General features: G+C 50.6%; 1 protein-coding gene across 2 annotated transcripts; it reads left to right on the top strand.

The window, feature by feature from the left end:
- Nucleotides 1–886: 886 nt before the first annotated feature.
- dbnlb (drebrin-like b) lies at nt 887–51,502 on the top strand. Of its 2 annotated transcripts, XM_085970880.1 has the most exons (15): nt 888–1,101; nt 21,482–21,537; nt 23,409–23,521; nt 24,135–24,209; nt 24,855–25,001; nt 25,703–25,780; nt 26,521–26,672; nt 32,704–32,758; nt 34,437–34,511; nt 36,717–36,828; nt 39,201–39,293; nt 40,548–40,619; nt 41,610–41,740; nt 45,548–45,653; nt 49,421–51,502. In XM_085970880.1, exons 1-15 carry the CDS (start codon nt 1,019–1,021, stop codon nt 49,561–49,563), a joined length of 1,491 nt encoding a protein of 496 aa, XP_085827006.1. In that variant the 5' UTR covers nt 888–1,018; the 3' UTR covers nt 49,564–51,502. The 2 variants fall into 2 exon arrangements, with proteins under 2 accessions (XP_085827007.1, XP_085827006.1); XM_085970881.1 differs by lacking the exon at nt 39,201–39,293 and having other exon boundaries at nt 887–1,101.
- Nucleotides 51,503–61,336: the final 9,834 nt, after the last annotated feature.

Below are 61,336 nucleotides of genomic sequence, written 5' to 3'. Positions count from 1 at the left end.
GAGAGGGGGGCAGTGGGCTGGGTGGGCGGAGGGGGAGAGGGGTGGGCTGGGGAGGGGGAGAGGGGGGGCAGTGGGCTGCATGGGGGGAGGGTTGGGCAGTGGGTTGTCAGTGGGCTGGGTGGGTTGTCAGTGGGGAGAGGGCTAGGTGGGGGAGAGGGGGGTCAGTGGGCTGGGTGGGTTGTCAGTGGGCTGGGTGGGTTGTCAGTGGGGAGAGGGCAGTGGGTTGTCGGTGGGGGAGGGTTGGGCAGTGGGCTGGGTGGGTTGTCAGTGGGGAGAGGGCAGTGGGTTGTCGGTGGGGGGAGGGTTGGGCAGTGGGCTGGGTGGGTTGTCAGTGGGGAGAGGGCAGTGGGTTGTCGGTGGGGGGAGGGTTGGGCAGTGGGCTGGGTGGGTTGTCGGTGGGGAGAGGGCTGGGTAGGAGGAGAGGGGGTCAGTGGGCTGGGTGGGGGAGGGGGGGTCAGTGGGGGGGAGAGGGGGGTTGGTGGGCTGGGTGGGGGGAGGGTTGGGCAGTGGGTTGTCAGTGGGCTGGGTGGGTTGTCGGTGGGGAGAGGGCTGGGTCGGCTGTCGGTGGGGAGAGGGCTGGGTGGGCTGTCGGTGGGGAGAGGGCTGGGTGGGCATAGTGGTGAGCACTGTTGCCTCACAGCGCCAGGGACCCGGGTTCAAATCTGGCCTCGGGCGACTGTCTGTGTGGAGTTTGCACATTCTCCCTGTATCTGCGTGGGTTTCCTCCGGGTGCTCCGGTTTCCTCCCACAGTCCAAAGATGTGCAGGTTAGGTTGATTTGGCTATGATAAATTGACCCTTAGTGTTAGGGGATTAAATACATGGGGTTACAGGGATAGGGTGGGATATGTGTCGGTGCAGGCTCGATGGGCCGAAATGGCCTCTATCTGCACTGTGGATTCTGTGATTGTGAGCTGCTCTGTGGCTGCTCTCTTCACTGGGGGAGCTGCGAGAGCGCATGCGCGGGCGGGCCGGAAAGGCCGGTGGGGCTGCGCGTGCGCAGTGACGGGCGGCAGGCGATGGCGGTGAACCTGAGTCGGAACGGGCCCGCGCTGCAGGCCGCCTACCGGGAGGTGGTGAGCGACAAGATCGCCACTGACTGGTGAGCACCAGGCCGGGTGGGGAGGCCTCGAGTGAGGCGAGGCTGTTTCCGGGCATTTGGGGTCCGTAACCCAGGGTTACCCTTGGGTTGGGGTGGGGTTAACCCTGGGTTACGGAGTTTGGGGGGTCTGTAACCCGGGGTTATTTGCGGTTTGGGGGCTTTGTAACTCTGGGGGTTTTGGGGGAGGGATGGGGGGGAGATTCTGTAACCCTGGGGTTTTGTGGGGGGGGGTGCTCTGTAACCCTGGGGGTTTTGGGGGAGGGATGGGGGGGAGATTCTGTAACCCTGGGGTTTTGTGGGGGGGGGTGCTCTGTAACCCTGGGGGTTTTGGGGGAGGGATGGGGGGAGATTCTGTAACCCTGGGGTTTTGTGGGGGGGGGGGTGCTCTGTAACCCTGGGGTTTTGTGGGGGGGTGTTCTGTAACCTTGGGGTGGGGGGGGCTCTGTAACCCTGGGGTTTTGTGAGGGGGGGGGTGCTCTGTAACCCTGGGGTTTTGGTGGGGGGGCTCTGTAACCTTGGGGGGTGGGGGGCTCTGTAACCCTGGGGTTTTGGTGGGGGGGGGCTCTGTAACCTTGGGGGGTGGGGGGCTCTGTAACCCTGGGGTTTTGGTGGGGGGGCTCTGTAACCTTGGGGGGTGGGGGGGCTCTGTAACCCTTGGGTTTTGTGGGGGGGGGTGCTCTGTAACCCTGGGGTTTTGGGGAGTGGGGGGCTCTGTAACCCTTGGGTTTTGCGGGGTGTGGGGTTTTGTGCGGGGGGGTGCTCTGTAACCCTGGGGGTTTTGGGGGTGGGGGGATATTCTGTAACCCTGGGGTTTTGTGGGGGGGGGGTGCTCTGTAACCCTGGGGTTTTGGGGAGTGGGGGGCTCTGTAACCCGTGGGGTTTTGTGCGGGGGGGTGCTCTGTAACCCTGGGGTTTTGGGGGGGATGGCTCTGTAACCCTGGGTTTCCTGGGGTTTGGGGGGGAGCGGTGGGTACGTAACCCAGGCGCCCAGTGATTCAGAGCTATGTGGGAGAATGGGACTGTGGGAACCTGGGGGATGGCCTGCAATCCTGGGGTATGGGTTCTCGGGGACTGATGTAAAACGGGTTCAGATCCAGTCTTGGTGTAAATTCCCAGGTGATTTCGTGACACTGTCCTGCCCTTTGGGTCCTTTAAAGCTTTTATTGTTCAGCCGTGGGGTAAGGGTCCAGAGGAGGAGTCGGGGCTGGGTAGTCGCACAGATTGTTCTCATAAACCGTGCTGAGGACTGAGTGGTGCCCTGGTGTTGGCGCAGTGCTGGGCGCTGCGTCCTCTGTATTATGTTTCAGGTTTCTCACTAGCCAGCAAGAACTTTGTGTGTCATTCTCAGACCAACTGAGAATGGGAAAGCTGTGCACGTGGGAGTTCTTGGATATCCACAGCATTGCAGAGTCTTGGCATGCTGCACTGTGATCTGAATAATTCATCCATCTTTCGGCATGTTGTCATTTTCTTTCTGTCCTCCCCCCAGCACCTCATCCCCCAGCTCTCTGTCGACAGCCAGAGGGTTGGCAGTGATCTGTTCCCAGGTTTCTGTTTCTTGAAGTGGCTGTGAAAAGCAATGTTGCAGAGCGAGAGATGTAATGCTTGGGATATTGTGGCCTCTGCTTGCAATCTCCCATCATTCTTCAATCTGGATTATATCATGCCTCTTCCAAACCTGACTGGCATTTCATAGAATAATACAGCACAGAAGGCGGCCATTCGGCCCATCGTGCCTGTGCTGGGATAGAACCACTGGCAAAAATGGCAACTTTAGGAAAAATTTATTTCAGAGCAGGAGAGATATGTTGGTTTTGCTAACTGGTTATCAGCGGCAACTAATTCTGTACCACGTGTTGGTTTGCATTCAAGTGGAGATCAGGTGTATTCCATTCAAGGCTGCACCACACCTGACCTCCATCATGACTCCTGCAGCTAACCTTTAAACTCCATTGTAAAGGATTGAGAAGTCTAGGAGATGGGCTCGGCTCACTTGAAGGACACAAAAAAGGTCGAAAAGAATAAGAAAGAAAGAAATTGCATTTCTATAGCGCCTTTCACAACATCAGGACAGCCAATCAAGTACTTTGAAGTATAGTCACTAGAGAAATGCGGCAGCCAATTTGCACACAGCAAGGTACCACAAACAATGACAGTGCAGCGCTCCCTCAGTACTGCCCCTCCGACAGTGCGGCGCTCCCTCAGTGCTGCCCCTCCGACAGTGCGGCGCTCCCTCAGTGCTGCCCCTCCGACAGTGCGGCGCTCCCTCAGTGCTGCCCCTCCGACAGTGCGGCGCTCCCTCAGTGCTGCCCCTCCGACAGTGCGGCGCTCCCTCAGTGCTGCCCCTCCGACAGTGCGGCGCTCCCTCAGTGCTGCCCCTCCGACAGTGCGGCGCTCCCTCAGTGCTGCCCCTCCGACAGTGCGGCGCTCCCTCAGTGCTGCCCCTCCGACAGTGCGGCGCTCCCTCAGTGCTGCCCCTCCGACAGTGCGGCGCTCCCTCAGTGCTGCCCCTCCGACAGTGCGGCGCTCCCTCAGTGCTGCCCCTCCGACAGTGCGGCGCTCCCTCAGTGCTGCCCCTCCGACAGTGCGGCGCTCCCTCAGTGCTGCCCCTCCGACAGTGCGGCGCTCCCTCAGTGCTGCCCCTCCGACAGTGCGGCGCTCCCTCAGTGCTGCCCCTCCGACAGTGCGGCGCTCCCTCAGTGCTGCCCCTCCGACAGTGCGGCGCTCCCTCAGTGCTGCCCCTCCGACAGTGCGGCGCTCCCTCAGTGCTGCCCCTCCGACAGTGCGGCGCTCCCTCAGTGCTGCCCCTCCGACAGTGCGGCGCTCCCTCAGTGCTGCCCCTCCGACAGTGCGGCGCTCCCTCAGTGCTGCCCCTCCGACAGTGCGGCGCTCCCTCAGTGCTGCCCCTCCGACAGTGCGGCGCTCCCTCAGTGCTGCCCCTCCGACAGTGCGGCGCTCCCTCAGTGCTGCCCCTCCGACAGTGCGGCGCTCCCTCAGTGCTGCCCCTCCGACAGTGCGGCGCTCCCTCAGTGCTGCCCCTCCGACAGTGCGGCGCTCCCTCAGTGCTGCCCCTCCGACAGTGCGGCGCTCCCTCAGTGCTGCCCCTCCGACAGTGCGGCGCTCCCTCAGTGCTGCCCCTCCGACAGTGCGGCGCTCCCTCAGTGCTGCCCCTCCGACAGTGCGGCGCTCCCTCAGTGCTGCCCCTCCGACAGTGCGGCGCTCCCTCAGTGCTGCCCCTCCGACAGTGCGGCGCTCCCTCAGTGCTGCCCCTCCGACAGTGCGGCGCTCCCTCAGTGCTGCCCCTCCGACAGTGCGGCGCTCCCTCAGTGCTGCCCCTCCGACAGTGCGGCGCTCCCTCAGTGCTGCCCCTCCGACAGTGCGGCGCTCCCTCAGTGCTGCCCCTCCGACAGTGCGGCGCTCCCTCAGTGCTGCCCCTCCGACAGTGCGGCGCTCCCTCAGTGCTGCCCCTCCGACAGTGCGGCGCTCCCTCAGTGCTGCCCCTCCGACAGTGCGGCGCTCCTCAGTGCTGCCCCTCCGACAGTGCGGCGCTCCCTCAGTGCTGCCCTCCGACAGTGCGGCGCTCCCTCAGTGCTGCCCCTCCGACAGTGCGGCGCTCCCTCAGTGCTGCCCCTCCGACAGTGCGGCGCTCCCTCAGTGCTGCCCCTCCGACAGTGCGGCGCTCCCTCAGTGCTGCCCCTCCGACAGTGCGGCGCTCCCTCAGTGCTGCCCCTCCGACAGTGCGGCGCTCCCTCAGTGCTGCCCCTCCGACAGTGCGGCGCTCCCTCAGTGCTGCCCCTCCGACAGTGCGGCGCTCCCTCAGTGCTGCCCCTCCGACAGTGCGGCGCTCCCTCAGTGCTGCCCCTCCGACAGTGCGGCGCTCCCTCAGTGCTGCCCCTCCGACAGTGCGGCGCTCCCTCAGTGCTGCCCCTCCGACAGTGCGGCGCTCCCTCAGTGCTGCCCCTCCGACAGTGCGGCGCTCCCTCAGTGCTGCCCCTCCGACAGTGCGGCGCTCCCTCAGTGCTGCCCCTCCGACAGTGCGGCGCTCCCTCAGTGCTGCCCCTCCGACAGTGCGGCGCTCCCTCAGTGCTGCCCCTCCGACAGTGCGGCGCTCCCTCAGTGCTGCCCCTCCGACAGTGCGGCGCTCCCTCAGTGCTGCCCCTCCGACAGTGCGGCGCTCCCTCAGTGCTGCCCCTCCGACAGTGCGGCGCTCCCTCAGTGCTGCCCCTCCGACAGTGCGGCGCTCCCTCAGTGCTGCCCCTCCGACAGTGCGGCGCTCCCTCAGTGCTGCCCCTCCGACAGTGCGGCGCTCCCTCAGTGCTGCCCCTCCGACAGTGCGGCGCTCCCTCAGTGCTGCCCCTCCGACAGTGCGGCGCTCCCTCAGTGCTGCCCCTCCGACAGTGCGGCCCCTCCGACAGTGCGGCGCTCCCTCAGTGCGGCCCCTCCGACAGTGCGGCGCTCCCTCAGTGCTGCCCCTCCGACAGTGCGGCGCTCCCTCAGTGCTGCCCCTCCGACAGTGCGGCCCCTCCGACAGTGCGGCGCTCCCTCAGTGCGGCCCCTCCGACAGTGCGGCGCTCCCTCAGTGCTGCCCCTCCGACAGTGCGGCCCCTCCGACAGTGCGGCGCTCCCTCAGTGCGGCCCCTCCGACAGTGCGGCGCTCCCTCAGTGCTGCCCCTCCGACAGTGCGGCCCCTCCGACAGTGCGGCGCTCCCTCAGTGCGGCCCCTCCGACAGTGCGGCGCTCCCTCAGTGCTGCCCCTCCGACAGTGCGGCGCTCCCTCAGTGCTGCCCCTCCGACAGTGCGGCCCCTCCGACAGTGCGGCGCTCCCTCAGTGCGGCCCCTCCGACAGTGCGGCGCTCCCTCAGTGCGGCCCCTCCGACAGTGCGGCGCTCCCTCAGTGCTGCCCCTCCGACAGTGCGGCCCCTCCGACAGTGCGGCGCTCCCTCAGTGCGGCCCCTCCGACAGTGCGGCGCTCCCTCAGTGCGGCCCCTCCGACAGTGCGGCGCTCCCTCAGTGCTGCCCCTCCGACAGTGCGGCCCCTCCGACAGTGCGGCGCTCCCTCAGTGCGGCCCCTCCGACAGTGCGGCGCTCCCTCAGTGCTGCCCCTCCGACAGTGCGGCCCCTCCGACAGTGCGGCGCTCCCTCAGTGCTGCCCCTCCGACAGTGCGGCGCTCCCTCAGTGCTGCCCCTCCGACAGTGCGGCGCTCCCTCAGTGCTGCCCCTCCGACAGTGCGGCGCTCCCTCAGTGCTGCCCCTCCGACAGTGCGGCGCTCCCTCAGTGCTGCCCCTCCGACAGTGCGGCGCTCCCTCAGTGCTGCCCCTCCGACAGTGCGGCGCTCCCTCAGTGCTGCCCCTCCGACAGTGCGGCGCTCCCTCAGTGCTGCCCCTCCGACAGTGCGGCGCTCCCTCAGTGCTGCCCCTCCGACAGTGCGGCGCTCCCTCAGTGCTGCCCCTCCGACAGTGCGGCGCTCCCTCAGTGCTGCCCCTCCGACAGTGCGGCGCTCCCTCAGTGCTGCCCCTCCGACAGTGCGGCGCTCCCTTAGTACTGCACTGGGATTGTCAGCCTGGATTATGTGCTCAAGTCTCTGGAGTGGGGATTGAACTCGCGGCCTCTTGACTCGGAAGGCGAGAGTGCTGCCCACTGAGCCACAGCCAACACCCAGTTGGTTAGGTGATGGGTTTGAACAGATTGTAGGAGGAATGGGAGACTAAAGGAGGTGAGATGCTTTGCATTTTGAGATGCTGAGAGAGAATGAGTTTGCAGTAGGAGACCGTGCAATGGATCAAAACAGCGAGGGAGGATAAAGCGTGTGTATGGATCAGGTGTTTGCGGTTCAGGAAGAGTGAGCTGCGTTGTAGCGATTGTGGAATATATAATTGATGTGCATCTGGAAGTTGTGGATGATCGCCATTTATTGCAGTTTTAGCAAGTGCTTTGTGAAATAAGGAACATATCAGCTGGTCTAGAAATGGGAAGGACAGTAAATCAGGAACCAGGGCAGTAATTGCACAATAGAGCAGATCAGACTGAGCTGGCTTTATTCTGGTGTTTGCTGTTGACACTCCACCTAGACTGTAATATTAGGGATTTTAGTTTTAATCCTGCTACATTTTCTTAAACTGAAATCAAGGGCAGGCAGTTAAACTTCCCTTCCCTTTTCTATAACTCCGTCCATGACCTTGCCTCACCCTATCTCTGCAAAAACCTCCTCGACCTCCATCTCTTGAGCCAAGCGTGACCTCACAACTCCGAAACACACTTCCTGGATTGGCGTTCACTCCAACACCTGTCAATAAGGTGTCTGGGGACTTTTTTTGTAATTAAGAATGTTCTACAAATTCAAGTTTTATTTGATGTTTAACATTTTAAAATTGCATAGAATTTGCAGCACAGAAGTAGGCCTAACAGGTCCATGCCGGTGTTTCTGCTCCACACAAGCCTCCTCCCACCCTACTTCATCTCACCCCTCATGTATTTATCTAGCTCCTTAAATGTATCTATGCTATTAACCTCAACCACTCCCTGTGGTAGCGAGTTCCACATTCTCACCACTCTTTGGGTAAAGAAGTTTCTCCTGAATTACCTATTGGATTTATTAGTCACTATCTTATATTTCTGGCCTCCCCCACAAGTGGAAACATCTCTGTCTACCTTATCAAACCCTTTCATAATTTTAAAGATTCTTTATCCGGTCACCCCTCAGCCTTCTCTTCTAGAGAAAAGAGCCTTGGGTTTTTGTACAGTTTTATAAATGAGCACTTTCAGCAAACTTGGGCCTGTTGCTTCATGCATTATATAAAAGCGAAACCTGTCCAAATTTTAAAGGTAAACTTGTGAAAGAATGTGGAAATATTTCTTTAGCGCTTAACAACACTTGCACAATAAAGATGCAGAGAGGAAACGTGCAGGCCAGTAAAACTTCACAAACGTGATCTGTTCATTTGACGGTTAACCTCAGTTCACAGCGTCCCGCGACTACTTGGACCCCAGCAATGTCTGTGCAAGTCTTGAGCAGGCGAATCGATCATCAACCCCTCTCCCAGCCTGGAGTGGCTCCATTGGAGATGCACAGTATTCCCAACACAGCAAATCCTGTCTCCGACCTCTCCTGGCCCCGTATTGTTGACACAGTTGCGGACTTTGTCCATATGCACATTGCTAGAGCCCAGCCTGCTCGAGTGAAGTTACTGCATTGTTGATATACAACTGGCACAAGGAAATGGGGTCCTCGAAAGAGAGAGAGAGAGAACGTTCATTCAGCGCCTTTCACATCCTCAGGATGTCCCAAAGTGCTTCATAGCCCATGAATTATGAGCACAGCAAGGTCCCACGAACTTGCAATAAGATAAATGACTGGTTAATCCATTATTTCTTTGGTAATGTTGGTTGAGCCAGAACAACCGGAGAACTCCTCTGCTCTTCGAATAGTGTCGTGGGATCTTTCACAGGATCTGAGCTCAAACGGTACCTCTGAAAGACTGCACCCGCTCAGTGCGGGGCGCTCCCTCAGTACTACACTCCCTCAGTACTACACTGGAGTGCCAGCCTGTTACGGGGACTTGAACCCACAACCTTCTGACTCGGAGGTGAGAGTGCTACTGAGCCAAGCTGACACTGTGAAGGAAGTAGTACAAGAGGAGAGTTTCCTGTTAAATGATTTTCAGATGGTGCAGGCCACATTTATATTCTGTGGTTAAACCATCAATGGATTTGTTGCCAAGTGCAGAGCTTATAATTCGAGTCTGCTTCCTACCAGAACAACTCAATTGATGGTAGTGATGGGGAGAGCTGGACCGTTGGAATGGTCTGGGAGCTGGACTGTTGGAATGGTCTGGGAGCTGGACCGTTGGAATGGTCTGGGAGATGGACCGTTGGAATGGTCTGGGAGATGGACCGTTGGAATGGTCTGGGAGCTGGACTGTTGGAATGGTCTGGGAGCTGGACCGTTGGAATGGTCTGGGAGATGGACTGTTGGAATGGTCTGGGAGATGGACCGTTGGAATGGTCTGGGAGATGGACCGTTGGAATGGTCTGGGAGATGGACCGTTGGAATGGTCTGGGAGATGGACCGTTGGAATGGTCTGGGAGATGGACCGTTGGAATGGTCTGGGAGATGGACCGTTGGAATGGTCTGGGAGATGGACCGTTGGAATGGTCTGGGAGATGGACCGTTGGAATGGTCTGGGAGATGGACCGTTGGAATGGTCTGGGAGATGGACCGTTGGAATGGTCTGGGAGATGGACCGTTGGAATGGTCTGGGAGATGGACCGTTGGAATGGTCTGGGAGATGGACCGTTGGAATGGTCTGGGAGATGGACCGTTGGAATGGTCTGGGAGCTGGACCGTTGGAATGGTCTGGGAGATGGACCGTTGGAATGGTCTGGGAGATGGACCGTTGGAATGGTCTGGGAGATGGACCGTTGGAATGGTCTGGGAGATGGACCGTTGGAATGGTCTGGGAGATGGACCGTTGGAATGGTCCACTGGGCATCCCAGGCCAGCTTTTACCTTTTTTATTCGTTTACGGGATGTGGGCGTCGCTGGCAAGGCCAGCATTTCTTTCCCATCCCTAGTTACTCTTGACAAGGTGGTGGTGAGCTGCCGCCTTGAACCGCTGCAGTCCATGTGGTGAAGGTACTCCCACAATGTTGTTAGGGAGGGAGTTCCAGGATTTTGACCCAGCGACGATGAAGGAACGGCGATATATTTCTAAGTCAGGATGGTGTGTGGACTTGGAGGTGGTGGTGTTCCCATGCGCCTGCTGCTCTTGTCCGTCTAGGTGGAAGAGGTCGCGGGTTTGGGAGGTGCTGCTGAAGAAGCCTTGGCGAGTTGCTGCAGTGCATCTTGTAGATGGTACACACTGCAGCCACGGTGCGCCGGTGGTGGAGGGAGTGACTGTTTAAGGTGGTGGATGGGGTGCCAATCAAGCGGGCTGCTTTGTCCTGTATGGTGTCGAGCTTCTTGAGTGTTGTTGGAGCTGCACTCATCCAGGCAAGTGGAGAGTATTCCATCACACTCCTTACTTGTGCCTTGTAGATGGTGGAAAGGCTTTGGGGAGTCAGGAGGTGAGACACTCGCCGCAGAATACCCAGCCTCTGACCTGCTCTTGTTGCCACAGTGTTTATGTGGCTGGTCCAGTTAAGTTTCTGGTCAATGGTGACCCCCGGGATGTTGATGCTGGCGGATTCGGCGATGGTAATGCCGTTGAATGTCAAGGGGAGGTGGTTAGACTCTCGCTTGTTGGAGATAGTCATTGCCTGGCGCTTCTCAGCCCAAGCCTGAACGTTGTCCAGGTCTTGTTACATGCGGGCATGGACTGCTTCATTATCTGAGGAGTTGTGAATGGCGCTGAACACTGTGCAGTCATCAGCGAACATCCCCATTTCTGATCTTATGTTGCTTCTGAGATTTAAACCAAAGAGTGGGGCTCCACCATGCAGATACCCGAGCCTCTTTTCTCACTCTGGATAATCCTCTCCATGTTTCCTGAACATATTCCAGAGTTCCATGCCTTGTGAGAGCTGCATTCATGGGGCACCCTTGCAAAGGCATTCAGCTTTGCTTCTCAAAGTTAGTCATCACAAATAAATGTTCCGTCTCCCTGTTTACACGGTTTCCTTTTCACTCTTCCTTCATTTCCTCTGCTGCTTGGTTTCCACAGTTTAACGCACGATCTATCTTTCTGGGCTCCCTATTTCTCACGCTCTGTTCAAACAATGCCAGAAAGCGTTCTTCCCACTGTTCGTTTTGTCCGTTTAGAACCTGTGACATTGGCAGTTTGAATAAAATCCCCAAACTGGCCTCTGCATAATCTCGCCCTCTGTCTCTCTGTCTCTCCCTCTCTCTGTCTCTCCCTCTCAATTCAATTCAATTCAATTCAAATGCTTTATTGGCATGAAAGTTTACAGAGAACCATATTGCCAAAGCTTACATTGCAAAAAGGTACAGTTTTCTAACATTCTGTAGGTGTCAATCGATTTGACATTTGTTGGGTACATACAATATTACTTTTAAACAATATTAATTTTAAACAGTCTTTGTACTTCATTTGGTACGTTCAATATTAATTTTAAACAGTCTTAATTTTAAACAGTCCTCAGGTTGTGACATGTTGTTACATATTTGGCCCCAAGGTATGGTCTGTCTCCTTCTCCTAAGACTAATCTCAGTTTTGACAGATCATCCAATTCCTTGAAATCTGGGGTTGTTTGGCTTAGCTTGTTGAATAATATGTTTCTTGATGTGTTGAATTTTTCGCATTTTAGGAGGAAATGCATTTCTGTTTCAACCTCGCCAGCCAGACATTGATCGCATATTCTATTCTCTCTAGGCTGCCAGGATTTCTTGTATCTGCCTTTTTCAATTTCCAGTTGGTGGTCGCTTAGTCTGTACCTGGTGAGGGTCTGTCTCTGTTTTGTGTCTCTGATGGTCGTGAGGTAGTCTGCCAGTTTATATTCTCTTTTTAGGGCCCGGTAACATTCTAATCTGCTTTGGCTTTCGGTTATTTTGTTCCAATGTTCCAGGTAGGTTTCTTTGCATTTTTTAATGATTTGGTTCACTCGGATTGGTGTTTGGACGGCTGTGTTGGTCTGGGGCTGGTCAGGGTCCGGCTGAGTACTTAGTTTCAGTAGCAGCTGACTCAGGGGACTCTTTTCTGGGTTTAGCTCTTGGGTCTGAAAGGCTTTGAAATGAAGGGTGTCTGGGGAGCTAGATTTGAGGTGATTTAGGAAGTTTAGTGCTCGTTTTTGGATGTTTATTATCAGTGGGTATCTGCCTAGTTCGGCTCTGCATGCATTTGTTGGCGTTTTTCTTTGGGTGCGAAGGATGCTTCGGCAGAATTCTGCATGTAGGGCTTCTATTGTGTGTTTTTCCCATTTAGTGTAGCTTTGGTGATTTAGCGGGCCCCATACTTCACTACCGTACAGTGCAATGGGCAGGATTATGCTGTCAAATATTTTGAGCCAGATTTTGATTGGGATTTGGATGTTGTAGAATTTTCTTTTTATTGCATATAGGGCTCTTCGGGCTTTTTCTTTTAGTGCATTCACTGCTATGCTGAAGCTCCCTGATGCTGTAATAGTTAGACCAAGGTAGGTGTAGCTCATAGTGTGTCCTATAGTGGTATCACTGAGGGTAAACTGGTATTTGTTTTCCTGACATCTGGGCCTTTTTTGAAAAATCATGATGTTGGTTTTCTTTAGATTTACTGTTAGAGCCCAATTTTGGCAGTATTTGTCGAGTAGGTCTAGTTGTTGCTGTAATCCCTGTTCTGTGGGAGACAGCAGAACCAGGTCGTCCGCATAGAACAGGGATTTCACTTCTCCATCCAGGAGACGGAGACCTGGTGACTCGCTTTGCTCCAGCATGTCTGCTAATTCATTTATGTATATGTTGAACAGGGTCGGGCTCAAATTGCAGCCCTGCCGGACGCCTCTTCCCTGGGTGAAGAAATCGGTGCGTTTGTCTCCAATTTTGACCCCGCATTTGTTTTTCAGATACATTGATTTAATAAGGTCATAGACTTTGCCCCCTATTCCACACTGAAGAAGTTTATAATAGAGCCCTTCGTGCCATATCGAGTCAAAGGCTTTCTTGAAGTCGATGAAACAGGCGAATATTTTCCCATTTTTTGTTTGGTGTATATGTTTTCCAATGAGGGTGTGAAGGGTATAGATATGGTCGGCTGTGCGGTGTTTTGGAAGAAAGCCTATGGTTTTTTCTGAGGATATTATGTTTGTTAAGAAAATCAAGTTATCTACTATTTAGAATACTGCAGAATAACTTCCCTAAACAACTGTTGACACAGATGCCGCGGTAGTTATTTGGGTCTGATTTGTTTCCACTTTTATATATGGGGGAGATTAGTCCTTGGCACCAGATATCGGGAAAACAGCCTGAGCGTAATATGATGTTGAATAGTTTGAGTATCGCACCCTGCATCTCCATATTGCTGAACTTGAGCATTTCATTTTTGATGTTGTCTGGGCCACAGGCTTTCTTTAGGTGGAGAGATTTTGTTTTTGTGGCCAGTTCTTTCCATGTGATTGGGGAGTCTAGAGGGTTTTGGTTGTCTTTAATTGTTGCTTCTAATGTGTGGAGTTTTTCTGTGACCTGATGTTGACTTGGGTTTGTTTCGTTTATTGGGATGTCTTTGTAGAGGTTTTCAAAATGTGTTCTCCAGATGTCTCCATCTTGGATTGGTAATGCTTGCAATTGTGCTGTACTCAGGTTATTCCACATTTCCCAGAATTGTTTTGGATTGGTGGAGTTTTCAATTTCTTCGAGTATTTTGTGGGTATAGTTTTGTGTTTTGTTCCTAATGGTGTGTTTATATCTTTTGAGGGTTTCATTGTATCTAGTACGTAGGTCCGGATTGTTTGGTTGGTGATGCTTTTGGTTTGATATTTTTCTCAGGTCTTTTCTGGCATTTTTGCATTCGTGGTCAAACCATTTCTTATTTTTATTTTGTCTTTTGTGACGCTTCCTCTTCTGTTTCACAAGGTCGGCTTTTACAGCTGCCTCATGGAAGATCATATTTATATCCTCTATGGCCATGTTTACACCATCTCTGGTGATCTCGTATGGGTTTTCTTTAAATTTTGATATTTTACTTGAGATCAGGTGACTTTCGTGCTGTGGGAGACAGCAGAACCAGGTCGTCCGCATAGAACAGGGACCTCACTTCCCCATCCAGGAGACAGAGACCCGGTGACTCGCTTTGCTCCAGCATGTCTGCTAACTCATTTATGTATATGTTGAACAGGGTCGGACTCAAATTGCAACCCTGCCGGACGCCTCTTCTCTGGGTGAAGAAACCGGTGCGTTTGTCTCCAATTTTGACACCGCATTTATTTTTCAGATACATCGATTTAATAAGGTCATAGACTTTGCCCCCTATTCCACACTGAAGAAGTTTGTAATAGAGCCCTTCGTGCCAAATAGAGTCAAAAGCTTTCTTGAAGTCAATGAAACAAGCGAATATTTTCCCATTTTTTGTTTGGTGTATATGTTTTTCAATGAGAGTGTGAAGGATATAGATATGGTCAGTGGTGCGGTGTTTTGGAAGAAAGCCTATTTGATTTTTTCTAAGGATATTATGTTTATTAAGAAAATCCAGTAATCTGCTATTTAGAATACTACAGAATAACTTCCCTAGACAGCTGTTGACACAGATGCCACGGTAGTTATTTGGGTCTGATTTGTTTCCACTTTTATATATGGGAGAGATGAGTCCTTGGCACCAGATATCTGGAAAACAGCCTGAACGTAATATGATGTTGAATAACTTGAGTACAGCACCCTGCACCTCCATAGTGCTGAACTTGAGCATTTCATTTTTGATGTTGTCTGGACCACAGGCTTTCTTTAGGTGGAGAGATTTTGTTTTTGTGGCCAGTTCTTTCCAAGTGATTGGGGAGTCCAGAGGGTTTTGGTTGTCTTTAATTGTTGCTTCTAATGTGTGGAGTTTTTCTGTGACATGATGTTGACTTGAGTTTGATTCGTTTACTGGGATGTCTTTGTAGAGGTTTTCAAAATGTGTTCTCCAGATGTCACCATCTTGGATTGGTAATGCTTGTAATTGAGTTGTACTCAGGTTATTCCACATATCCCAGAATTGATTTTGATTAATGGAGTTTTCAATTTCTTCAAGTCTTTTGTGGGTATAGTTTTGTGTTTTGTTCCTAATGGTGTGTTTATATCTTTTGAGGGTCTCATTGTATCTAGTACGCAGGTCTGGGTTGTTTGGTTGGCGATGCTTTTGGTTTGATATTTTTCTCAGGTCTTTTCTGGCATTTTTGCATTCGCGATCAAACCATTTCTCATTTTTTTGTCTTTTGTAACGTTTCCTCTTCTGTTTCACAAGGTCGGCTTTTACAGCTGCCTCATGGAAGATCCTATTTATATCGTCTATGGCCATGTTTACACCATCTCTGGTGATCTCATATAGATTTTCTTTAAATTTTGATATTTTACTTGTGAGATCAGGTGAATTTAGTGCTGTGATGAATTTATCTCCACTGTCTGGGGCCCATCTGTATGTCTGGTTTAGTTTATGGAGCTTACTGGGTTCCTTTTTTGTGTCTGTAGTTTGGGCAGAAAGTTTAAGGTACACATTTATTTGGTTATGGTCTGAGAGGGGCGATTGCTGCCTGACAGTGAATGCGTTGATATCGCAGGGGTCCATGTCAGTGATTGTATTATCCGCCACACTAGACCCAAGAGTTGAGGAATAGGTGAGTCTCCCTAAGGAGTCCCCTCTGAACCTACCGTTAACTATGTACAGGCCTAAGGCTCGGCAGAGTTGCACTACCTCCCTACCGCGCTCTCGCGCTCTCTCTAGCGTTCTGTCTCGCATTCGCCACTTGTCAAATCACTAGGGAGCACGCTGTTTGTTGCCCTTCACTTGACATTCCCACTGCCAAAAACAAGTTGAACGACTGGTTCTGTCTGTTCTACATAGAGCAGCTCTTCAGCCCATTGTGTTGCAAGGCAGCACCATCTCCGAGCTTGACTCCTGTGGTTTGTAACCCTGTCTCCTCCCCACCCCCCCCAGCCATCTTGCTACTTTGCAGCACGTTATTGGATATGTGCGATCCTGTGTTTAATTCCTCAATATTTTTCTCCATTTGTCCCAATTCCTACGAAATCACTGAGCGTTGGTTGATGCAGCCTCCATGCTGACTACTAAACATGCCCAGCCAGTGGCTTGGGCTGTCTGGTCAGCTCTGCTCACCTCAGGAAGGATATATTGGCCTTGGAGGCGGTGCAGCGCAGATTCACCAGAATGATACCGGGGCTAAAAGTTAATGAGGACAGGCTGCATAAACGTGGCTTGTATTCCCTTGAGTTTCGAAGGTTGAAGGATAAATTGCATTTCTGTAGCGCCTTTCTCAATCTCCGTACATCCCAAAGTGTTTTACAGCCAATGAAGTACTTTTTGAAATGTAGTCACTTGTAATGCAGGAAACATGGCAGCCTTTGTGCGCACAGCAAGATCCCACAAGCAGTAATGCGATGACCAGATATTCTGTGTTTTTTAGTGATACTGGTCTAATTGATATCTTTAAAATGATAAAGGAACTGATAGGGTAGAGAGAGAAACTATTTCCTCTGGTGGGGGGAGTCCAGAACAAGGGGGTTCTGCAAATTAAAGCCAGGCCGTTCAGGAGTGAAATCAGGAAACACTTTTTCCACACACGGTAGTGGAAATCTGGAAAACTCTTCCCTAAAAGGCTATGTATTCCAGGATAATTGAAATTTTCAAGACTGAGATTGATAGATTTTTGCTGGCTAGGGGTGTTAAGGGATATGGAGAACAGGTGGGTAAATGGGGTAGGGATGTGGATCAGCCATGATCTAATTAAGTGGTGGAGCAGGCGGAAAGGGCTGAATGGCCTCCTCCTGTTCCTGTGTAACAGGCTCGAGGGGCTGAATGGCCTCCTCCTGTTCCTGTGTAACAGGCTCGAGGGGCTGAATGGCCTCCTCCTGTTCCTGTGTAACAGGCTCGAGGGGCTGAATGGTCTCCTACTGTTCCTGTGTAACAGGCTCGAGGGGCTGAATGGGCCTCCTCCTGTTCCTGTGTAACAGGCTCGAGGGGCTGAATGGCCTCTTCCTGTTCCTGTGTAACAGGCTCGAGGGGCTGAATGGTCTCCTCCTGTTCCTGTGTAACAGGCTCGAGGGGCTGAATGGCCTCTTCCTGTTCCTGTGTAACAGGCTCGAGGGGCTGAATGGCCTCCTCCTGTTCCTGTGTAACAGGCTCGAGGGGCTGAATGGTCTCCTCCTGTTCCTGTGTAACAGTCTCGAGGGGCTGAATGGCCTGCTCCTGTTCCTATGTGCCATCCTCCACAGGCCTGTTGCAATCTGCCAGGTGGCTCAGCTCTGAAGTGTCGCTGTGCGTGCTTGTTTGTGACACCGCAGACACAACCAGTCCCATGCATGACCCCAGGCCAGTTTTCACTTGTCCCGGTCTGGTATTGTTTTAGTGCAGTGACTGGAGGTGGTCACGTGGGCTCTTGCTCACCGTCTAATTAAATACTTCATTTGCCCGATAGGCTCCTGACCCTGCTCCCACTTGATACTGTAATTAAACGGCAATTCCTCGGTGTACAGTGTCTAATTAGTTTGCTGGTTGGCAAATAAAGGCATCTTTGTGGGGCTGGTCACTTCAAAGACTTGAAGCTTAAAGAATGAACTTGTATTTATACGCCCACCGGACGTCCCAAAGCGCTTTACAACCAATGAAGTGCTTTCGAAGCGTGCCGCTGCGCGTACTGTAAATCACCCAGCCTGGCCTCCAACTGCATTCTGAATTTCTCACGTCTTTGACCTACCTCAGTGAGGGAAGTTTGCAGTCTGACCTGAAGCTAGAAGCACCAGGCAATCTGGAAGCTTCTCTAATTAACCTATCATTAACCTCAGTACTTATTTACACCACAGCAAGTGCGTGAGTAATGGCCTTAAAGGGACAGGCCACGTTAACAGCGAAACATCACAACCATACACCAGAACGCAGACACCCTGTGAGTCACACCATGGAAAATCAGTTAGTATATGACTAGCATTACATGGTATAAACCTCTTCTCCTGCAAGATAATGAATCCTCTGACTCTTCTCTCTAGAAAAGAAAAGGCTGCTGGGTGATCTAATAGTCTTTAAAATTATGAAGGGGTTTGAAAGGGTAGATGTGGAGAAGGTGTTTCCACTTGTGGGGGAAGACCAGAACTAGGGTCATCAATATAAGATCGTCACTAATCAATCCAACAGGGAATTCAGGAGAAACTCCTTTACCCAGAGAGTGGTGAGAATGTGGAACTCGCTCCCACAGGGAGTGGTTGAGGCGAATAGTGTAGATGCATTTAAGGGGAAGCTGGATAAACACAGGAGGGAGAAAGGAATAGAAGAATATGTTGATCAAAAACTCCCATTCCTACTGGGGGAGGAGAGAAGCTGTGTAACACTGGTGGCACACTATGTTACAGCTTGCCATGAACAGAGGGACAACCAGTAAACTAAGACAAGAGTATATATAAACAAGGCGAAAATATATTTATAAACTCAGGGATATACCTGTTTATACACTGTATGAATGGAACCGCGTTTATGTGTTCAACCATAAATGTATTTTGATGCTTTGGCAACATAAGATGTACCTTATCATGCCAATAAAGCGATTTGTATTGTATTGTATTGATAGGGTGCGATGAAGAGAGGTGCCCCCTCTCCAGACAGGGAGCATGTGCTGAAGCCGTGTCTTTGACGATGAAGAGTTGAAGTTGGGTGGTGTCTCCTCGAGCAGCGAGTGTGGAAGCTGTCGAGTCTCTGAGTAGCGATGAAGCAACTGGCAGATTAAGAGGGAATGCCGAGGCTCTGACATCTAGCTGAGGACTGTAGGCCGATTCCCTGTGCAGAGGACTGGAGGCCGATTCCCTGTGCAGAGGACTGGAGGCCGATTCCCTGTGCAGAGGACTGGAGGCCGATTCCCTGCGCAGAGGACTGGAGGCCGATTCCCTGCGCAGAGGACTGGAGGCCGATTCCCTGTGCAGAGGACTGGAGGCCGATTCCCTGTGCAGAGGACTGTAGGCCGATTCCCTGTGCAGAGGACTGGAGGCCGATTCCCTGTGCAGAGGACTGGAGGCCGATTCCCTGTGCAGAGGACTGGAGGCCGATTCCCTGTGCAGAGGACTGGAGGCCGATTCCCTGTGCAGAGGACTGTAGGCCGATTCCCTGTGCAGAGGACTGTAGGCCGATTCCCTGTGCAGAGGACTGGAGGCCGATTCCCTGTGCAGAGGACTGTAGGCCGATTCCCTGTGCAGAGGACTGGAGGCCGATTCCCTGTGCAGAGGACTGGAGGCCGATTCCCTGTGCAGAGGAATGTAGGCCGATTCCCTGTGCAGAGGACTGGAGGCCGATTCCCTGTGCAGAGGACTGGAGGCCGATTCCCTGCGCAGAGGACTGGAGGCCGATTCCCTGCGCAGAGGACTGGAGGCCGATTCCCTGCGCAGAGGACTGGAGGCCGATTCCCTGCGCAGAGGACTGGAGGCCGATTCCCTGCGCAGAGGACTGGAGGCCGATTCCCTGCGCAGAGGACTGGAGGCCGATTCCCTGCGCAGAGGACTGGAGGCCGATTCCCTGCGCAGAGGACTGGAGGCCGATTCCCTGTGCAGAGGACTGGAGGCCGATTCCCTGTGCAGAGGACTGGAGGCCGATTCCCTGAGCAGAGGACTGGAGGCCGATTCCCTGCGCAGAGGACTGTAGGCCGATTCCCTGTGCAGAGGACTGGCTCGATGGACTGTGGATCACTCCCAGTATCTTTTCTAATTCCTAGTCTTGGCTTTTGCAATTTGTGGGGGTTTGCTTTACTTCACCACTTGTATTGAAAGAAGCTGACATGATTGTTACACTCGCGGACTCGCTCGATCGCGGACTCACATGCACACACACAATAAATAGATACATATAAACACTGCATTTCATGTGGGAAGTGTAGCTCACTTGCTCTGTGAGCAGGGGTGCTGACTCAGGCTAGCACAGTTTGTGGCGATAGGATGTAGGACACAGCAGATGATCTTGCTACGTGCCAGCAACTGAATGTATACAGGAAACCAGTGGAACAAAGGCCGAGCAGTCTGGTGGAGGAAGCCAAGACCTTATCTGGCCCTGTAACTGCAGATTGGATGTAGGTGTGTATTTGCATTGTTCGAGTGCAGAACAGCAGCAGGCCTGCGAGCTGATGGATGGGCAGCAGTTTGACACCCAGCACTCAGTTGCAATGACAGATCTTGGAATTTTCAGTCTCCCCTCAGTACAGTTGTAGATTCTGCCCTTCCTCTCACGCAGGGAGTTGATACCGAGCCAGAGGAAACATAGAAACATAGAAGGTAGGAGCAGGAGTAGGCCATTCGGCCCCTCGAGCCTGCTCCGCCATTTAATGAGATCATGGCTGATCATCCAAATTCAGTACCCTGTCCCTGCCTTCTCCCCATATCCCTTGATCCCTTTAGCCTTAAGAAATATATCTAACTCCTTCTTGAATATATTTAATGAATTGGCCTCTACTGCCTTCTGTGGTAGAGAATTCCACAGGTTCACCACTCTCTGGGTGAAGAAATTCCTCCTCATCTCTGTCCTAAATGGCTTACCCCTTATCCTTAGACTGTGACCCCTGGTTCTGGACTTCCCGGCCATCGGGAACATCCTTCCTGCATCTAGTCCTGTTAGAATTTTATAAGTTTCAATGAGATCCCCTCTCATTCTTCTAAACTCCAGCGAGTATAAGCCCAATCGACCCAATCTCTCCTCATACGTCATTCCTGCCATCCCAGGTATCAGTCTGGTGAATCTTCGCTGCGCTCCCTCCATGGCAAGAACATCCTTCCTCAGATAAGGCGACCAAAACTGCACACAATACTCAAGATGTGGTCTCACCAAGGCCCTGTACAGCTGCAGCAAGACATCCTTGTTCCTGTACTCAAACCCCCTCGCTACGAAGGAATAACTAATCAATCCATTAATGAACCCCTCTAACTCAATCGTAATGCTCTGATTCAGTCTAATGTGTAACCCTCCCCGTCACAGGTGGATACTCACAAGCTGTTGACCAGGTGTCAGTCATGGCTCAGTGGGCAGTGCTCTCGCTTCTAAGTCAGAGGTTGTGGGTTCAAGTCCCACTCCAGAGACTTGAGCACAAAATCCAGGCTGACACTCCCAGTGCAGTACTAAAGGAGCGCTGTACTTTCGGAGGGTGCCGTCTTTCGGATGAGATGTTAAACCCTCACAGGTGGACGTAAAAGATCCCACAGCTACTATTTCGAAGAAGAGCAGGGGAGTTCTCCCTGGTGTTCTGGCCAATATTTATCCCTCAACCAACATTACTAAAACAGATGATTTAGTCATTATCACATTGCTGTTTGTGGGATCTTTTTGTGCGCAAATTGGCCACCACGTTTCCTACATTACAACAGTGACTGCACTTCAAAAATACAAACAGCTTACTCTTCACAAATGACCCAGCTAGAGCCGACCTGTGCTGTGAAGCACTTTGGGATGTCATGAGGTTGTGAAAGGTGCTCTCGAAACTCGAGTCTTTCTTTCTTTAAAACTGGCTCCAAGATCTGATTAAAGTTTGGTTAGGCATTGTGTGAATCTCTCCCAGCTAGTGAAGACCGGAAGGGAGCTTTCTGCTGCAATTGTGGCATTGTTTGATTTGACTTCCATTACCTGTGTGAATGCCTCTATCTAACCTGGCTGCCATCCTACGACTGCACGGTCCAAACAGTGACTGGAGTTGGTGCCTCTTCTCTCTCCATATTGTTGCCTGTTGCGAGCGGTGCACTTTGTACAGTGCCCAGAGGAAGTCTAACCATCTTGTCTTCTGTTACAGGGCACTTTTTACGTACGAGGGGAACAGCAATGACCTGCGGGTGGCTGGTACAGGAGGTGAGGGTCACTCCATCTCGCTGGCACTCTAACTTCAACATGACATTTCATCAGTAATAAGTGATTCCGACTGCATTGACCTGATGCGAGTTTAATTGAGTTCCTGTGGATTTGTTGATATGTTGAGATGAATTGATCTGCCTAGTGGGCATTGATTGTGGTGAATTGGCCGCAAAGGGGCAGCAACTGTCCCTCACTTTGCTAGGCTAACTGAGTTTTGTCCCTTATTAAAGCCCTTGTGGTGCAAATTGTACCTGGGGGCCGAGGGGAAATGAATTTGGGTCCTAGGTTTGGCCAGTGTTGTGCGCTAACTTTCTAGTGACAGCAACCCCCCCCCCCCCCCCCCCCCCCGGAGTCTTGCTCGGGGGCTGTTGATGCCACGTGGGTCTGCGCCTGCGCCACATGTTCAACTCCTGATTTGCCCTTTGAGCAGCTCCCCATGGATCCACACTCTCCGCAGCTGTCTATACCACTGGTTCACGGATGCTCCAAGCTGACTCCACGCTGTCTACTTCATCCCACCCCAGAACCTTGGACTCTCTCGTAACATCTCCTCCCCGTCATCTGTTTATGACCAGGATATGTCTCTCCTAATCGTTAGAATGTCTGTGGAACCTCTGTGTCCATTCGGATTCACATTTTGGCTGCCGCTCTGGACCCGAGTCCATTACTTCTATCTCCCCTTCCTTTTTTCCTCGGCCCCATCTCTCCTGTCTCTTCCTTTTCCTGTCGCCCAGTCATGCCACCTTTCATTTCTCCCCTCTTGGGTATTTTTCCTTTTGTTTCCTTTTCAAATGTTTATCCAATTCCCTTAGAAAGTTACTATTGAATCTGCTTCCACCATCTTTTCAGGCAGCACGTTCCAGATCTTCATAATTCTCCTCATCTCCCTTCTGGTTGGTTTGCCAATTACCTTAAATCTGCGTCCTCTGGTTACCGAGCCTCCTGCCAGTTTCTCCCGATCAAAACCCCATCATAATTTTGAACCCCTCGATTAAATCCCCATACTGGGTTGTTCCCCCATTTTGGCCCCACCTTCACTGCCTCAAGTCCAAGGGCACAGACTTGTGTGTATCTGGCGCACAACTGGTTTAGCCAAGTGCCATCAGACCTCACTTTCCTCTGCCCAAACTGCCCACCGTCCCTTTATACCCTTCTCCCTGCCGCCTCCACGCTCACCAACAACATGCTTGGAACTCATGGACTTCTTCCATTGAGATAATCTGTTCAGCTTCCTCTGCTGCTTCCCCCTCCTTCCCGTTGCCCACCAAGCCAAACCTCCCTCCTGTCCTAGCCCTCCGTGCACATCTTTCTCTAGTCTCTCTCCCATCGCGCTCATCTTGCCCATGAGACCTCCCTCCTGTTCCCTTGACCCCATTCCCATTAAGCTGTGGAATACCCACCTTTGTTTCCTAGCTCCCACGCCAGCTGACATTGTAACTGTTTCCTTCTCCAGTACCATCCCCTCATTTTCAAAACTGCCATCATCCTTCTCCTCAAAAACCCACCCTTGACCCGTGTCCTTGCAAACTACTGCCCCATCTCCAACCTCCCTTTCCGGCCCAAGACTTGGAATGTGTTGTCGTCTCCTAAATCAGTGGCCGTCTTTCCCGCAGCACACTCTGTTTCAACCTCTCCAATTGGGCTTCTGCCCCTGCCACAGCACTGAACCGGCCCTAAACAAAGTCACAGATGACATCCTCTGACTGACCATGGTGCACTATCCGTCCTGACCTGTCATTTAAAGGTCAGCCACAATAAATCAAAGTGCAGAGGTACTCCATTGTAAGAACAGGACTGTGTAAGATCATGGCTGTTGCTGCTTCGACTGCTGGCTTTATCCTGATGCCCTGCTCTGTTGCCCTTTTCAGATGGGGGCCTTGAGGAGTTGGTGGAAGAACTAAACAGTGGGAAGGTGATGTACGCCTTTTGCCGAGTGAAAGACCCCAATTCAGGATTGTCCAAGTGTGTCTTGATTAACTGGGTAAGTGAGTTACTGTTCATTTACAATTGACTGGACTGGATCTACATGTCATTGAAATGTTGGTGCTTTTTCCGACCCTCATCTCCTGAAGGTACTGACTCGACTGGTCAGTGCCCTGTGAAACCTTGCCAAGACACCGTCTTTCATTGTGAGGTCAGACAGCGAGCACTGCTGGCAGTTTTATCTTGGGAGGCATGCTGGCCAAGCCCAATCCTGGCCTTGCACGGTGTCACCGCAGCTTTTCCTCCCTCCCTCACCTTCCTCTGCTCAAGGACCTGAGACCAATTGTGACAACCCGACTGGTGTACAGCTGAGAAGAGGACATCTTTCTTGCTTCTAACTTGCGTTTAATCTGTTTGTTTCTCCCCTGGCATTTGAACATTTCACCATAGTGGATTTGCAAGGATCAATTTTAATTCCCATCATAATCTTGTAGGTCTCCTAGTTTCCACAGAAACCGTACTCCTTAAAATCGTGTTTGCTCAGTGTATGAGGAGCAGATTAGACTGGGTTATAGAAAGCTGTATTTGTTTCATATATGGAGACATGAGTCAGACTGTACGCATGCTTATCACAGTCACGTAACCCTATTTACCTCACCCTTTCTCTTCAGACTGGTGAAGGAGTGAAGGATGCCAGGAAAGGGCTGTGTGCTAATCATGTCAGCACCATAGCCAACTTTTTAAAGGTAAGCTACGTTCAGTTTTTCTGTTACCCTGCCAAGTATGCCAGTGCCTAGTGTTTAAATGTCGTCTCTACTATTCGCTTCGCTCGTCTCCCATCTGCTGCTCAACCATGCCTTTGTTACCTCTAGACTTGACTATTCCAGTGCTCTCCTGGCCGGCCTTCCATCTTCCACGCTCCGTAATCTTGAGCCTATCCCGTTCACCCATCACCCCTGTGCTCGCTGACTTACATTGGCTCCTGGACTGGCAACACCTCCATTCTAAAATTCTCATCCTTGTGTTCAAATCCCTCCATGGCCTCACCCCCCTCCTTATCTCTGTAATCTCCTCCAGCCCCACAACCCTCCCAGATCTCTGCGCTCCTCCAATTCTGACCTCTTGGGCATCCCCGATTTTAATCGCTCCACCATTGGTGGCCGTGCCTTCAGCTGCCTGGGCCCCGAGCTCTGGAACTCTCTCCCTAAACCTCTCCGCCTCTCCTCCTTTAAGACACTTCTTAAAACCGACCTCTCTAACCCCTAATATCTCCTTGTGTGGTTTGGTGTCACGTTTTGTCCGATTGTGCTCCTGTGAAGCTTCTTGGGATGTTTTACTTTGTTAAAGGTGCTATATAAATGCAAGTTGCTGTTGACTGTCCTTCTCTCCAGGGGGCCCACGTCACCATTAACGCCCGTGCCGATGAGGACGTCGAACCCGAGGTGATCATTGAGAAAGTGGCCAAGGCCTCGGGCGCCAACTACAGCTTCCACAAGGAGAGCTCCCGCTTCCAGGACACGGGCCCACAGGGACCTGTGGTGAGTCCAAATCCATACTGTGGAAGGGGTGTGCAGAAGTCTTCCAGGTGATGGTCGGAGGTATTTAGGGACTAGTTGTCAGCGTAGTGATGGGAGGGGGGAGGAGGAGAGAGATTGGTAGCACGACAGATTTTCAGTATCCTTGTGTGGTTTGATGAAGTGCTGAACAGAGACCAGGCAGCCCTGTCCCATCCCACAGAAGGAGATGAGCCAGTCGGCAGGTGGTGTCTTGCCCCATCCTCGTGGCTGTTGAGTGACGTACAGTGCGAGTGTGCCTTAGAAAGGCACTCGTGCTCAGCTCATGTCTTCAGACAAAGTTTAGTGCGGTGGACAATCTTCCTACTGTGGAGAGTGCGGAGTGTTTGGCCCCTGCTGACAAGTGCCGATTGCCCTCCAGCACCTTGCCCACACACGGCTGTTCATCGAGTGGGAGCCTCGACATTGCGTGTCAGTAGTGACCACAGGGCACCACCACAACTGGTGCACTCCTAGCAGGGGGTCAGTGCATAATAGGGTGGGAACCCGGGCTGACTTTACCCCTCCCTCACCCAGGGCTGGTGAGACACATTGTACCACCCGGCCATCAATCCTCTGAGATCAGTGCAGGCTGGGATCAGACCTGGTGGTCAGTGTAGATCAGCGACTCCGTGTCACAGTAGAGTCCCGCCGGTAGTTAATTATCTTCCGTTCTCTTCTCTTAGGGCTCAGTTTATAAGAAGACCAATGCAATGTCGGAAATCCGAAGTGTTAACAAAGAGAGCTTCTGGGCACAGACCGAGGTAAGGCTCTGCACGGGAAAGGGTTAATAGAACAAGAACTAAATTGGCCATGTGACTCGCGGTCCCCAATCTCAGCTCGTGTCGGTGGTCCAGCTGGCCGACTGACTAATAATCCTGAGATTGTGAGTTCAATCTGGAAATAAAAAGCCGGTCTCAGTAAAAGTGACCATGAAGCTGTTGGATTGCCGTAAAAACCCAACTGGTTCACTGATGTCCTTTAGGGAAGGAAATCTGCCGTCCCTACCCGGTCTGGGCCTACATGTGACTCCAGTCCCACACCAACGTGGTTGGCTCTGTTGTCTGCTGAAGTGGCCTAGCAATTCACTCAGTATAAACCCACTAGTGGTTCAAAAATGCCCACCACCACCTTCTCAGGACAACGAGGGATGGGCAACAAATGCCGGCCTTGCCAGCGACACCCACATCCCGAGAATGAGTTAAAAAGAAACCAAGCGTTGTTGCTGACGCTGTTTAAGACAGCAGCGTGGAGCAGTCCGCACGCTCTGCCCGGGGGCGGCGGCCCGCGCGCTCTGCCCGGGGGCGGCCTGTACGTCCTGCCCAGGCGTTGCCCCTTGGAACATTGTGCCCACAGTCTGTGACTGGGCTTCCTGATGATACATCGGGCACCGCAGCGCTGAAGCCGCAGGTGTATCGATCGCGATTGCTATTCGCTTCGGATTTACCCTGTCGGTATCATAGCAACCGAATCCCAAAATAACCGCAAACCCCTTTCCCACCAGAAAGACGAAGAGAAGCGAAGGGAAGAAGATAAAAAGAGGAGGGTGCTGGAACAAGAGGGCTTGGAGCAGGAGAGGAAGGACAGGGAGCGGCAGGAGTCGGAGCACAGGGAGCAACAGTTCAAGGAGAAGTCCAATCAGATCGACCAACAGATGTGAGTCTCTCCATCTTGTCACCTTTTCTGTGGGTGAAGCCAGTTTGAGCAGGCTGGGTCAGGGCGACATGACCGGTATTGTGATGGGGAATGAACCATAATAAATCGAATTTACAGCACAGAAACAGGCCATTCGGCCCCACTGGTCCATGCCGCTGTTAATGCTCCACACGAGCCTCCTCCCACCCCTGCTCATCTCACCTCATCAACATATCTAGAACTTGGCGTCTTAGTCTCAGGATAAGGGGTCGGCCATTTAGGACCGATGAGAAGAAATTTCTACCCCAGAGGGCTGTGGATGCTCAGTCAATGAGCATATTCAGTGCTGAGAGCGATAGAGTTTTGGCATCATGGGGAATATGGGGATCGGGCAGGAAAGTGGAGTTGAGGTGGAAGATCAGCCATGATCTTATTGAATGGCAGAGCAGGCTCGAGGGGCCGCATAGCCGACCCCTGCTCCTGTTTCTTATGTTCTTATCCTTCTATTCCTTTCTCCCTCGTGTTTATCCAGCTTCCCCTTAAATGCATCTCTGCTCTTCGCCTCAACCACTCCCTGTGGGAGCGAGTTCCATATTCTTACCACTCTCTGGGTAAAGAAGTTTCTCCTGAATTCCCTATTGGATTTATTAGCAACTATCTTATATTTATGGTCCTAAGTTTTGGACTCCCCCCACCCCCACTATTAAATCCGTGTGTTAATGGAGACACGGAATGCAGGAGTTGGTTTAACAAGTCTTTACTGAATGGAGACAATCTGGAAACTGAAACTACAGAAGCCTGCCAGGGCCTTTTATACAGGGATGGTCACTGCCGGTACTGCAGTCTGAGACCAGTTATTCCCTTAAAGGGACATACACAATTCCTCCCCTTTTAGATAAACAGTACATAACATTCATTTAACAACTAAATAATAACTAATTACAATTACGGTTGCTAGATACATTAGTTGAAGTTAAGCAATTATAAGTTCAGTCTTTGAGGAGGCTTCCTGATTCTGTCTGGATAACGCCTCTTTGGGATATCAGGTTCTTCTGGCAAGGTTGAGTCGGGATCAATGTTGTTGTTTGGTTCGTCTGCTTCCAATATCACCGATTCTGCGGTAGATGCAATTGGTACTTCGGTTTCATCGCCAGGTGTATCAGATCGTGGTGTGGAGTTGAGGTTTTCCAGTGACTCTAGAATCTGGTCAGCATGGCGTCTTACAATGCTTTCTCCAACGTCCACGGTATACATTAGAGGTCCTTGCCGTGTACAGATCGTTCCTGGCTGCCATTTCTCTGTGCGGTAGTCCCCGGCCAAAACTGGTTGACCTATCTTAAAACTCCTGGTCGGCCTTTCATTCACATTCTGAAACTCCCTGTTCGCCACATCTCTTCTGACGTTTGGCTTAACCAAATCCAAGCGGCATCGTAGTCTTCGATTGAAGAACATCATGGCTGGAGTTTGGTTGGTAACCGCATGTGTCGCATTCCGGTAGGCAAACAAGAAGTTATCCACCTTGTGTTGTAGGGGTATATCTTCATTACACATTGCCTTGATAGCCTTCTTGAATGTTTGAACAAACCTCTCGGCCAATCCATTAGTGGCTGGATGATATGGGGCGGATGTGTAATGCTTAACACCATTGTTCTTTAAGAACCCCCGGAACTCTTCAGACACAAACTGTGGTCCATTGTCAGAGCAAATCTGTTCAGGCAACCCATTCCTGGCGAATATGCTTCGTAAGACTGTGATAGTTTTTTCTGTAGTGGTTGAGGACATTTTTATTACCTCTGGCCACTTTGAATGTGCATCCACCGCAATTAAAAACATCGAGTCTATAAAGGAACCAGCAAAATCAATGTGCACCCTTTGCCATGGAGATGAGGGCCACTCCCATGGATGTAGAGGGGCTTGTGGTGGGGCGTTTTGGACCTTCTGGCATCCTGTACAGCTCTTGGTCATCTCTTCGATTTCTCTATCGATTCCCGGCCACCACACAAACGCTCTGGCTAAGTTCTTCATTTTTACCCCTCCCAGATGACCCTCATGAAGCTCATTGAGCACTCTATCCTTCAATTTGGGTGGAATTACTACTCTGGATCCACACATCAAGGTTCCTCTGCACACTGACAGCTGTTCTCTTCTCTGCGAGAATGCTGGCAGCAGTGGTTCGCCATGTGCTGGCCATCCCTTCACCGTTAAATCATAGACCCAGGAGAGTGTCGGGTCATTTCGTGTTTCCTTTTCTATGTTTGCATTCGTCACAGGGAGACATTCGACAATAGTCGAGTGGAATAACTCCACTGGATCCACTGCCAGTTCTTCTTCCACCGTCGGCAACGGTAGGCGCGACAATCCATCAGCATTCCCATGCTGTTTAGTTCCTTTGTACTCGGTCATATTGGTGTGCCCCGAGGAAAAGGGACCACCTCTGTAGCCGTTGTGCCGTCATTATCGGTACGCCCTTCTGAGGGTTGAAAATGGAGACGAGAGGTTGATGATCAGTTAGTAGAGTAAATTTCTGACCGTGCAGGTAGTGATTGAACTTCTTCACCCCCCACACCAGGCTGAGGGCCTCTCTGTCAATCTGGGCGTAGTTACGCTCGGCTGAAGTTAACGAGCGTGACGCAAAAGCTATCGGCCTCTCAGAACCATCAAGGAATTTATGTGACAGAACCGCCCCAATGCCGTAGGGAGACGCATCACATGCCAGTCTCATCGGTAGTGATGGGTTGTAGTGAGCCAATACTTCTCTTGAAGTGATTAGGTCCTTACTCTTCTGAAAGGCCCGCTTACATTCATTGCTCCATTTCCATGCTACTCCCGTTCGTAGTAGGGCGTTCAGTGGATGCAGAATTGTGGACAAATTCAGCAAAAACTTATGGTAGTAATTCACCAATCCGAGGAATGACCTCAGTTGTGACACATTTTCAGGCGCTGGAGCCTTAACTACCGCTTCAATTTTGTCGGGACTTATGCAACCCCTCTTCATCAATCACGTGGCCACAATACGATATCTGTTTCTTAAAAAACTCGCACTTGGGGCGATTGGCTCGTAGCCCATGTTCACGTAGTCTAGTGAGCACCTGCTCTAGGTTGGCAAGGTGTTCACTGTCATCTTCACCTGTCACTAGGATGTCGTCCAAGTAACACTGAGTCCTCGGAATCCCTTGCAGGACTTGTTCCATCGCTCTTTGCCATATCGCCGGAGCTGATGCTACTCCGAATATCAGTCGATTATACTGGTAAAGACCTTTGTGAGTGTTTATCGTGAGATACTTCCTAGAGGATTCTTCAACCTCCATCTGCAAATATGCTTGCGCTAGGTCAATTTTTGTAAAACACTTCCCTCCGGATAGTGAGGCGAAGATATCTTCTATCCTTGGAAGAGGATATTGTACTGTGTGAAGGACTGGGTTCACTGTCACCTTGAAGTCCCCACAGATGCGAACCTTCCTTGGCTCCTCAGACTTATTGTTTAACGTTTTCTTCATGACAGGAATGATGGGTGTCGCCCACTCGCTCCAGTCTACCTTAGATAACACGCCTGCATTCTCCAGCTCTGCCTCGACGGCTGGGCGAATTGCATATGGTACCGGTCTTGCTTTGAAAAACTTGGGAATTGCATTCTCCTCTATTTTTATCGAGGTGGTTACGCCTTTAAGCGTGCCCAGTTCTTGTTGAAATACCTCTTTGGCGTCAGCTAAGATTGTTGACAATCATCCAGGAGTGACGTTGTCATCCTTTTTACCAGCCACCGTCAGTGCCTGAATGGAGTGCCAGTCTAAACTTATCTTTCTGATCCATTCACGTCCCAATAACGGTGGTCCACCATCTTGCAGAATGTAGAGATACAATTTCCGTATTTTCTTGCCGTTGTATTCGACAGGCACCCTTATTTTTCCTCTGGGGTATACTTTTTGCCCCGTATACGTCCTCAAGACAATGGATGTCTCTCTCAAGGGTATGTGTGAGAATAGCTGCTCGTAGTCTCGTCGATTCATGACGGTTAGAGCTGATCCTGTATCCAGTTCCATTTTGACTTGAGACCCTGCTATCGTGAGGGTGACCCAAATGGTTCGGTGATCCTCTTTTGCGATTACGTTGTGAAGTTTGAGACAGCTTAGTCTCTTGTTCCCGGATTCACTATCGCTCATCTGGTCTTCGGAACTACTGTCCGTCATCTTTTGTACTTTCCTGTACGGTTCCTTAGTAGCCTTTTTATTGTCGTTGGTCGTCTTCTCAGACCTGCAAACTCGTGCAATGTGTCCCATCTTTCCGCATTGCCTGCATATTTTGTCCTTGGACCAGCAGTCCTTCTGGTCATGGTTTGTTCTGCCGCAGCGATAACATTTTGCAAATCCCCGTGTCATTTCGTGGGTGCCGTATTCCTGTGGCTTTTGTTGTATTTCTGCAGCTCCCCTTGCTGCTGCTTCGTACGATACTGCCACGCTGAAAGCCTTATCTAGCGTCAGCTCTTTCTCTGAGAGTAACCTCTTCTGGGTTCCTTCACTCAGGAGTCCACAGACAAATTTGTCCCGTAAGGTATCTGCCAGTCCTGCTCCGAACTGGCAGTGCTTTGATAGCTTGCGTAGTTCCGTAAGGTAATCAGCATTGCTCTCATTTTTATGCTGATTTCTCCTGTGGAATTTAAATCTTTCTGCTATCAGCAGCGGTGTAGGATTTAGGTGTTCCTGTAGGATAGCAACAATTTCGTTAAAACTCTTCAACTTCGGTTTGGCTGGAGTAATCAGGTCCCGCAATAGGCCGTACGTTCTTGCGCCCATTAAATTTAGCAATACCGATGCCTTTTTCCCCTCGGCTATTTCGTTTGCCTCGCAATATACCTCGACTCTTTCCACATACGTGGTCCAGTCTTCTATTGCATTATTAAAGGCAGTGATATCGCCAGTCTTTGGCATCTTGAAAATCTAAGATGGCGCCTCCCGCGCTTTTCCTTCGTCCCCGATGGATCAAAATGGCGCCTCCCGCGCTTTTCCTTCTTCCCCGCCGAGTTAAGATGGCGCCTCCCGCCGCTGCCGCTGCTGTCAACGCCGCTCTCCGCAGTATTTTTATTTTTAACCGTTCCCGTCGTGGAGCGGACCCTCTGGGACACTTCCCTCCCTCTTCTTGGGTCCGAACGCTGCCCGGCTGCGAAGCACCGGCCGCGCCCTGTGTGCTCCACCCTCTCTTTGCTTCCCGACTCGCTGCCCGGCCCCGTTGCAGAGCCACCTGATCGAGCTCTAGCCCGCTGCAGCCCAGGAAGGATCAGTGCACTACCTGCCACCAGCCCGATTAGCTGGGAAACCACAGACTGGGGAACCAAGCCTGGCTCTTGACAGTCTCCCCTGCAAGTTTTCAATCTGATGATTTGGAGGGCGGTTGCCCGCGGTCGACACCTGTTTCTCGAGTTTCTTTGGATTTTTTTTTTTTCTTTTCTGGCTTCGACCTTCAATAACATCGTCTGGGGTGCTGCCGAGTTGCAGGTAAGTTCGTTGCTTTCTCGTCGCCAGTATTAAATCCGTGTGTTAATGGAGACACGGAATGCAGGAGTTGGTTTAACAAGTCTTTACTGAATGGAGACAATCTGGAAACTGAAACTACAGAAGCCTGCCAGGGCCTTTTATACAGGGATGGTCACTGCCGGTACTGCAGTCTGAGACCAGTTATTCCCTTAAAGGGACATACACAACACATGGAAACTTTTTCTCTGCCTCTGCCCTATCGAACCCCTTCATAATCTGGATCATTCAAAACAGCTGCCGTTCACCAGGCCCTGTGTGACGCAGCACCATTTCAGGCGTAATGCAGCATTTGCCAAAGGTTGGCATTAAAATGCCTGACCCAGGAGTGGCAACCCATTCACACTTTCCTCTTTGATGAGGTAACAGTACCTTGAGCGCGTTTAATGTGGTTTACTTGTAATTGGATCCTTTGGTAAAGGAGCAGTGTCGCTCCCAGTGAGTGTCTGAATCATCGGCCTGCTCATTAAACTCTCTCACCCGCTTCTCATCCTGGAATTCACTCGATGTTTTTCCTGCTGTTGCAGGCAGTTCCAGAAGAGACAAGACTCCCAGAGCAGAGAGCAGGAGAAGCAGCGCTGGGTGAGTGCGACCATTTGGCAACGAGCAACTGCAGCTCCGCTGTGTAAACCCTGAGAGTCTATCTGAGGGCAGTGGGCACCCACCATCTGATTGACTGAAGGGTTTGAGGTGACACCCTGTTGGAGATGTGCGGTTCTCAGTGTTTATAACATGCTGCTGGGGAAAGAAACACTTCCCAGTTTTTGCATCAAGGCTTTTGGCATCAAACACTCCCAGGGCAGGTACAGCACGGGTTAGATACAGAGTAAAGCTCCCTCTACACTGTCCCATCAAACACTCCCAGGGCAGGTACAGCACAGGTTAGATACAGAGTAAAGCTCCCTCTACACTGTCCCATCAAACACTCCCAGGGCAGGTACAGCACAGGTTAGATACAGAGTAAAGCTCCCTCTACACTGTCCCATCAGACACTCCCAGGGCAGGTACAGCACGGGTTAGATACAGAGTAAAGCTCCCTCTACACTGTCCCATCAAACACTCCCAGGGCAGGTACAGCACGGGTTAGATACAGAGTAAAGCTCCCTCTACCCTGTCCCATCAAACACTCCCAGGGCAGGTACAGCACGGGTTAGATACAGAGTAAAGCTCCCTCTACACTGTCCCATCAAACACTCCCAGGGCAGGTACAGCACGGGTTAGATACAGAGTAAAGCTCCCTCTACACTGTCCCATCAAACACTCCCAGGGCAGGTACAGCACAGGTTAGATACAGAGTAAAGCTCCCTCTACACTGTCCCATCAAACACTCCCAGGGCAGGTACAGCACGGGTTAGATACAGAGTAAAGCTCCCTCTACACTGTCCCATCAAACACTCCCAGGGCAGGTACAGCACGGGTTAGATACAGAGTAAAGCTCCCTCTACACTGTCCCATCAAACACTCCCAGGGCAGGTACAGCACGGGTTAGATACAGAGTAAAGCTCCCTCTACACTGTCCCATCAAACACTCCCAGGGCAGGTACAGCACGGGTTAGATACAGAGTAAAGCTCCCTCTACACTGTCCCATCAAACACTCCCAGGGCAGGTACAGCACGGGTTAGATACAGAGTAAAGCTCCCTCTACACTGTCCCATCAAACACCCCCAGGGCTTGGGTGGAGTTTGTTAGACGCAGTGTTTGTTGGGTTGGCTCAAGATTGTAGTTTCAAGCATCACGCCAGGACTTGAGCCCATAATCTAAACTGACACTCCAGTTCACTGAGGGAGTGCTACAGTGTCGGAGATGCCTGCTTTTGGATCAGATATTACTCCAGTATGGATTAAAAAAGGATGGGAATGCTATACCTTGTAGAGTGGCTGTAGTGTTGGTGATTGGTCTGTATTAACTACCTGACCCAGAATGCGACACAGTTAACGTGGACTGATTCTGGGAAATCACGCAGTGGAGCCATATTGTGCTCCCTGCCCGTCTCTGGTTCCTAGGCCTCGGCTCTCCTCTGCCTTCTGCCCAAGGTCCTCGCTGACTGGCACTGGAGCAAAGCGGCGGGAAATACGATGACTGTTCTGTACCAACTCTCCAATCCTTGTTCACATTGCAGCTTGTAACTCAGTCCACCGTTCTCCGGTGAGGTTCCTCCCCCTGCGTTTCCAGACGTTGTGCGAGGGTAATTTCGGCTGCTACGCGGTAAGTCTCTCCATCGCTGTGTCGCGTCTAATGCCATTTTATTTTTTTTTGCAGAAAGAGCAGGAGCAGGAATACCAGGCAGCGATGTGCAAGGGCTTCAAGAGAAGTCAGTCCATTGAGAAGGCCACGGTACGCAGACCTACTGTTTCCTCCACTGTCCTGTTCCCGCATGATCTGTGCAATGATATGGTTGTGCTGCTGTTCTCGTGTGAAAGAGGGCCTTGGACCGCTTAACAAGAAGCGGAGCTTGGCACCAAGGAGGAATCGGGAAGGAGAGCTCCAAGGCTGATGGAGGGAGTCCAGAACAAGCGGGCATTACCTTAAAATTAGAGTTAGGTTGTTCAGGGGTGATGTCAGGAAGCACTTCTTCACACAAAGTGTCGAGGAAATCTGGAACTCCCCCGCCGGCCCCCCCCCCCCCACCCCCCAAAAAAAAAAGCTGTTTAGGCTGGGAGTCAATTGAAAATTTCCAAACTGAGATTGATAGAGTTTTGTCAGATAAGGGTATTGCAGCCAGTGAAGTATTTTGAAGTGTAGTCACTGTTGTAATGTAGGAAAAGCAGCATGCAATTTGCGCACAGCAAGCTCCCACAAACAGCAATGAGACAAATGGCTACTTAATCTGTTGATAGTATTGGTCAAGGTATAAATATTGGCCATGACCGCATCCTGGGATCTTTACACCCACCTGAGAGGGCAGACAGGGCCTCGGTTTAACGTCTTATCCAAATGACGGAACCTCCGACAGTGCAGTGCTCCCTCAGTACTGCCCCTCCAACAGTGCAGCGCTCCCTCAGTACTGTCCCTCCGACAGTGCAGCGCTCTCTCAGTACTGCCCCTCCGACAGTGCAGCGCTCCCTCAGTACTGTCCCTCCGACAGTGCGGCGCTCCCTCAGTACTGCCCCTCCGACAGTGCAGCGCTCCCTCAGTACTGCCCCTCCGACAGTGCAGCGCTCTCTCAGTACTGTTCCTCCGACAGTACAATGCTCCCTCAGTACTGCCCCTCTGACAGGGCAGCGCTCCCTCAGTGCTGACCCTCCGACAGTGCAGCGCTCCCTCAGTACTGACTCTGATAGTGCAGCGCTCCCTCAGTACTGACCCCCCGACAGTGCAGCGCTCCCTCAGTACTGACCCCCCGACAGTGCAGCGCTCCCTCAGTACTGACCCCCCCGACAGTGCAGCGCTCCCTCAGTACTGACCCTCCGACAGTGCAGCGCTCCCTCAGTACTGCCCCTCCGACAGTGCAGCGCTCCCTCAGTACTGTTCCTCCAACAGTGCAGCGCTCTCTCAGTACTGCCCCTCCAACAGTGCAACGCTCCCTCAGTACTGTTCCTCCGACAGTGCGGTGCTCCCTCAGTACTGTTCCTCCAACAGTGCAACGCTTTCTCAGTACTGTACCTCCGACAGTGCAGCGCTCTCTCGGTACTGTTCCTCTGACAGTACAGTGCTCCCTCAGCACTGTTCCTCCGACAGTGCAGCGCTCCCTCAGTACTGCCCCTCTGACAGTGCAGTGCTCCCTCAGTACTGCCCCTCTGATAGTGCAGCACTCCCTAAGTACTGACCCCCCGACAGTGCAGCGCTCCTTCAGTACTGACCCTCCGACAGTGCGGCGCTCCCTCAGCACTGCCCCTCCGACAGTGCGGCGCTCCCTCAGCACTGCCCCTCCGACAGTGCGGCGCTCCCTCAGTACTGTTCCTCGCAACAGTGCAACGCTTTCTCAGTACTGTTCCTCCGACAGTGCAGCGCTCTCTCGGTACTGTTCCTCTGACAGTACAGTGCTCCCTCAGCACTGTTCCTCCGACAGTGCAGCGCTCCCTCAGTACTGCCCCTCTGACAGTGCAGCGCTCCCTCAGTACTGCCCCTCTGATAGTGCAGCGCTCCCTCAGTACTGACCCCCCGACAGAACAATGCTCCCTCAGTACTGCCCCTCTGACAGGGCAGCGCTCCCTCAGTACTGCCCCTCTGATAGTGCAGCACTCCCTCAGTACTGACCCCCCGACAGAACAATGCTCCCTCAGTACTGCACTAGAAGTGTCAGCCTAGATTATGTGCTCAAGTCTTTGGAGCGGGACCTTCTGACTCAGGCGAGAGTGCGACCCACTGAGCCACAACTGACACACACAAGGTTGGCAGCAGCCTACAGCAGGTTGGTTACAACTGATGCTTTAGAGAAAATAGATTAAGTATCAGTTTTTTTTTGTAGTGAGGGATATGTGGCAAAATACAGGGGTTTAAGCTGGGCTGTACCTGCTGCTCTGGATGGTACCGGGACAGAGCTGCCCATCAATACCCGAGACACTCAGCTTCCACCATTTGCTGCTCATCTCTTTGCAGGAGGCAGCGTCCATAATTTCCCAGAGATCGGTGAATCCCAAGGAGCTGTTCAAGGAGCGGGAGCGCAGCATGCCGGGAGACCCGTCCTCGTTCGGTGCCAGCACGCAGCCAGGTAACGGAGAAGGGCTGTTTTCCTCCTCCTCCTATCTCTTCCCTCGGCCAGGATTCTCCCCAGCGCTCTTCACTCACACACGGCAGCTTCTCGAAGCCAAACCTGGGCCCTGTACCAGCCCGGGCGTGCAGTGAGCGGGTTCCGTGTGCCTCGGGGCTGATGGTCTCACCGTTTACCGCCGGGCTACACCGGATCTACCGAATGTGTGCGCAGCGCACTCCTGGTCTCTCTGATGGCCAGAAAGACACCATGCTGACTTGCCACACAATCCTGGCTGAACCAGGGATATTTATGATGAGAAAGAAACATACACACAGGATTGACCCAGTTGCACTTTTACAACAGTTCAGCAGCTTTTGTCACCATATTTCCTAGTCACAAATTGCTGGACCATAACCTCTACACTCCTTAACATACTTCATTAAAATCAAAAGCTTCTGGACTTTCTCTGAAGCTCTGTTATTTTGATCTTAGAAAATATCTTAGAGTTTTGAAATTATTTCGAACAATTTAGGTTTGTTAGAATACCGGTGTCGGGAGTACACTGCTGGTGTACCTGAAAATTGGTAGCATGGGGCCCAGGCATGGTGGAAGCCTGTCGTACCGCAGTAGGAACTAAAGGAATGGCCACTGCTTGTTGTATTTATATCCACACCAGACACCTCCGGCCAAGAGACTGTTCCTTCTGAGGCTAATTCCTTCGCAGAATCCCCGGGACCTTTCCCAACAGACAGGTCTTCAGTATTAATGACTCTTATCGTTATTTGAGTTGGGAGTCTACAGGCAGCAGTGAGGTAAGACCCTCCTCCCATCATGGCGGGAAGCCCTGGCCTCCTACGTTTATCACACCAGCTCGGGAGAAGTTTACACCCAGTAAATTTACCTTCAATCTGTGTCCTCTGGTTACTGACCTTCCTGCCAGTGGAAGCAGTTTCTCCCTATTTACTCTATCTAAAACCCTCATTTTTAAACTCCTCCATTAACTCTCCTATTTTGTAAGGTGCTCCCAGCCATCTTGTACACAGGCCGAGAAACTTGCTCTCGGTGAAAAATCCACCTGATTAAAATATTGTGACAAATGAGGGTTTTGAGATGTTTGATGCCAGAGCTGTCTTGTAGCGCAGGGCACTGAGGTGGCACGTTTTGCACCGACCCATGAATATGACACGTTGGGCTTTCAGGACATGGACTGTGAGTAACAGCTCACGGCAGGTACACCATTTTATTGCCCCCCTCCCCTCCCCCGCAGCACATAACTACAGAATCTCGCTAGTACGGGCTGCTTTGTAAAAGAATCAAGGTATTCAATCGGAAGACTGCGTGGTGGTGGTTTCACCATGAGCTGTAGATCCCAGGCAGGACATGGTTGCAGCTTGGCATCTTTCTGCTTCTCTTTGAAGACTGGTTGCAGATTTATGTTCACGTACCTCATTCTCCCTCCCCCCCGCCAACTCATGTTCGTGTTATCGACGCAATCTTTCCTCGCTTGTCCTCTGCGCCTGCTCTCTCCTGGCTCGCTGCGCTGTATCACTTTACATTTTGCTTTGGATACGTGCTTGCGTGGGGAAAGGCAGGGTTCAAATTGCAGCCAACACTTTGAGGCAGTGCACTGCAGATCCAGGGTGCTGCTCCCAGGCACCGGCTGTGTGAGGGCCAAGGGCAGCAGGTGCATGGCAACACCTTCACCTCCAAGCTCCCATCCAAGTCACATGCCATTCCGAGTTGGACATATGTTGACCGTTCCTTCATCAGCGCTGGTTCAAATCCTGGAATGCCCTCCCTAATAGCACTGTGGGAGTACCTTCACCACATGGACCGCAGCGGTTCAAGAAGCTGTCCCACCACCAATGTTCCCTCTTTTATTCATGCGCGTTCCCTTTAAGTGTCTGCGCAGCCCATTCAGTGGTGGTTCCTTCCATTTAAAAGCCGGTGATCAGCCTGCGCGGGACCTCCAGGCCACTATGCAGCTTAGCGGGAACATTGCCCACCACCACCTTCTCAAAGGGCAACTAGGGATGGGCAATAAATGTCGGCCTTGCCAGCAATCCCCATATCCTGAGAATATATTTTTTAAATAATAAATTCAATTCTGACACGTCTCCGTGACATACAATTGCCATTCCAATAGTCTGTCTAAGTTTTCAATATTGAAGGCAGTCCTTGAAAATGCATTTTCTACGCTAATGAAAAATGAGAGGGAAATTAATGAAGCAGCTTATTACATTATTCGTGGTGCTAGCCCCAAGTGTGCAGAACAGCCTGGCTTTGAATCTGTTGCTGTGTTGCCTTGTACAGTTGTCCGTGTTCCGATGACAGTGCTGCTTACCGTCTGTTGTGTTCCCGCTTGCGTTTAAACTGCTTTTTTCTGCCAGGCAAGCTCAGGAGTCCCTTCCTGCAGTCCCGGAGCAGCCAGCCAGAGCCCCCTCCCTCACCAATCCGCACATCAGCCCAGCCAGCACCCCAAGGTTGGCACTTGCTCGTTTAGATTTTGAGCGCGGGACGGTGCGGCCAGCTCGCGATCACAGGAGGGGCTGACTGACAAACAATCAGCGTGCAGCGTGTCGTATTCAATTCTTAAACCCGCTCTCTCCAAGCTGCACCTGTCACTCTGCAACTGCAGATTGAACCGCCAATGGTACTCAGCTGCATCCCTGCGAATCGAATATCTTTATTGTGCAATCCTGGTCCTCATTGGAGCTCAGAGTGGTGTCCGTCAGCCCCTCGTGCTGGATCATGTGAACTGGACCCCTCGCTGTAAGTCGAGTTCATTCTCTTCAGGGTACACAGAATTTACAGCACAGAAATTCAGGCCCCACTGCTCCATGCCGGTGTTTCTGCTCCACATGAGCTTCATCTCACCCCATCACCATATCCTTCTATTCCTTTCTCCCTCCTGTGTTTATCCAGCTTCCCCTTAAATCCATCTATACTATTCGCCTCAACCACTCCCTGTGGTAGCGAGTTCCACATTCTCACCACTCTCTGGGTAAAGAAGTTTCTCCTGAATTGCTTATTGGAATAATTAGTGACTATCTTCTATTTATGGCCCCTAGTTTTACACTTCCCCACAAGTGGAAACATCTGCTCTGCATCTACTCTTCTCAAACCCTTTCATAATCTTCAAGACCTCTATCAGGTCACCCCTCAGTCTTCTTTCTAGAGAAAAGAGCCCCAGCCTATTCATATCTTTCTTGATAGTTGTAACCTCTGTTTGTTCTGGTATCATTCTTGTAAATCTTTTTCGCACCTTCTCCTTTACATCCGTTTTATCATATGTTGACCAGAACTGTGCAGTGCTCAGAGTGCGTTCTAACAAAGGTTCGATACAAGTTTAACATAACTTCTTGTTCTCATGAGTGAACTTAACACGTCTGTCGGACCTCCGTCCTGCACTTGGACAATGTCTTAATAAACACAAGCGATGGTTTGAATTGCATATCATAAAGGTAGTCTTGAAAATGAAGTCCCCCTGAGAATGACCGGATTTACAGCGTTTGGTCTGTGCAGAAGCTTGTTGCTGTGTTCGGAGAGTTTTAATTACCAGAGATGTTTGTTTTTCGTACCCCACCCCCACCCCTGTAACCTTGTTTCTTTTCCCGGTTAATAAATCTCAGATTTCTAATCTTGGCATGTTGTATTTGATCAGCATGCTGTTTAGAAGGTTTTAGTGCTTCATGTTTTGTTGAAGAACTCAAATTTTCACGTGCGATCCTCACCAGAGACCCCGCAGAATGTTCCAGAAAGAGTGGAAGCCCAGCCCAAGGCGGAGGAGCTGCAGACTGAGTGGAACGGTACGTCGGTCGGTGGTTCTGAGCTGGTTCTGTGCTTGCGTGCGTATATTTGTATTGCTGGTGGGGGGGGGGGGGGTTTACTCGAGCGAGGGGGTCTCCGCTCAAGCTGATTGTATGGGAAGCGCCTTCAGTGAGAGAGTGCTGCACTGTCAGAGGTGCCGTCTTTCGGATGAGATGTTAAACCGAGGCCCCGTCTGTTTGTTCCTGTGAAGCACCTTGGGACGTCTTGCCACATTAAAGACGCTATTTAAATGCAAGTTGTTGTACCGCAGGTCCCACTTTAACAACTCAAGTGATGGATTTATTTTCTGATGTGAGGGGACCCAGTGCAAGTACTGCCATCCGCTGGCCGCTTGCTGTGGGGGGAATGAGGAGCGTCTGCACGAGGCCCCCCCCCCCCCCCCCCCCCCCCAATGACCCCCACAGTTGGAGCGCAGTGCGGCTCGACTATGCTGTTTTAACGTTTCCTGCGATCACACTTCTCGGTTGCTGTGGTGGAATAAAGTCCAGTGCATCTGCGTGGCGAGTGTAGAGAGTGGAACGGAATTTGATTTTGCATTCAGCGGTGGTGGAAACTTTGGAGTGCGTGGGTGTTGGAAATATCGGCGTCTGTTGAAGCAGTGCCTCAGCAGCATGCTGATTGAAGTAGTCTGATCTCCCTGGATTGCACTGCTCCAGAGTGGCTCCCCGTTCCTCCAGCACTAGCCGCGTGATACGGTTTGGTTCTTACCCTGAAATCCCTGCAGCGTGAACGGCCCTGAGTGTCAGACAGGCGGTGAAAATTGGGAAAGGGTGGGACAGGGTGGATGAGAGTAGGCTGTTTCCGGTGCTTGAAGGGTCTGTGTGTGTTTAGGGCTGATACCCTGGGGATGGGGCGGGAGAGCGGGCGAGTGTGCAATGCTTCAGCGTTTTACTGGATGTCTCCGTCTCTAACGGCCGTTAGTTTTGTTTATTTTTTCTTTGCGTTTGTGTCCTGGAAACGACCCACAGATGAGAAGGCTGAGGGTAAAGAAGGTTACAGCTGGCAGTTCCACCATTCCGAAACATTAGAGCAAGAGGATATCTACCAGAATCCCGAGGAACCTGTGGAAGAGCACCACAGCCCCGAGCCTGTTACTGCAGTAAGTACTTTCAGCTCGAGGATTCTAAAGCTGTTCGCCGCCCCTCTTCTCCCCCCCACCCCCCCCCCCCCTTGCCTGTCCTCTCCCCCTCTCCCCGGGTCTCCCCTTCACCTGCCTCTCCTCTTCACCCTCCCCCTGCATCTCCCCTTCACTCTGCGCCCCTCCGCTCCCCCCCTCTGCCTCTTCCCACCCCCCTCCCACCACTACCTCCTCTCCCCCTCTGCCTCACCCCTCCGCCCTCACCCTCCCCCGCCTGAATTTTAATCCCCCAGGGCTGAGCCCCACACAATTTAATGGAGCCTGGAGCCCGTTTCCAAGTCCCCCCTCCCTACCCTAACAGCTGCCAAGTACGGACATTATACTGATGCGTGGTACCAGCCAGGACTGGGACCCTCCACAGATTTCTCTGCAATTATGTGAATGCCAGGCAGCTGTCAAACAATCTGACTGTACTGAAGTGTGTCCCAAGGCCATGTTATAAACAGCTCATATTAATTATCTCATAACTGTAGAATGTGCCTGTGGACTGCGACTGGTCAGGCTGAACAAGGTAGAACAGTGGCAGTTAGGCTGAGGTGTTCCCATGCACTGGGCTGGTTTTGTTGGAACAGATTAAGGGGTGATTTGATAGAGGTGTTTAAAATTATGAAGGGACGGGACAGACTAATTAGAGGCATGTAACAAGGGTACGACAGTAATCATGGGTGACATTAATCTACATATAGACTGGCCAAACCAAATTAGCAATAATACTGTGGAGGATGAATTCCTAGAGTGTGTATGAGATGAATTTTTAAACCAGTACGTTGAGGAGCCAACCAGAGAACAGGCTATCCTAGATTGGGTATTGTGCAATGAGAAGGGGTTAATTAATAATCTTGTTGTGCGGGGTCCTTTAGGGAAGAGTGACCATAACATGATCGAATTCTTCATTAAGATGGAAAGTGAAGAAGTCCAATCCGAAACTAGAGTCCTAAATCTAAACAAAGGAAACTACGAAGGTATGAGGAGTGAGTTGGCTATGATTGATTGGGGAGCTTCATTAAAAGATATGACGGTGGATAGGCAATGGCTAACATTTAAGGAACGAATGCATGAATTGCAACAGTTATACATTCCTTTCTGGCACAAAAACACACAAGGAAAAGTGGCCCAACCATGGCTAGCAAAAGAAATTAAGGATAGTATTAGATCCAAAGAGGAGTCATATAAAGTTGCCAGAAAAAGTAGCAAACCTGAGGATTGGGAGCAGTTTAGAATTCAGCAAAAAAGGACCAAGAGATTGATTAAGAGGGGAAAAATAAAGTATGAGTAAACTTGCAAGGAACATAAAAGCGGACTAAAAGCTTCTACAAGTATGTAAAAAGAAAAAGATTAGTGAAGACAAATGTAGGTCCCTTACAGCCAGAATGGGGAACAAGGAAATGGCCGAGCAATTAAACAAATACTTTGGTTCTGTCTTCACGGAAGAGGACACAAATAGCTTCCCAGAAATGCTAGGGAACCAAGGGTCTAGTGAGAAGGAGGAATTAAAGGAAATTAGTATTAGTAAAAAGTAGTGCTGGAGAAATTAATGGGATTGAAAGCTGATAAATCCCCAGGGCCTGATAATCTGCATCCCAGAGTACTAAAAGAGGTAGCCATGGAAATAGTGGATGCATTGGTTGTCATCTTCTATAGATTATGGAACAGTTCCTGGAGATTGGAGGGTGGCAAATGTAACCCCACCATTTAAAAAAGGAGGGAGAGAGAAAACAGGGAGCTACAGCTAGTAGGGAAAATGCTAGAGTCTATTATGAAGGATGTGATAACAGGACACTTAGAAAATATCAACGGGATTAGACAAAGTCAACATGGATTTATGAAAGGGAAATCGTGTTTGACAAACTTCTTGGAGTTTTTTGAGGATGTAACTGGTAGAATAGATAAGGGAGGACCAGTGGATGTAGTGTATTTGGATTTTCAGAAGGCCTTTGATAAAATCCCACAAGAGGTTAGTGTGCAAAATTAAAGCACATGGGATTGGGGGTAATATACTGGCATGGATTGAAAATTGGTTAACAGACAGGAAACAGAGAGTAAGAATAAATGGGTCTTTTTCGGGGTGGCAGGCGGTGACTAGTGGGGTACCGCAGGGATCAGTGCTTGGGCCCCAGCTATTCACAATATATATCAATGATTTGGATGAGGGAACCAAATGTAATATTTCCAAGCTTGCTGATGACACAAAACTAGGTGGGATTGTGAGTCATGAGGAGGATGCAAAGAGGCTTCAAGGCGATTTAGACAAGTTGAGTAAGTGGGCAAATACATGGCAGATGCAGTATAACGTGGATAAATGTGAAGTTATCCACTTCGGTAGGAAAAACAGAAAGGCAGAGTATTATTTAAATGGTGATAGATTGGGAAATGTTGATGTACAGAGGGACCTGGGTGTCCTTGTACACCAGTCACTGAAAGCAAACATGCAGGTGCAGCAAGTAGTTAGGAAGGCAAATGGTATGATGGCCTTCATTGCAAGAGGATTTGAGTACAGGAGCAAGGATGTCTTACTACAGTTGTACAGGGCCTTGGGGAGACCACACGTGGAGTACTGTGGTCCAGACTCAACTTGTCTAAATCACCTTGAAGCCTCTTTGCATCCTCCTCACAACTCACAATCCCACCTAGTTTTGTGTCGTCAGCAAGCTTGGAAATACTACATTTGGTTCCCTCATCCAAATCATTGATATATATTGTGAATAGCTGGGGCCCAAGCACTGATCACTGCGGTACTCCACTAGTCACCGTACTGTGGTCCAGACTGATTCCTGGGATGGCTGGACTGTCGTATGAGGAGAGAGTGGGTCGACTAGGCCTGTATTCACTAGAGTTTAGAAGAATGAGAGGGGATCTCATTGAAACGTACAATATTCTGACAGGGTTAGACAGACTGGATGCAGGGAGGATGTTTCCCCTGGCTGGGGGGTCTAGAATGAGGGGTCACAGTCTCAGGATACTGGGTAGGACATTTAGGACTGAGATGAGGAGAAATTTCTTCACTCAGAGGGTGGTGAACCTGTGGAATTCTCTACCACAGAAGGCTGTGGAGGCCAAGTCACTGAATATATTTAAGAAGGAGATAGATAGATTTCTAGACACAAAAGGCATCAAGGGGTATGGGGAGAGAGCGGGAATATGGTATTGAGATAGAGGATCAGCCATGATCATATTGAATGGCGGAGCAGGCTCGAAGGGCTGACTCCTGCTCCTATTTTTCTATGAGGCAGTGTGTGTGGGAGGGGGTGTCTGTGTGTGTGTGACTTTGATCAGGAGGACATCTCTGCTTAGGCCTCAGCTGGAGTATTGTGTCCAGTTCTGGGCACCGCACTTTAGGAAGGATGTGAAGGCAGAGAGGGTGCGGAGGAGATTGACTAGAATGGTCCCAGGGATTAAAGACTTCAGTTATGTGGAGAAGCTGGGGTTGTTCTCCATAAAGCGGAGAAGGTTAAAGGGAGATTAATAGATGTTCAAAATTACAAAGGGTTTTGATAGAGTAGACAGGGAGAAACTGTTTCCAGTGACAGGAGGGTCGGTAACCAGAGGACACAGATTGAAGATAATCGGCAAAAGAACCAGAGGGGAGATGCGAATGTTGTGATCTGGAACGCGCTGCCTGAAAGGGCAGTGGAAGCAGATTCAATAGTAACTTTCAAAAGGGAATTGGATAAATACTTGCAAAGGAACAATTTTCATTCAGTATTTCTAGATAGTGTTCATTTTTCAGTCCCCCTCGCTCTCACTCTCTCTCTCTCTCTCTCTGTCCAGGACTCTGGTGGTCAGGCTGCTGCTGAAGATCCTACTGTGCACCAACATGTGGCGGAGGCTCAGTGCCAGGGACTGTGTGCCCGCGCATTGTATGACTACCAGGCCGGTAGGTACATTTCCCAACATCCCACAAACAGGAAGATTTGGTTCATCGACTCTGGATCGAAATAATCACATTAACCTTTTGGTCCCTGTTTATTTGTTGAACGTAAGCCTGATGGAATCATCTAATTTTAAATTCCTCAAAGCGTTTAGGAGGAGCCTGGATCCCGTTGTGCCCATTTTACGGGGGATCAAATGAGGACCAGTTTCGGGAACCAACGTCTTCCGCCCCAAGAATGCCTGAAAGACATCCGAGCCCGATATTGGGGCAGGTGTCTGGGGCGGCCGTCTGGGGCGGCCGTCTGGGGCAGGTGTCTGGGGCGGCCGTCTGGGGCGGGTGTCTGGGGCGGCCGTCTGGGGCAGGTGTCTGGGGCGGCTGCCTAGAGCAGCCGTTGGGCCCCTAACGCCTGTTTCAGGACCCCGTGGGGAAATTGGTGTCGGGCCTACTCCGTCCGGTCAGGCCGCCACCGACAAGGTAAGTTTAATGTGGAACCAGGGGAGCAGGAGTGCCCCCCCCTCCCGGCTCCACAGCATCCCCAAGGGCCACCCCAAATTTTCGGTCTCTTTACTCCCTACTTTCCGCTTTGTGACCAGGAGTCACTGCAGCAGCCTATAATCATAGGAGATTTTAACTTTCATGTTGACTGGACAAATCAAATTGGGCAGGGCAGCCTTGAGGAAGAGTTCATAGAGTGCATTAGGGACGGGTTCCTTGAGCTGTATGTTACTGAACCAACCAGGGGGCAGGCAATCATAGATCTGGTCCTGTGTAATGAGACAGGATTAATAAAAAATGTCCTAGTAAAGGATCCCCTTGGAATGAGTGACCATAACATGGTTGAATTCCAAATTCAGTTGGAGGGTGAGAGAGTTGGATCTTAAACCAGTGTACTAAGCTTAAATAAAGGAGACTATGAAGGTATGAGAGCAGAGTTGACTAAAGTGGACTGGGAAAATAGATTAAGGTGTAAGACGGTACAAGAGCAGTGGTCTACATTCAAGGAGATATTTCACAACTTTCAAGAAAAATATATTCCACTGAGGAAAAAGGGGCATAAAAGAAAAGACAGCCATCCGTGGCTAAGTAAAGTACTTAAGGATAGTATCCGACTGAAAACAAGGGCATATAAAGTAGCCAAATCTAGTGGGAGGATAGACGATTGGGAAGCATTTAAAAGCCAGCAAAGAATAACAAAAAGATTAATTAAGAAAGGGAAGATAGATTATGAAAGTAAACTAGCAAAAATATAAAAACAGATAGCAAGAGTTTCTACAGTTATTAAAAAAAAGAAAAAGGGTGGCTAAAGTGAATGTTGGTCCCTTAGAGGACGAGACCGGGAAATTAGTAGTGGGGAACATGGAGATGGCAAAAACGCTGAACAAATATTTTGCATCAGTCTTTACAGTAGAGGACACTAAAAATATCCCAACACTGGACAAACAAGGGGCTATAGAGGGGGAGGAGCTAAACACGATTAAAATCACTAAGGAGATGGTACTCGGTAAGATAATGGGACTTAAGGCGGATAAATCCCCTGGACCTGATGGCTTACATCCTAGGGCCTTGAGAGAAGTGGCGGTAGGGATTGCGGATGCATTGGTGGTAATTTTCCAAAGTTCCCTGGATTCAGGAAAGGTCCCAGCAGATTGGAAAACTGCTAATGTAACGCCCTTATTTAAAAAGGGAGGTAGACAAAAGGCTGGAAACTATAGACCAGTTAGCCTAACATCTGTGGTTGGTAAAATGTTGGAGTCCATTATTAAGGAAGCAGTGACAGGACATTTGGATAAGCATAATTTAATCGGACAGAGTCAGCATGGTTTTATGAAGGGGAAGTCACGTTTGACAAATTTGCTCGAATTCTTTGAGGACATAACAAACAGAGTGGATAAGGGGGAACCAGTGGATGTGGTGTATTTGGACTTCCAAAAGGCATTTGACAAGGTGCCACACAAAAGATTACTGCACAAGATAAAAAATCACAGGATTGGGGGTAATATACTGGCATGGGTGGAAGATTGGCTATCTAACAGAAAACAGAGAGTTGATATAAATGGTTCATTCTCAGACTGGCAATCAATAACTAGTGGTGTTCCGCAGGGGTCAGTGCTGGGACCCCAACTCTTTACAATCTATATTAACAATTTGGAGGAGGGGACCGAATGCAACATATCCAAGTTTGCCGACGATACAAAGATGGGAGGGAAAGCAGTGAGTGAGGAGGACATAAAAAACCTGCAAAAGGACATAGACAGGCTAAGTGAGTGGGCAGAAATTTGGCAGATGGACTATAATGTTGGAAAGTGTGAGGTTATGCACTTCGGCAGAAAAAATCAAAGAGCAAGTTATTATCTAAATGGAGAGAAACTGCAAAGTGCTACAGTACAAAGGGATCTGGGGGTCCTGGTGCATGAAACACAGAAGGTTAGTATGCAGGTATAGCAGGTGATCAGGAAGGCCAATGGAATCTTGGCTTTTATTGCAAGGGGGATGGAGTATAAAAGCAGGGAAGTCTTGCTTCAGTTATACAGGGTATTGGTGAGGCCACACCTGGAATATTGCGTACAGTTTTGGTTTCCATATTTAAGAAAAGATATACTTGCTCTCGAGGCAGTTCAGAGAAGGTTCACTCGGTTGATTCTGGAGATGAGGGGATTGACTTATGAGGAAAGGTTGAGTAGGTTGGGCCTCTACTCATTGGAATTCAGAAGAATGAGAGGCGATCTTATCGAAACATAAGATTGTGAGGGGGCTTGATCGGGTGGATGCGGGGAGGATGTTTCCACTGATGGGTGAGACTAGAACTAGGGGGCATAATCTTAGAATAAGGGGCTGCCCTTTCAAAACTGAGATGAGGAGGAACTTCTTCACTCAGAGGGTAGTAAATCTATGGAATTTGCTACCCCAGAGAGCTGTGGAAGCTGCGACATTAAATAAATTTAAAACGGAGATAGACAGTTTCCTAGCAGATAAGGGAATTAGGGGTTACGGGGAGAGGGCAGGGAAGTGGACGTGAGTCTAGGTTCGGATCAGCCATGATCCTATTGAATGGCGGAGCAGGCCCGAGGGGCCGTATGGCCTACTCCTGCTCCTATTTCTTATGTTCTTATAACCTGACACCTCACTGGCAATCTGGTGAACACGCTACAGGCACCTAGTGAAGCATTGGCGGGTGCTTTAGTGGCAGAGTTCATTCCCAGGGCCGCTCTAGGGTTGCCAACTCTGTTCAGCTGTATTCCTGGAGGATTCATCTCATGACCTCCAGTCTCGCCCCCATACTCGCGCCATTGGTCCATCCTCGCGATGTCCCACGGCCAATAGAAAAGGAGCAGACTCATTGCTCCAATTGGGTGATTGTTGACTCTCGGCCTTTCCCCCTCTCCAATATTGTTTAAACTAATAAACAAACGTGGTCGAAGAACATGGAAAGAACCTAATATTTTCTGAATGCCGCTTTGATTTTTATCCTGGAGACTCCAGGACAATCCTGGAGGATTGGCAACCCGAAGGTGCACTCCCATCCTGTGTCTGTGGTAAAGCTGCTGATCCCAGTCTGTGTGCCACAGTCCGCAATATTGCCGTGAAAAAAATGCAGTTGGTAATTTAAGAAAAACAAAGAAATGTGAGAAACGGAGCATCTGGGAAGCGCCGCTCGCATATCTCTCTCTGTCTCTCTCTCTGTCTCTCGCGGCCTCGCTCTCTCTCTCGGGCTCGGTCTCTGTCTCTCTCTCTCTCTCTCTGCTAACACCCCCTCTCTGTTGAACTTGCAGCCGATGAAACGGAGATATCCTTCGACCCTGATGACATCCTCACCAGCATCGAGCAGATTGACGAGGGCTGGTGGCGGGGCTATGCGGTGGACGGCAGTTTCGGGATGTTTCCGGCCAATTACGTGGAGCTCCTGAGCAGTTAGTCAGCGCCTGGCCAGTCCGGCACGGCGCCCGCGCTGCCATCCGACCGGCGCCAACAAGACATTTTCTCAATCTCCAACTGCAAGCCAAACCTACACTGCCTCAAACTTTCCCTGTCTCATTTTATGCCGGGGTCGAATGGAGTGGGGGGGATCGGGGGGCGAAGCCAACTTTTGAACCACTGGGGTGGGCGGGGGTCAGTCCCCCTCCAGTCAGCGAGCAGAGAATTGGGCACAGCAGGAAGGCACTGATCAGGTTAGACTTAGTGTTTCTCCCCCTTTCCCTCCCCCGACCGAGTCCAGGTTATCGCTCGGACATCTCGTCCTGCAGTTGCTCTGCACTGATCATCAACGCGCCTGCCCGGGGAGGAGGGAGGGGGAATTATCGAATCAGGTGGAACTTCTGCCCACCTCGATCTGAATGCATGTCAGTCCTTTTCACAATGGAACTCAATCACTGTTTGTTTGAAAATGATTCAGTACCGATTGTGATCTTGATACTTGGAGTGGGGAGGGCAGAGTTAGTGTGATGGAATCAGGGCAGTGAATCCAACAGATCTGAACAATATCTCGCTTTTGCAATTCTGGGCAAGTGCAGACTGAAGATCCCGAGGGCTCTCACCTCACCCCTCCCCTCCTCCCCCCCCTCGCTGCCACCTCCCCTCAATCCTCTCCCCAGCGTCCGGTGTGAGTGCAAGGGTGTAACAGGCCAGAGGTCAGTACCAGGGCACTAATCAGAGTGATTGGGGCCGTAGGGTGAGGCTGAGGAGGGGGGACTTCATCCCAGGGAGGGCTGAACGACCAACGACTCTCAGACTCTTTCTGACCATGACAGCGGGAGATTAGAGATTTTACAGATATTCGGTGGTGGAACTTTGACATTCCTTTTATCACTGACTTGCACGTTGGCGAAAGTTTTTTTTGCGCTAATTAATGGGCCGCTAGTCTGGGATTTTGGTGTGGGGTCGTGCTTGCGTAGCGATGGGACCGAGTGGCAACGTAAAAGCAAAATATCGCAAATGCTGGGAATCTGAAATACAAACCGGGAAACACTCAGCGTGAGGCCGCACCCGGGGAGAGAAACCGAGCTAACGTTTCAGCTCGGTGACCTTTCATCAGAACTGGGAGATGTTCAGAGATGAGCTCAGTGACGGCATTAATCTTGCCTCACTTTCCCCCCCCCGCCCCCACCCTAGACCCCTGAGCTGTCCCTGCACCGAGTGTCAGCAGGATCTTGACGGGAGCTCAAAAACTCCCAATACAAACAGAACACAAGAACATGGGAGCAAAATGAGGCTCCCCACACTCCCCTTCCCAACCTCCCCCTCTCCCCATCCCCACTCTCCCCTTCCCAACCTCCCCCTCTCCTCATCCCCCCTCCCAACCTCCCCCTCTCCTCCCCACCCCCTCGAGCAGGATGTGAAAGCTTGCCCAGCATTGGCAGCATTCCTAGTGTTTGAGGTAGGTGGGGTGGATTGTGAGCACGCCTTGGACCGGATCCGGCTCCACAAACCAGCCCCAGATCCTTGTTTCCCATCTCTCTCCCTTCAGTCACAGACTGAGCCGGCCCGGCCTTTACCTACCGCAGTGCTTGTGTGAGTTGAGGCTTTGCTGCCTGCAGAACGCTGGCTTTATCTGAGTTTTAAATAGGATGCTGTTTAAAATGTTAACGATTGTGAATCCTGATTTTTGAAATGATTTATTTTGAATCGACGTCAATCATGTAACAAAGAAGTATTGATTGTTTCCCGAGCTGACGGAGGCCTCCTGAATACACACTGGTTATAGATGGGGAGTGCGCCATGAGGATAATCGGGTTACTAACACATTCCTGGAACACGCGCCACACTCAGCGTGCTCCATAGCTCACTCATCACCCTCTGCTTTCCTCACTTTCTCACTTTTTCTAATTTTCATTAATAAAGGTGGGTTTTTTTTGGCACTTAACCTTCCCGGCTGTTTTTGTAGAAAGGAGAGGCGAGGGGACTGGAAAACTGAGTCGCCAGCCGTGAAGCATCTCTCTCATCCGTGGCCTGCTCCTCGAGTGACTGCAAGTTTCTAAAGTCAATCTGTCTCCCGTGATGTTCCACACAAGGAGTTAGAGAATTATACCCTGAAATTGCAGTGTATTCCTGGCAAACATTGACCTCTCAATCACCTAAATTGATTTATCACATTGCTGTTTGTGGGAGCTTGCTGTGTACAAATTGGCGGCCGTGTTTCCTGCATTACATCAGTGACCACACTTCAAAAATAATACTTCATTGGCTGGAATGTCCTGAGGTCGTGGCAGTGATGTTGGCTGAGGGATAAATATTGGTCAGGACACCGGGGAGAACTCCCCTGCTCTTCCAAATAGTGCCCTGGGATCTTTTACATCCACCTGAGAGCAGACGGGGCCTCGGTTTAACGTCTCAGCTGAAAGACGGCACCGCCAACAGTGCAGCTCTCCCTCCGTACCGCACTGAAGTGTCAGCCTGGAGTGGGACTTGAACCCGCGACCTTCTGACTCGGAGGCGAGAGTGCGGCCAATGAGCCCCAGCTGACACTAAGCTCTTCTGGTGTGTGGGTGATAGTTATTGGTATTAGTTATTAATGTCTTTGTGCTAATTATTCAGAGTTTCAATGAATTTGCATCACCTGCAAAGCAAACCGCAGAACTCCAGCCACAATCGCACTCCCGTCCCGTCTGCTCATAAACTGGCCATGTGACAGCCCAGGCCCCCACAGTAAGATACACTCTCTGCACCCAAGCAGGAGGTGGACTGGGTGCTGGTAGCTAATGTCCTGCCAGCCTGCAGGCTGTGCCCGCAATACACATGGAATCACAGCACAGGAGGAGGCCATTCGGCCCATCGTGCCTGTGCGGGCTCTTTGAAAGAGCTCTCCAATTAGTCCCACTCCCCCTGCCCTTTCCCCAGAGCCCTGCAAATGAGACCTGCACCTGCAGGGAATGGAAACGTGGAATTCAGTATAACTTGAGTAAGTGCTGCACGCCGGAATGCCCATCCTTTGGGCCAGTTCTCCTGCCACTCGGGAGATGAAACAGTCCAAGGTGCTGCATACGTTACTGAATGGAGTCTGCCCAATCCTTCCAGCCTTATTGATGATTTTGAGATGCCAGTGTTGGATTGGGGTGGACAATTGTGAGAAGTCACACAACACCAGGTTATAGTCCAACAGCTTTATTTGAAATCAAAAGCTTGTGATTTCAAATAAAGCTGTTGGCCTATAACCTGGTGTTGTGAGCCATATTGATGTAATGCACGGATTCAGCAGCAGAGGGCAGCAGAAGGCCACAGTCTGTTGAAGCAAAAGGCAAGATATCTGGGAGCTGGTCGTCTCTGCTTTGCCCCAGTGAGTACAGCACAGTTACATCTCCTGCTAGGGGGGTGATTGTGCCCAGGGTGTACAGTACAGTTACATCTCCTGGTCTTTGTTAGTGCCCAGGGTGTACAGTCACTGTTACTCTATCTGTGGGTACCATAAGAACATATAAGACGTAGGAGCAGGAGTCGGTCATTTGGCCCCTCACGCCTGCTCCGCCATTCAATAAGACCATGGCTGATCGGATCTTGGCCTCAACTCCACTTCCCTGCCTCTCCCCATAACCCTTGACTGTTTTATCGTTCAAAAATCTGTCTATCTCCACCTTAAATATATTCAATGACCCAGCCTCCAAAGCTCTCTGGGGAAGAGAATTCCAAAGATTCACGACCCTCTGAGAAGAAATTCCACCTCATTTCCGATTTAAATGGGTGCCCCCTTCTGAAATTATGCCCCCTAGTTCTAGATTCCCCCATGAGGGGAACCATGCTCTCTGCATCTACCCTGTTAAGCCCCTTCAGAATCTTATATGTTTGAATAAGATCCCTTCTGTTCGCTGATGTCTTCAGCAGATCGTATCTGCTTACAACACAATCTGATCCAGCTTCTTGAAGCTAACGTCTGTTTGCAAAATCCTCAGTTGAAACCACAGGTGCAACTCGAACAGAATCGTACCACATGCTTTGACCTAGATATAAACTGACGGCCTATAAACGGACTGGAAGTTTCTGTCACAGCCTTGCATACTGGAATCTAAACAAGTGTTTTTCACAACTCCTGGATGTTGTCGGTTTGCAATATGGCAGTGGAATCCTGAGAATGGATTTTGAGACTGGCTGACAATGCACAGACTTTTAGAGGGCTTCACTCTTTCCTGCTATCACATCAGCTCTAGGAATGTAAGCAAACTTGAGAAAGACGTTGGCTCAAGCCTTAAAAACACCAAAGAGCCCAGCTACAGCTTGCTATCTTGTTGGATTAACACTTCCTATCAATTCTTTGCCACCTGAAATCTGCAACTTTCACTTCCTCCCCTTGTCTAGCAATTAAACGTGATTGCTGTGTAAAGTTGACTGGATTTACACACTTGAACCCGTGCAGGTTAAAACCACAAGCTGAATTTATTTACACGTAAGTGCTATATAGAGGCCAAGTTATTACTCGCTTGCTAGAGTGTAGTTAGTTTGTTAGAACGTGCGTGTTGTAATGGAGCCCACAGATTCCTCGGATTCAAAACCGTCTTTTGCAAAACGAGTGCTCCGGTTCAGTTGAGCCTTCAGAAAGGACTTAGTTTTTATGTCTCTTAATTCCTTTGAAAATCAAAGCAATCATACTATTTCGACACCTGACAACATTGTAGGTCAGTAAAGTTAGACTACAATATGAAGAAGATTCCATAGAATGTGACCGTGGTTTGTCAAGTGTCCTCCGCTCACAACAATTTAAGGTGCGCATTGTCCAATACGCACCTCGATCAAAAGGTTAAATGGCTGTAAATTAGACAAAGCACAGGCGAGATTGGAATCCATCTTAGACCATTCAGCCCATCCTTCATCGCAGCATCTAATTGCCTCGTGAATGACCCCAGAATGTTTGTCTCCCTGCTGTTTTCCGACTTCCTTTTAGCATAGTGGTTGCCAACTCTGGCTGGGTGGATTCCTGGAGATTTCATCACGCGGACTCCCGCCTCGAGCAGTCCCCCCTCCCCAACACTGCCGCCATTGGCGCACGGCCTGCACACTGTTGCAATGTCGGAAACACGGCAGCCAATTTGTGCACAGCAAGCTCCTACAATCAGCAATGTGATAATGACCGGATAATCTGTTTTAGTGATGTTGATTGAGGGATAAATATTGGCCCTAAGACACCAGCGAGAACTCCCCTGCTCTTCCAATAGTGGCCGTGGGATCTTTCACATCCACTTGAGAGAGCAGACAGGGCCTCGGTTTAACGTCTCATTTGAAACCTATGTCACATTAGAGGATTTATCTTTGTGCATTTCTTTCAATGCCTACCAATAGGGAATTCAGGAGAAACTTCTTTACCCAGAGAGTGGTGAGAATGTGGAACTCGCTACCACAGGGAGTGGTTGAGGTGAATAGCAGAGATACAATTTAAGGGGAAGCTGTATAAACACATGAGAGAAAAAGGAATAGAAGGATATGGGGTGGGAGGAGGTTCACGTGGAACATAAACACCGGCATAGACCTGTTGGGCTGAATGGCCTCTTTCTAATGCTGTAAATTCTATGCCTCTCACCTCATAGTCCCAAACTTACTCCCCCAATAAACTGTGATATGAGACATGGCACAGAACTAGCTCACAGCTAGGAAGGTCTGGGTATTAAGCGAAGGGTTCTTTGAGCACCGCAGGGTGATTTTGAAGATGTTTGAATTTAACTGTACTCTCAGAATTGAATTGCGTCATGAAAAACCACAGCACAGTTTCCTGGAAGCCTCTGGAAACAGTTGCTGAAATTTCAGGGGGTTCCCCTCTCGCATATTGTGCAGTTCTGAGAATGAAGCCTGCCTCCTTATTTCAGTGGGAACGGCTGCTTGGGTGCAATATTTGTCAAAATAATAAAAAGTACCTTGACAAATTGACAGAAAACAAGAGCTGGTGGAAAATTTTACGGTTATTGAGAACTCCTGTTAGGACAAGTAAAGCAATCGATTTCCTGTCAGAAATCTGGAGCTCTTTCCCCCCCCGGCCCCCACAAAAGGCTGTGGATGCTGACGGGCAGTTGGAGCTTTGAAGACTGATATTGATTGAGTTTTGTTGGGTAAGGGTATCGAAGGATGTGGCGCAAAGGCGGGTAAATGGGGTTGAGGTACAGATCAGCCGTGATCTAATTAAATGATGGTGCAGGCTCGAGGGGCTGAATGGCCTCCTCCTGTTCCTGTGTTCCTTAAGCAACTATTGCAGGGAGCAAAAATGGAGTCGTATGATCCCAGATAAGCACCAGTTGGACACGTGCCCCCCTGGAGCAGGCTGGGCCACAGGACACTGAGCAGCGCACTGCGGGTGGCTCTTTGCCGAGAGTTGGTAATACTGGCGATGGATTGCATGATAATACTCGATAGTGAGGCTAGACGCAGGTAAAAATGAACATGACAGCTGCTGGATTGTCATAAAAACCCAACTGGCTCTCCAGGGGAAGGAACCTGCCACTCGTACCCGGGCCCATCGCACCCTGACGGAGCCTAGCAAAATACACTCAGTTGTAAAACAGTTTCTGTGCAGAGCAGGGGCGTTGTGCCCGGTGTCGTGGACCAATATCCCTCAACCAACATCACAGATGATCAAGATACGAGTATGGAAAGTAGGAAATAAAGAACTCTTAATTTCTCCAGCGCCTTTCGCCACCGCCGGACGTCCCAAAGTGCTTTACAGCCAATGAAGTCCTTTTAAAATGTAGTCACTTTTGTAATGTAGGAAATGCGGCAGCCAATTTATGCACAGCAAGATCCCACAAACAGCACTGTGATAATGACCAGAGAATGTGTTTTTAGTGACGTTGGTTGAAGGATAAATATTGGCCCCAGGACACCGAGGAGAACTCCCCCTGCTCGTCAAATAGTGCCATGGGATCTTTTATGCAGACAGGGCCTCGGTTTAGCGTTTCATCTGAAAGACGGATAAAACCACAGGTGTGTTTTCCAGTGTCCGAATAGTACCTGAGTGATACTGGTCAGAAGCATTTCTTGCCAAATGAGTAAAATAATTGAAAATCTAAACGGTTTGCTGGGCACAGTCACTCTGATCCTTTCTGTTAATTGATCTTTTAACTGTAAATCCCACACATTAAATTACTCACAGTTCCCATCTTAGTCATCTTCTGCTGAAATAATGTCAGCTCTCAATACAACACCAAATAGTTAACCACCTCTAGCAACAATAACTTGTATTTATATAGCGCCTTTAATGTAGAAAAACGTCCCAAGGCGCTTCACAGAAGCGATTATCAAACAAAATTTGACACCGAGCCACATAAGGAGATAATAGGACAGGCTTGGTCAGAGTGGTAGGTTTTAAGGAGCGTCTTAAAGGAGGAGAGAGGCGGGGAGGTTTAGGCAGCTGAAGGCACGGCCACCATGGTGGAACGATGGGAGTCAGGGAGGAGCGCAGAGATCTCGGAGGGTTCTAAGGAAGATATTCCCCCTGAGAGGAGCTTTTGGAGAGGAGAATAATTAGCAGAGGAAAAAAAGGTTTTTAATACAGGGAAAAAATTAGACAAGAGTCTGATAAAACACAGCATCGTGCTACACCCTTCCATTTTCACACAGCTCAAATTACTTCAAGTTTAGAAAGGCAGAGTGTGAGGGGATCAGCAATGAGCTAAGTGAAGTGCACCATTTGGAGAGGAATATTGTCAAAGAGCAGTGGATGGTGTTCCCAGATTATAGATAAGAGGGCATATTGAAAGCGCTGGATAGATACGGTACGGTGAGAGGGAGTCAGCAAGGATTTATGGGAGGGACCTCCTGCCTGAACAGGTTTCCTGGAGTTCTTCCAGAACTTGACAGGCCAGGATGATAACGGACATCTTGTGGCTGAGATATGTTCAGATTTAGAACGGCTTCAGATACTGAGTCACACCAGTGATTGACACAGTCAGCTCGGAAGGCAAGGACTGAATGGTCAGAGGGGGATTGCGACCCAGGCTCAACATGGAGAGGGGTCACTAGAGGGGTACCACAGGGGTCAGAGCTGGGGTCACGAGGGGTACCACAGGGGTCAGTGATAGGGTCACTTGAGGGATCCCACAGGGGTTCCACAGGGGTCAGTTCTGGGGTCATGAGGGGTCCCATTAAGGTCAGTGCTGGGGTCACGGGGTGTTCCACAGGGGTCAGTGCTGGGGTCACGAGGGGTCAGTGCTGGGGTCACTAGGGATCATAAGAACATAAGAATTAGGAGCAGGAGTCGGCCATTCGGCCCCTCAAGCCTGCTCCGCCATTCAATAAGATCATGGCTGATCATCGGCCTCAACTCCACTTTCCCGCCCAATCCCCATTTCCCTTGATTTCCCTAGAGTCCAAAATCTCTCGATCTCGGCCTTGAATATACTCAACGACTGAGCCTCCACAGCCCTCTGGGGTAGAGAATTCCAAAGAGTCACCACCCTCTGAGTGAAGAAATTCCTCCTCCTCTCAGTCCTAAATGGCCGACCCCTTATTCTGAGACTGTGACCCCTGGTTCTAGACTCCCCAGTCAGGGGAAACAACCTCTCAGCATCTACCCTGTCAATCCCCTTCAGAATCTTGTATGTTTCAATGAGGTCACCTCTCATTCTCCTAAACTCCAGAGAGTATCGGCCCATTCTACACAATCTCTCCTCATAGGACAGCCCTCTCATCCCAGGAATCAATCTAGTGAACCTTCGTTGCACCGCCTCCAAGGCAAGTATCTCCTTCCTTAGATAAGGAGACCAAAACTGTGCCCAGTACTCCAGGTGTGGTCTCACCAAGGCCCTGTACAATTGGAGTAAGACTTCCTCACTCTTATACTCCAACCCCCTGTAATAAAGGCCAACAGGCCATTTGCCCTCCTTATTGCTTGCTGTACCTGCAGGCTAGCTTTCTGTGTTTCCTGTCCGAGGACACCCAAATCTCTCTGGACACCAACATTTGATAGTTTCTCACCATTTAAAAAATATTCTGTGTTTCTATTCTTCCTACTACAGTGAATAACCTCACATTTCCCTACATTATACTCCATCTGCCACCTTATTACCCATTCACTTAACCTGTCCTTTTGCAGTCTCTATGTGTTCTCCTCACAGCTTACTTTCCCACCTAGCTTTGTATCATCAGCAAACTTGGATCCATTACACTCGGCCCCTTCATCTCGGTCATTAATATAGATTGTAAATAGCTGAGGCCCCAGCACTGATCCTTGCTGCACCCCACTAGTTACAGCCTGCCAGCCTGGAAAAGATCCGTTTATCCTCACTCTCTGCTTTCTGTCTGTTAACCAATCCTCGATCCATGCTACGACATTACCTCCAACCCCATGAGCCCTAATCTTGTGGAATAACCTTTTATGTGGCACCTTATCAAATGCCTTTTGGAAATCCAAATATACTACATCCACTGTTTCCCCTTTATCTACCCTGCTAGTTACATCCTCAAAAAACTGTAATAAATTTGTCAAACACGATTTCCCTTTCATAAAACCATGTTGACTCGGCCTAATCATATTATGATTTTCTAAGTGCCCTGATACCACTTCCCACAGGAGTCAGTGCTGGGGTCACGAGGAGTCTCACAGGGGTCAGTGCTGGGGTCACGAGGGGCCCCACAGGGGTCAGTGCTGGGGTCATGAGGAGTCTCACAGGGGTCAGTGCTGGGGTCACGAGGGGCCCCACAGGGGTCAGTGCTGGGGTCACGAGGGGTCCCATAGGGGTCAGTGCTGGGGTCACGAGGAGTCTCACAGGGGTCAGTGCTGGGGTCACGAGGGTCCCACGGGTCAGTGCTGGGGTCACGAGGGGTCCCATAGGGGTCAGAGCTGAGGTCACTAGAGCACACTGAAGCTAATAGGACATTGTATGCTAGTAATAAAGAAAGCAGACTGGGGGAGGGAGAGAGCATGAACTTCAGGGGAAATAAGAAAGACGTGCATTTCTATAGCGCCTTTGACGACCTCAGGAAGACCCAACATGCTTTACAGCCAATGAAGTACTTTCTGAAGTGTAGTCACTGTTGTAATGCAGGAGGGGGTAATGAGTCTCCACACCTGGAGTACGGGGTCCAATTCTGGTCTTCGTTCTGGAGCAAGAATATTCAGACATTGGAGGCAGTGCAGAAAGGGAAAACCAATTGAATCCTGACCTTACGGCCTCTGAGTCAAAGGGAATGGATGGGATTGGTTACTGGGGAAAGGGCAAAGAGTGTGGGATTGGTTACTGGAGAGAGGGTGAAAAGCCTGGGATTGGTTAGTGGGGAGAGGGTGCGGAGCCTGGGATTGGTTAGTGGGGAGAGGGTGCGGAGCCTGGGATTGGTTAGTGGGGAGAGGGTGCGGAGCCTGGGATTGGTTAGTGGGGAGAGGGTGAGGAGCCTGGGATTGGTTAGTGGGGAGAGGGTGAAGAGCCTGGGATTGGTTAGTGGGGAGAGGGTGTGGAGTCTGGGATTGGTTAGTGGGGAGAGGGTGTGGAGTCTGGGATTGGTTAGTGGGGAGAGGGTGTGGAGTCTGGGATTGGTTAGTGGGGAGAGGGTGTGGAGTCTGGGATTGGTTAGTGGGGAGAGGGTGTGGAGACTGGGATTGGTTAGTGGGGAGAGAAGACTCAGGGGAGAGATTATCTCAGATCATTAATAGAATCTATAAATTTAACCACGATAATGTGTTTGAAATTGCCCCAAACTCTAGAATTGGGGTACTCGGACTTAAGATTAGGAGATAGAGTACAGTTTACATGGGCTGTGGGAGGAGATTGAATGGGTGGGTAGAGTCTGTGATAGGGGAGAGTGTCCATGGGCTGTGGGAGGAGATTGAATGGGTGGGTAGAGTCTGTGATCGGGGAGTGTGTCCCTGGGCTGTGGGAGGAGATTGAATGGGTGGGTAGAGTCTGTGATAGGGGAGAGTGTCCATGGGCTGTGGGAGGAGATTGAATGGGTGGATAGAGTCTGTGATAGGGGAGAGTGTACACGGGCTGTGGGAGGAGATTGAATGGGTGGGTAGAGTCTGTGATCGGGGAGAGTGTCCCTGGGCTGTGGGAGCAGATTGAATGGGTGGGTAGAGTCTGTGATAGGGGAGAGTGTCCATGGGCTGTGGGAGGAGATTGAATGGGTGGGTAGGGTCTGTGATAGGGGACAGTGTACACGGGCTGTGGGAGGAGATTGAATGGGTGGGTAGAGTCTGTGATAGGGGAGAGTGTACATGGGCTGTGGGAGGAGATTAAATGGGTGGGTAGAGTCTGCGATCGGGGAGAGTGTACACGGGCTGTGGGAGGAGATTGAATGGGTGAGTGGAGTCTGTGATCGGGGAGAGTGTCCCTGGGCTGTGGGAGGAGATTGAATGGGTGGATAGAGTCTGTGATAGGGGAGAGTGTACACGGGCTGTGGGAGGAGATTGAATGGGTGGGTAGAGTCTGTGATCGGGGAGAGTGTCCCTGGGCTGTGGGAGCAGATTGAATGGGTGGGTAGAGTCTGTGATAGGGGAGAGTGTCCATGGGCTGTGGGAGGAGATTAAATGGGTGGGTAGGGTCTGTGATAGGGGACAGTGTACACGGGCTGTGGGAGGAGATTGAATGGGTGGGTAGAGTCTGCGATCGGGGAGAGTGTACATGGGCTGTGGGAGGAGATTGAATGGGTGGGTAGAGTCTGCAATTGGGGAGAGTGTACACGGGCTGTGGGAGGAGATTGAATGGGTGGGTAGAGTCTGCGATCGGGGAGAGTGTACACGGGCTGTGGGAGGAGATTGAATGGGTGGGTAGAGTCTGTGATAGGGGAGA

The sequence above is a fragment of the Somniosus microcephalus genome, chromosome 30 (genome assembly GCF_052327205.1).
Source record: "Somniosus microcephalus isolate GS21.2 chromosome 30, FLI_Smic_1.0, whole genome shotgun sequence".
NCBI lineage: Eukaryota > Metazoa > Chordata > Chondrichthyes > Squaliformes > Somniosidae > Somniosus > Somniosus microcephalus.
The sequence above is the reverse complement of the archived record's forward strand: the minus strand, read 5'-3'. Positions and strand labels throughout refer to the sequence as shown.

Bases quoted from the DNA above. Each gene is read 5' to 3' on its own strand.
- dbnlb (XM_085970880.1), top strand. From the start codon at position 1,019: ATGGCGGTGAACCTGAGTCGGAACGGGCCCGCGCTGCAGGCCGCCTAC. The intron at 23,522-24,134 runs GTAAGTGAGTTA...CTTTCTCTTCAG, and splicing joins AGTGTGTCTTGATTAACTGG to ACTGGTGAAGGAGTGAAGGA. The intron at 32,759-34,436 runs GTGAGTGCGACC...TTTTTTTTGCAG, and splicing joins AGCAGGAGAAGCAGCGCTGG to AAAGAGCAGGAGCAGGAATA.